Source organism: Schistocerca americana, chromosome 4 (assembly GCF_021461395.2).
Source record: "Schistocerca americana isolate TAMUIC-IGC-003095 chromosome 4, iqSchAmer2.1, whole genome shotgun sequence".
Lineage (NCBI taxonomy): Eukaryota > Metazoa > Arthropoda > Insecta > Orthoptera > Acrididae > Schistocerca > Schistocerca americana.
The window spans coordinates 149,745,140-149,817,228 of record NC_060122.1 but is presented as its reverse complement, the minus strand read 5'-3'; the positions used below and the strand labels follow the sequence as shown (position 1 = coordinate 149,817,228).

General features: G+C 42.3%; 1 protein-coding gene across 1 annotated transcript; it reads right to left on the bottom strand.

The window, feature by feature from the left end:
- Window positions 1-25,343: 25,343 nt before the first annotated feature.
- On the bottom strand, window positions 25,344-61,920 carry LOC124613907 (odorant receptor Or2-like). Its single transcript, XM_047142658.1, has 6 exons — window positions 61,560-61,920; window positions 57,076-57,175; window positions 41,507-41,608; window positions 31,027-31,074; window positions 30,043-30,198; window positions 25,344-25,825 (listed from the first exon to the last, which is right to left on the bottom strand). Exons 1-6 carry the CDS (start codon window positions 61,763-61,765, stop codon window positions 25,772-25,774), a joined length of 666 nt encoding a protein of 221 aa, XP_046998614.1. The 5' UTR covers window positions 61,766-61,920; the 3' UTR covers window positions 25,344-25,771.
- Window positions 61,921-72,089: the final 10,169 nt, after the last annotated feature.

Genomic DNA, 72,089 nt, shown 5'->3' with positions numbered 1-72,089 from the left:
GTAAAATGATAAAGACTTCTACAGTGTATGTGCTCTTTATTTCACTCCATGATATGTTATGTAAAAATACTAAAGACTTCTACAGTGTGTGTGCACTTTATTTCATTTTTAGGGTAATCAGGTCTTGTAAAATGCTAAAGATTTTTACACTTTTGCACTTTATTTCATTTGTTAATAAGATCAGTTATCCTAAAAATACTAAAGACTTATACAGTGCGTGTGCACTTTATGTCATTTGTTAGTATATTTTGTATTCAGTGCATGTGTACTTTATTTCGCTTCATGATATGTTATGTAAAACGCTAAACACTTATACAGTGCGTGTGCACTTTGTCATTTGGTAATATCTTTTGTACTCATTGCGTATACATTTTGTCATTTCATGATATGTTCTGTACTCAGTGCATGTGCACTTTATTTTATTTCATGTTCTGCACTTATATATATGTTTATACTCTGTGACTGTAGACTTAGTTAATTAATTAGATTATAGAAAAATTTGTTGCTCATGGCAAGTCCAATTGACTCACCATCGCTGCCAAATTTTTGCCCCCCCCCCCCAATGAAGGGTTATGTAAGAGGTCCGATCAGATGTAATTTCGATGTATTGCTCACATGCTGCCTGCAATATGTAAGGTATAAGAGAATCTCAGACCAGAGAGCAGTGTTGACTGCAGTGGGAACTGTGTAGCTGTAGGAGTAAGTTGTTGCTAGCGAGCAGTCTGGTCTGGTCTGGTGTATCGTGTTGGCTGGGCCGGTCGTGGTGCAGCGATGCTGAAGCCTGAGCATATGTAGTAAAAAGCAGCCTCGCGCATATGTAGTATTGTTATCTCAAATCCCATGTAAATGTTTTAAAAATCTCCTAATAATAATCTTTCTCATAAAAAGTAACTTTTAACAACCTTTCATTTCAATTTAAAGAATTTACTAATTTCTCCAATCCATGATCATCCCGATTATTGCAAAACAAAAATCAGTTGTTTCCTTTCGTAAATGACAAATCTATCGGCCAGCATTGCACAGGGCTGTGCCAGAAAAATTTATTGTAAGAGCAGATATAAATGCGTTATCCGGCGACTTCATTGAGGTAAGAATTTTTCTTTTTTTATTCAGAATGATCTTTCAGGGCCATGACGCAGCACTGCTGACGGCCAAAATTTACCAGGTTAAATTCACAGTATGCCCGCATCTCGTGGTCGTGTGGTAGCGTTCTCGCTTCCCACGCCCGGGTTCCCGGGTTCGATTCCCGGCGGGGTCAGGGATTTTCTCTGCCTCGTGATGGCTGGGTGTTGTGTGCTGTCCTTAGGTTAGTTAGGTTTAAGTAGTTCTAAGTTCTAGGGGACTGATGACCATAGATGTTAAGTCCCATAGTGCTCAGAGCCATTTGAGCCAAATTCACAGTCAATTATTGAAAAGTTATAAGTGAACGACAATTTAATTGAGAGGTTAGTTATATTGTATTATTACCAGGTTACTGAATTTATTTTTTTGTTGGGATGTTACACTGAATGTGAACGACATAATTATAATTTTTACTGTTGAGAAGTTTAGGAATTTTTCTGTTTTGAGGTTACACTAAATGGGAATGAATTTTGTGGGGAGGTTACACTGTTGCGAGAGCATGACATTCTGGCAATTACATGTAATACTCAGTGTGCCAAATAATTAATGATAAAACTAGCATTACATTCATACTGACAACTTTACTTGAATTTCACAGTAACATGGATTCAAAATAATCACCTTGTAAATCCATACAACGTTTAGATCTGCCGTACATGTAGAAACAACGCTGCAAGTCCTTGTTGTGTACCTCCTTCAGTCTGTTGGTCACTGAAATGTTCGTGTTTTAAAACAAATTTAATTTTCGGAAATAAAAAAAGTAATTAAAAATAAAAAAATAATCAGAAGGTGCCAAAATCAGGCGAACAGGGTGGTTTTCGAGCACACGAATCTGTTTTGATGCTGAAAACTGTTTCACAGCGAACCAGTGCATTGTCATACGAAAGAACCCAATTCTTGTTTTTGGACAGATGGATCCCGACGCGACGCATGCGGGCAAAGTGACGTTGCGTGACTCGTAAGTAGGTAGTACTATTCGGTCGCTTTTGTGTCCTCAGGAAGAAACAAAAGAAGCATCACTTCAGAAACATCGAAAAAACAGCACTGTTGCCCTGAGGCGTGGTTTCTGCTGCCCGAGTTTCTTCTGTCTTGGTGGCTATGTTCCATGCCATTTTGTCTCTGGATCGAATTGAAAACAGCAAAGTTCATCCTCGATTAAATTTCGTTTCAACGGATTAGGATCCTCATCAACTGCGGTGATGATCCTGGAGCCAAAATACTCTGTCTTTAAAGTGCAGCTGGTTGCTCCCTTACTACCACTGTGTTTCAGTGCACGCATTTTAGTAATAATTCGTCTGGCAAACAATTTCCTTGGCTCTTTCCACATTGTCATCCGCCCTGGCAGACACAGGACGTCCAATGCGTTGTTCATCTTCTAAGGACTCTCTTCCATTCTTAAATGCTCATAACCAGCGAAACACTCGTATATGACTGTGATAATCATCCTCTTAAACACGCTGCATGTCGTTGCAAGCTTCTGATGTTTTTCCTTCTTTACAGTAAAATTTTATCACAGCTCTTTGATCCGGGGTGCAGCGTTTGATCGTCGCTACTCACATAACGTTAGATTCATGGCAGCTTACTAGCACTGGCTGAGTCATCGAGTCAATCGTAGCATCTGCGCGTTCAGTACTATCTAACGGGTGGAATGGTAACAACATTTGACTGGTTTCTTGAAAATGTTCCTGAATAAAACTGAGTTATCTTTACTTATTTGGCATACTGTGGACGCTGTCGCAAGCATTTACAAAAATCATTATTACATGAAATCTGAGACCGGCACAAAAATTTGAAGTTATCTCTGGATTCAGAGGCTAGTTAGTGCTCACCAAATAGACAAAATATTGTGCAGTAACGTAGCATTAAAAGCTGCGTCTAAGAAGGAAACCTTACGGATTGCTATGCTCTCTTCGATTTTGATCATATTTACAGAATTTGAAGGTAAGTGTATGGACGACAGTTTGAAACACTAACAGTTGTCGACCTCAGCAACATTATCCTGTGCTAGGTCGACCATACAAATAATTACTCTTCCCTACTGGTATTAGGAGTGAGCTCTGCTTTTAAACCTTGGTATCCATTTTATAACAACCTCTGCGATCATTGCTTACAATAACGACCAGCTCGGTAATACTTTAAGTTCTGACCAGCTTACACACATGCACTTGGGATACACCCGTATGCCGTTCGTTTATTCATTCACGAGTCTAACAGTGATGGCCCAGGAACTAATCATTAAACAAATAATGTGCAAAGGAGAACCTCTGTTCGATGCAAGTACCTTATGTGAACGGCATGCGAGTGGATCCCAAGATAACGTCGAGAGCAGTGCGAAATATTACTTTCAAGTTATGGTGAAAATTGGACGTTCATACATCTTTCGGAAAGTTAGCTATTGTTTCCGCTGATGCGTGCCTACACAAATGCTGATTCTGAGATATTATTATTGCGAGTAGTAGCAAGCAGCCGGCCGAAGTGGCCGTGCGGTTCTAGGCGCTGCAGTCTGGAACCGCGAGACCGCTACGGTCGCAGGTTCGAATCCTGCTTCGGGCATGGATGTGTGTGATGTCCTTAGGGTAGGTAGGTTTAACTAGTTCTAAGTTCTAGGGGACTAATGACCTCAGAAGTTGAGTCCCATAGTGCTCAGAGCCAGTAGCAAGCAAACAGTTGTTGAGAGCAGTCGGACGCAGCCTGCCCTGACGATGCTAGTGGAGCCACAGAAGATTTTTGAAGTACTCGAGTATTTTTGGTAATTTGCCTCTGCTGCGCGTAAATTGTTGCTTGCTAGCGCACTGGAGGGATTTTGTCAAATTTGTGTATGCGTACATCGAAAGTAATATTCGCATCTTTGTTGTGACCAGATACGTGATTATTGATTAAAGATGTGGAATAATTCAAGTTTTTGCTAATTAAACTGCCCAACGAAAAGAAAGGGTTGAATAAAGTTTGTCAACGTATGAATCGTCAGTTTTTAGAATATAGTAAAGTAAAAGATTTTATTCACTCCTTTCATTTTTTACTCCAGTTAATGCTTGTTGGCCAAACCTCTCCTTGTCATTGAATTTCTATACAAAAATGGGAGTAGTTGCATCAGTAGTTGTAACCATGCATTGCACTCTGCATGGATTGCAGTATTTATTTTGGATTATTTTAGCATATTGCTGGATGCAGAATATTCATGCAGTTGCAGCAGCAAGACGAGATAAGTTGTCTGCTGTGTGCAGGAGCATTGCAGTATAACTGTTAGGAGATGTTAGAGAATATTTTAAAAATCGCACTCAGATACAAGAGCAACGATTTTTCATGATTTATAGGAAGAGCAATTAATTTCTGTTTTTTGTTCTCAGTGAGAATATTGATTGACAGAGATAGAGCTCCACACATTTTTCGTGCGTCTGTTGCCATAATAATAATTTTTGATAATAAAACATTCACCAGAATAACAATAATACAATTTTTTTATAATAAAACTTTCAGTGGAAGGCAGTAAATGACTAAATTCAACAGCCTCATTAGCAGGACAACTCCAGGCAACTTATGCACGACAAGGGTGGAAACGGTGTTATTGTTCCAGGGTATGAATTACTGTAATGTCTTTCATCTATATTCTGTTTTATTACAAATTTTATATGATCTTTCTATCTTTCTTAAAACGAAACATTTGCCTTACTAACTGATTTCCAATTAACTCTACATTCTACACCTTCAAGACTCAATCGAATAGTAATCTTGTCTAAGCAGTCCGTAATCACATTGAATTGGTGGTGGAAGGGCATAATATGCGCTTCCACTCATACACATTCCAGAAAAAAGCATGCAACTGTTCACTTATTACTGGAATATCATTGCGAACTACGCATTGAGGAGGTTCTTAGCTTGTGCCATGCATGCACCCATGTGGCTGCTCCAAGTTTCCGTCGCTATCACAAGATGGGGTAGCATACACTTTTGAAATATATTTACAGCTAAATAATTTAATATACAGAGGATGTAGGTATTTATCTACTGTGACCCCAGTTACTAACAATGCCTTCTTAAGTTTCAGTCAAGCTGCTGATAATGACGCCTGGACACAAGTAGCCACAACATGGAAGCATGGCGAAAGTCTCCAGCACCCGAAAGCTTACAAAATCTGAAGTGTTTGGATTATACAGCGTCCACGTAGCATCACTGTAATCTGTGTGAGAAGATACGCTACTTATCATGGTTACAATGAATCTACATGAAATTCACAAACACTTCGTGGTAAGACGCCATCCGCTGATCATATTACAAATGAGCGATAATTTCTCAGAATTTACGAGATCAATCCATTCGATCTCCATGCATCAGTGAGCTTAGTGTACAAGTAATTCCGCATGCACTTAAGCTAAAACGATCTAACACAGATTTCAAGACCACGTGGTGACTGGATGCATTGGTCAAAGTTCTCACAAAGAAATATTATTTAAAATCTGAATTAAATGCGCGAGTAATTTCTTTGTGGCCATCTCCAGAAAAATCGATTGAAGTTAACAGCTGGAATGTTGATCGCAAGGCCACCTGAGCTAGAATAAAACTCGACCTTCAGTCTACAGTGGCATGAACAAAGCCAGGTTTAGAACAGAAACTTTCCCACGAAATTTATACTGAAATTGGAATTTATTCGACCGGGCTCCACTTAATCGTAGTTCAGTTCTACCTAATAATATGAGAATATGGAACTGCTGAAAAGATTTAAGAGTGAAATGCTTTTCTTACATAAAGTACTTCATAAAAGAATAATATTTTAAACCAAATAGAATTACAGACATTGGAACCGACATGAAATTGGTAATTTTTGGTAAAATTAAAGGTAGGTGGCATAGCACACAATACGCCGCTAAGGACTGTAAGAGAAAACAGGTACTGAAAGTGGCATCAGACTAAGAGGCTTACAGGCCGAGTAGCCACAATGTGGACATGAAACAAGTCATGCCATCTACTAACAATGGAAGAAATCAGCTGCTTACATTACAAAAATATTTTAAATACTATATAAGTGGTCATCTCATAAGTCAGTAGCCAGTATTATACAAACTGAAAGTTATGCATCAGAATGCAAAAGCAATTAGTCTATACATTTTGTAAGAAAACGATTACAATGTAACTAACAAGAAGGAAAGAAGAAGGCGATATTTTATAGCGTACTCTGAGAAAAAATAGGAATCAATTCTAGGTGTTTCTAAGTAAGGGCTTTATACAACTGAAAAAATTTCTATTAGATAGCTCCAACTTTTCGTTCAGAATGAAACCGTCATTATTTACAGTCATAGAGTATTTACAATGAACGTACTAGTAATGGATCAGTTGGAATAGTACAGGCATAGCATGAATACTGAAAGTAATACACAGACAAATGTGAAAGAAATGGTAACAGAATGTATGTAGTAGGGAACAGAATTCTGCATTAGTGTTTGGCAAACTATTTCGAACATCCATATGACACCTGATTTAGCTATAATACATTATTATCTGTGGAAACATAACCATACATTACGTAATACTTCAGTCTACTATTTCAGATATTTTTATCTTTTATCGATGAACATTATGTCAAAATTCACTATGTTGTTTCCTTACTGTTAAGTGAATTATCTTCCATATTGAGATTACTTCTACATTTTCTGGCAGTTACAGATTTTAAAAGGAGCTTGTTGTCATATATGAATGGTTAGCAACTGTTTTCTTATAATTGAAATAATGACACATATACCTATCACTACATTGATTATGGATGACAAGAGGATTGTAGGTGATTTGGATCTTTCAAGTTTCTATAAACCTTAACGATCCACACGATAACATGAGAATATTCATGTGCAGTCTAATACTCTTAATGAATTATTACATGAATTTTAATTAACCTTGTTACACCAGACCCATTGTAATTTAATCGACTGTCTGACTGAAACACGTAACACATATTGGTTATTTTACATGAAAAGATAGTAGTACACGACTAAGTATCACGTTACAGTTTTACACCTAGTAAATGGGGCACACTATTGTGATCTTTGTGAAACACAGACGAACTGGTTTGACTCATCACAATACTAGACTGCAAGAAATATGATGGGTTTCATTTTAACTGAAATATCTCGAAAACTACAAGTCAGGTCAAAAAAGTTATAATACCCATTTATTTGCCTCATAGGAGGACATCCAACGATACTACACTTAACCCACCACAGGGGGGAACCCCCGTTTTTACTGCAGATTACGATTCTACGCAAAATCAACATACATTTGGTCTCAAGCATTTCTTCGTTTCGCTACAGATGGAACTATAATAGGAGTAATAGAAATGGATACATAACTGAAATTTATGACAGGCTACTCAATGGATCTTGAATATCCAATGGCACGTGAGACCCCCCCCCCCCCCCCTGTATGCTGGAAGGGTAGAACAGGCCAGTATTTCATAACTTCTAATTGGAAACCCCATTCGCAACGTTGTATTCCTCCGACATATCGAACAGGTGATTACTCGACGCGCCACTGTGGCCTGTAGCGAACAACGATGTGGCATAACCAGCAGCACACTGCGATCGAAGCTCACATATAGTGCAGACGTAGAACAGATAGCGGCTCTAAACATTACAATACTTGTGCGGTATTTATTACCTTCACACCTACCTATCATTTGCAGAACAGATGTGCAATTGGACGATGAATGTTGCAAGCACAGAAGAAAAATTGAAAGGATCCCTATTGACGGAGAATATAGGAGAAATGTTGAGGCTACTGTTGCCTTGTATGCCGAGCGTTTTCCAGAGAAAGCTCGCTGTCATTCGTTCTTTTACAAGGTTGTGAAACCTTTTATGCCTAAAGGCAGTGTACAGAGCGTTGAAAGGAAACTAAACAAACGTGTTACAGGAGAAGCTATTCAAATAGCTGTAATAGCGGCAGTGGGCCACAATCCACGGATGAGCGACCAGCAATTACGCCGCGATTCCGGTACGTCCGCAGGTAATATTGTGACAATACTGCATCGTCATAATTATCGTCTGTGCCATGTGTCACTGCATCAAGAAATACATGGTGCCGAGTTCCTTAACCGGGTAGTGTTTTATGAACAGGCATGCCAACAAATGGAAACAGCCCGCACCTTCTTTGCCGAGGTATTATTTTCCGATGAGTCTATATTCACAATCCAAGGTAGCCTTAAGGGTATACGGAATGCGTTTTTCGATGAAAAAATCGATTTTTGGGTAAATGCATTTTCGAATTTTTGAAAAATTTAGACTTTCCCGTTTAATACCATGTATAAAATATTTGGATGACGTGAATAGAACTATTTTAAATAATTTTTAAAAATAATTTCGACACACTATGTTCCGCACCTTGTATATGAGATGCGAAATATACCTGATATAGACAGCCTTGCCAGAGATATAATTGAGCACAAGAGAGTTAGTTTTTCTGTTGGCTACACTGCTAGACGGGTGACAAAAGATTCTGCACCATTTGTATTGTTTCCTTTGTGAGTACATCCATGTCGTTGTTGTGAAAGTCGTATGTGGAGAAGTCATTGAGTTTTCTTTCCTTCAACAAGCCAAGACCTAGTCTGAAGGTATTTAGAAAGCGTGTACATTGGCGCAAGAAAGTAAAGTGTACTAAAAATTTGTCTCATTCATCTTCATCAGTATCTGATGTCCCAGTAGCGACTAACCTCAACACTAGTAGTGATACATTGAGTGATGCTGCTGCCACTACACCGGAAAGTGCTTCAAGAAGAAAACTAGCTGGAATTGAAGAATAATACAAGAAACTAAATGCTGGGACGACAAAATATGAGGTAATTAACGTCTCTCTATTATAAGACGTTTTGGAGAACAATGTGTGCTGCAAACAATGTGGAAAATGTGGTGTTTCATTGAAAACATCTTACACGTAGGACTTGCTCGTGAATTAGAGTTGATGTGCAGTTATTGCAAACACAGTGTTACTTTCTTCAATTCCTCACATGTTACTGCAGATACAGGTAAACTATACGACATAAACATTAGACTGGTTTATGGATTACAGTGTATAGGAAAGGGCAGGGCTGCAGGTGCCATGTTGTGTGGTGTGATGAACCTCCCTCCTCCACCTTCAAAATTTAACAAACACATAATTGCAATAGGCTCTGCTGTAGAAGATGTGGCACAGGAAAACATGAAAGATGCTGTTGAGGAAGCAGTTGTTGAAAATAATAATAGCAGAGACTTGTCCATAGCTTTTGATGGAAGCTGGCAGAAGAGAGGCCACACATCTCTGAATGGTGTAGTAACAGCTACAAGTGTGGACACTGGTAAGGTAGTTGATGTGGCAATACTTTCCAAGCATTGTAGGTGCAAGGAGAAAATGAAAAATAAACATGAAGAGGAGTGCATGGCAAATTACTATGGGTCAAGTGATGGTATGGAAGTTGCTGGTGTAAGAAGTATTTATCAACGCTCAGTAAAATGGCACAACGTTAGATACATAAATTATCTTGGAGATGGTGACTCAAAGGCTTTCAAAGAGATTGAGGAACTGAGACCCTATGGTAACGATGTGAAAATTTCCAAACTGTAGTGTGTTGGCCATGTTCAGAAAAGGATGGGATCAAGACTTCGATGGCTCAAGGCTAGCATGACAGGCAAGAAACTGAGCGATGGAAAAACTTTAGATGGGAAAAATAGACTGACAGATGCTACAATAGATCATATTCAGAAGTGCTATGGTCTAGCAATAAGACAGAATACAGCAGATGCAGAATTAATGAGAAGAGCAGTCTGGGCTCTGTTTTTTCATACAGCTTCAAACAATGAGAATCCCCAACATGGGCTATGTCCAAAAGGAGACGATAGTAGGTGCAAGTGCAACAGAGGCAAGGTAACTAAGAAACAATACAATTACCCTCATCACCTGCCACCTGCCATAATGGATGAAATAAAACCAATACTCCGAGACCTCGCAGATATTAGTCTACTAAAGAATGTCTTCATGGCTGGACTCAAAATCCAAATGAGTGTGTGAACCATGTGATATGGAATAGGCTACCTAAAACTGTGTTTGTAGGTATAAACACACTTCACTTTGGCGTTTATGATGCTGTTTCATCATTCAGTCAGGGCAATATAACAAAGTGCAAAGTTCTGCAGAAGTTGGGGCTCTGTGTAGGTCTACGAACTGCCACAGCTATGCTTTGTTTGGACAAGGAGCGGCTCAGGTCTTCAGATAATGCCATAAAAGTTTATTCAAAGATGGTTAGACAGCATAGCAGAGCCATCAAGAGGAAGCTGTTGGACGATTCTGATGATACAAGCTATGGAGCAGTAAAAACTTTGAAGCTAATTTCCCGTAACTTTAGTTTTTTTGTGCATAAGGTACATTTTCTCAGGGCCTATTTATAGTAGAAAGATGAAATTTTCTGTAGTTGTTCCTTAAGACCTTCTAATATATCTGAATTAAAAGATATATGGAATTATTTTGTATTAATGGATGTAAATTTTAAAATACTTGTTTAAATGTATAACATTTTTTAACATTTACAAAAAATAAAATTTCTGAAAAAATATACATTTTTTTTTCAAAATTAATAATTCAGCATAAAAGCAGAACATATCTCTCTGTGTTCTGTAAAAAAATTAAGAGTATCGTCCAAATAACAAATGAGAAAATGTTCCTAACTTTTAGCTCAATTTAACATTGTTAGCATAGGGCGTTCTGTATACCCTTAACCGGCGCAACATGCATTACTGGCGTGTAGACAGTCCCCACAGGTTACGGCAAGCTGACCGTCAACGTCCTTGGTCGGTTAACGTATGGTGTGGCATCACGGGAAACTAACTCATTGGTCCGTATTTTATCGATGAAACTTTGAAAGGACGGAAATACAGAACGTTTGTGGAACAGGAACTACTTGTACTTGGACATTCAATAACATATGTGGCTTCAGCATGACAGTTGCCCAGCGCATTAAGCAATTGAAGCACAGAAGGTATTACACCGTTTTTATACTGGATCGGTAGAGGTGGCCCTGTTAATTGGCCCGCTAGGTCACCGGAATTTACTTCTCAGGATTTCTTTCTGTAGGGATATTTAAAACATAGGGTGTACCAGCAAATACCAACAGGCCGTGAAGACATGGACGACCGCATCAGAAACAACTGAGCTAACTTTCCCGCAGATATGCTTCTGTCCTGCGTACGGTGATTTGAAAAGAGGATCACTAAGCGTACTGAAGTTGGTGGGACTATGTTTGAATACTTGCTCTAAGTAGAGTAGCGTTCGCCTCGAGCCACAGTCACAGAGGCGCATTGAGTAATCCCCTGCTCGATGTGTCAGAGGAATACAAAGTTGCGAATGTGGTTTCCAATTAGAAGTTGTGAAATACTGGACTGTCTTACCCTCACATCGTGGATGTGGGGTAACACGTGCCATTGGATATTCAAGGGCTATTGAGTACCATGCCGTAAATTACGATTGTGTACTCATTTACATTCCTCCAATGACAGCACCATTTGTGGCGAAACGAAGAAAATGCTTCAGACAAAACGTATATAGATTTTGCTGTAGAATCGTAATATGGAATAAAAACGGGGCCTCTCAATGAAGATTTCAAAGCTGCTCTCTGCCCTCCACGCACAGGGTGTTGGGGGTTGGGGGGGAGGGGAAGGGGGGGAGGTTGAGTGTGGTATCACTGGATGTCCCCCTCCAAGGCAGACTAATTGGAATTATAGCTTTTTTGATCCGATGTGTAGTTTTCGAGGTATTTCAATACCTTCAGTTAAAATGAACACCATATATATATATATATATATATATATATATATATATATATATATATATATATATATATATATGCATCACTGATCTAGAAATGTCATTACCAAACCATCTGTTCAGAGGCGATATGGATGGAAGTGAACCGTTTATAGTTCTTCTGGAAAACCTAAACTGTACCTGTTTATTATCATTCAGTCGTATTGATTTATATTGGTAGTTACTGATTATGAAAAGGCATATTATATTAATGAATGGAAGGGATGAAGACATATAAACGATTCCTTGTCACTGTATACAGTGCATGCCATTGAACTAACATGATACTATACAATTGTTTAATTAGCAGACTTATTGAAATGATTATTGATGGAAGGATATATTGTGTTATAAAAAGAGAAGCAAGATGGAGTTTCATTGAATCGATAACACTAATTGAATAGCCCAAGTAATTGTACTATTGTGATGGTATACTATTGTTTAATTAGCCTTCTTATTGAAACTGATTAATGATAATTCACATATTATAAAAACGGATGTCTGTATGTATGAGTTTATGTTCCGTATCTCCTCCTTAACCAATGGACCAGTTTCAAACAAACTTGGTGCACATATCGCTTACTGTCAGGCAACCATCAGAGTTCAGGAGACATGATGTCATTAACAGTGAGATGCAAGGAAAACTGATGCAGCACACACGACGTTTAAGTTTATTACTTCCATGCTATTAATTCTAATTGCAACAAATTTTGCACAGTATTCACGTATGCTACTAAATACACCTACATAATTAAATCATGGTACTGCACGTAGTTCAGGCGATATGATATCATAAACACTTAAATGCGTGAAAAACTGCAGCATGGTGCATGATATTTAACTTTATTACTTCTTTGCTACTTACTCTATTCGCGACGTATTTCAGAGACAGTGCCCACATATGCTGCTGATTGTACCTACATAAATATATATATTGATAGTTCAAGAGATATGACATCATAAATACTGAGATGCGTGAAAAAAATACGGAATCATGCATGAAGTTTTAATACAGTCATACTTTACTAATAAGATACTCCTACAGTAGAGACAACTTAACGAAATCCCTGACACCTTGCAGCGCTTTTGATAGCTTTCAGCTGTGAAGCAGAAACGTCTGTAGGTGAAAAATATCGACATCTGTAGAGGTACAAAGAGGCGTTGCCATAACGACGTTTATAAAACCGCATTGTAGACGCGCAGAGCAACTGCGCCCAATGTACAGAAACTATCTGGGACGTTACACTACAACACATTTCATTTTTCGTTTTTGTTTCTGATAGAAAACTGGGTGGCAAAATGAATACCTGGTCAATGCCAGATTCGTCAACCGTTACAAAAACAGTTCCAAGATGGAATTTCACTGAATCGTTAACACTAATTCAATAGCACATGTCTTGTTTTTGAGGTTTACAGAATAGCACAGGCCATTGCACTATTGTGGGGCTATCCTATCGTTTAACTAGCACACTTATTGAAGATGATTACAGATTTTTATAGTGAAAGAGAGTCCAGATGGGACATTATTGTATTGTTAATGCTGAATATAACGTATTTCATTGTGTTACTGACTATGGACTTGTTACTTCACTAAACGTGAGACTGATAATTGTCGTGGTAAAGTCGGAAATGATAGTTATAACAGTGACACATTATTACTTTTGAATACATTGTGTGAGGAGATAGTGATTAATCTTATTACTAATAGTTACTATTAAAATCAGTCTTGATAACAAACTTATTTATTCTGGTAACCGGTTTTGACCACGCCTGTGGTCATCTTCAGACCAAAACGCTGTATGAGCAGGAGCCTCCTTCTGGTGGTAAATCACTGCTTGGTCGAAACCAGTTACCAGAATAAATAAATTTGTGATAAAGACTGATTTTAATAGTAACTATTAATGATACATGAGTTTTGAATATATAATTGTTTAGAATAAAATGCATTAACATAACTAGGTTAAGCTAATCTTTTTCTGTACAAAGTTGTAATTGATACTGAGGCTCATTGTTTTATCTTTATGTGCTTCTTTGTATGTCTCTTACCTTTTATTTTGTCGTACTCTGCTTCACGGAAAAAGTGATCAGACTTGTATAACTTTTCCAGGACAGAAAGAGATGTAAAAGGAGATAATTACTTGTGATAGTGCAAAGGGAGGTAGACTGAGATTAAGAAGACATAATTGCTTGGATATCCCAAATAATTATTTATTTCTCATAGAATTCATGTAAATCATAAAATATCGAATGTAATATACTTACACGATACTACTTTTCTCTTATCTGTTGTATTCTTTTATGTTCAGGGATTTTGGTTGTCAAATGTTGAATTAGTTTTGAAATACTTCTGTGTTGCACAAATTGCCTGGAAGAGTCTTGCACATCCTGACGATGTACAACACTCTTTGGACAGTACTGATATCTAACTGATCAATTTAGGAGGTGTACTACATTGATCAACACCACAACTCTGAGTTCATGTAGCACATGTAATCACCCAGATTTCAATTAACATTATAATTGTAATGTAAATACAACGTTTGTACAACTGATCTCTACTGTATAACCTTGAAACAGCAGTGCACCAAACCTATAGAGCAATGCTGATTGGTAAAAACATCCGAAATTATGATATTCTCTTATAATTACTGGATGATGAAATCATGTAGTGCTGTGTTTCTTAATTTTCGCACAATGGTATAAATACCTGAAATGACATGTGATTTGTCAACGTATAAGACAAATGTACACAAAGTGAGTCTTATCGACGTAATTAAAATAATTCAAGAAATAATACAGCTTGACATGTGGAAACAAATTGTCAAACGGAACTTTTATGTAAAATAACGGAACTTCTGTGCGTATTAATAAAAGGATATTATCATATAGAAGCCATATACATAATAAAACATTGAATGCAATTTTGTGTCATAAAAGTAAGAAAACTAATAAGGTGATTGTTTACTTTACATATTTAATGTTAATTCGTGTAATAGCGTTCTATTTTCTGTGAACTGTATGTCTAACACTGATGAGAGTACTTGGAACTGTAATGTACAGGTTTCATTCAGTTGAATGCAATTATTTTTAATTGTAAATTCGAAAATCTACCATAATAATAAGGGAAACATTGTTTGAATGATATATAAGCGAGAAAGCCAGTTCGCTGGTGGGCATCTTGATCGGAGGTTTTGTGACGCAGTACCCATGTCACTGTGTGCAATAAATCTACAATGAGATGTGGTCTCTTGTCTCAAATTACACGCTGACTGAACCTGAAAGGTGAATGCGGTTCTCAGCAAGAACTCCAGGACAACGAGCAGAGAGCAAGTACAGTACCCACTGCTACTGATTTGAATCACCCACACAGACTGTTTACATATCATCGAGTTTCTTACTGCAGTAACTTTATGTAAATATATTTTCATTTAAAAAAGAATAAATAATTTCTCAGTAACAAGTAATGTGCCAGTTTCAACAATCCGTCGAAGAATTGGTCCTGGCTCTGCTTAATAATACTTACAGTATAATAACGAGCAATGTGCAATGCCTCTGCTGTGTCAATATTCAGAGATGCTGCACAATATTATGAAATTTCTTTAGGCGTATTATCCATAACATATCCTTGTTGAAATCATTAAAAACTGTTAACTGATCAGTTCGTTCTGGGGATAACATAAGCCCTTCATAAAATATTGTCATTGTGGTTATCTTCACAAATTATAGTGTCATATCTTGCTCTTCCAAGTACTCTCCATAAACCGATAAATAATGTTGGAACTGATAAGTCAATATTCGTGGACCAATCTTTTATTAGCCATTTCCTCTTCATAGGTCTAAATTTAAATATTTATTTAGTTGATCGGCCAAATTCGATTTGGCCCATCTAGATAGTGAACGACGTTGATCATTTCTTTAGTCGTAGCAGTATTCAGAACTTACTGCAGATTAAACTACAGCGAACCTATTTGCATTATCTCTGGCGACGGCAGGCTGATGACTGAAAAAGTACGAGTATATAATTTTGAAGAAGGTACGTACGCTTTCGATGTATTAACAAACATTTTTACTTAATAAGGTGTCGATACTAGTTGCGATAGCGTTTATCGTACTCTAAAGTACAGTTAATACGGCAACAGAGCACCATATGTTTAAAACACCAACTCAAAAGCAACTGAACATAAACTTAAGAGAAATGAAAATATGGTAGTTTGGAGGTGCCAAGTAGAGATTGTAGAGAAGAGGTGGAAGAGTTTCTTACCCAAAAGTGCTAATCTTCTCCTGACACGAGCAGTTAGAGGACGCGCGTTATCCTGTTGCTGGATGATCTTCTTCCCACGGCATTTCTCGTGCAGCGCATGACGAAGCTTCACAGTAGTTTAGATATAGCGGCCAGCATTTGTGGTTTGTCGAGGTTCAAGAAAATTAGTCAAAATGCAACCCTACACATCCCAGAAGACAGTGCAAATAACAGTTTTCCAATATGGCAATGTCTTCGAATTCATCTATTATGGTCAATTCAAGTAATGCCATTCCATACTCTGATATTTTGTTTCAGGCTCGTAATGACGGAAGCAGCTTTCATTGCCTATCGCAACATTCATCAAAAAATTATCTCCTTCATTGCGAAATGTCTGAAGAAGATTCTGCATCATGGTTCTTTTCTGTAGTTTGTAGTCTTCGGTCAATAAACGGGCACAAACGCTTAGATAATCTAAGCCTTGAATCATGTCTTGTACTGTACTGTGTTCTACTGTAAGTTTTGCAGCTATTTCACTCGCTGTGACGCGCCTGTCTTGTCTAATAAGCTCATCACCTCTTCCCTTGTTGCCTTCCATGGAGGCAGTTCGACGTCGATCGTTATGAAGCTCATCTTGTATACTCGTTTCTATATCTTTGAAAAGTTTGAACTCTTTCCTAACACTGCTGGCGCCCAAGAAGACATCTCTATAGGCACGTTGAAGTCGGAGGTGAATTTTCCCTTTTTAACAAGGAATCCAATGACAGCACACTGTCGAAAACGAACTTTGATGTAGGCCATTTTGAATGTTCTGCCCGTTGTCATGTGATAGAGGGTTAATGACGTCACAGTATGGCAGATTGTGGGGTCAAGTCTATAGATTACGATCCTGCAGTCATTCTTGTTACATTGTTGTAATTGAAGTTTTAACAATGAGTTGTTCATGAGTTTCAGTATGGCCCCCGTATTTGTTGGTTGCATAGAATAGTAGAGACAGCAACTTTCATTTTCTGAAACAATAGTCTGATTAAAATTACTTGATAGAAGATCACGCCTGAACCGTTCGAAATTACTAAACTACCGCGACAGTTAGTTCACTTGCAATTCTTTCGTTCCTGATGTGTTTGGAACCTAAAGCCCTTTTATTTCTTATTTCGTCACACTTGACAACCACACCAAAACCAACACACACACACATACACACACACACACACACACACACACACACACACACACACACACTAACTCACACAATGCTAACGGAGTACGCATACATTTCATACACTGCACTACCCAAACACTAATGGATCCTTACGCACAAGACGCGATTCTGCGTCTCATATACAGTTATTAAAAGCACAGAGATCAGTTTACATTAACCAGGCTTTTCACAACATTACATGAAGCCGACTTTTTTAAGGCTGCATTTAATTGTGACTAGGCCAGCAGAGTCATAAATATTACAACTGCCCACGGTAAAAGAGCTTAGAGCAGTGGTTACCACATAAATCTGATGTGTGAAAAATCGTGAGTTGGAATCTTCGGCCGGCCGTTGTGGCTGAGCGGTTCTAGGCGCTTCAGTCTGGAACCGCGCGACCGCTACGGTCACAGGTTCGAATCCTGCCTCGGGCATGGATGTGTGTGATGTCCTTAGGTTAGTTAGGTTTAAGTAGTTCTAAGTTCTAGGGGACTGATGACCTCAGAAATTAAGTCCCATAGTGCTCAGAGCCAGTTTTGGAATCTTCATCAAATGTAGTGAAATTTTTTATTTTACTAAATCTAATCAGAAGACCTTGATTACCATTTTTATTTACTGTACTTGTCATTTTTTATTTCTGATACTTTGACAAGTCTATTTGTCATCATCGCACTGAATTTTTTATTTGCTCCTGGTTTTGCTTCTTATCGATCTTTTTGCGTTTTGATCTGCTTGTGTCGCCTACAATCTTCAACCAACATCAAACACGACTGCTCATCGGTTGCTAAACGTCAGACCATGTAGCCAGCATCAGCATACAATAAAGTAATGAGACTGATGTGAAAAAAATGTTGCTTACCGTTTTAGTCAACTTTAGTGTTGTCTCCTGCAAAGTAGTTCCCTTCTGATTGCACACACTTTTTCCAGCGCTTCTGCCATTGATGATAACATTTCTGGAACTCGCCTTCTGTAATATCCTCCAAGCCACTTGTCACAGCTTTTTGAACATCTTGTGTTGTTTGAAAATGGTGTCCCTTGACCGCCGTTTTGACTCTTGGAAATAGAAAAAAAGTCGCACAGAGTGATATCTGGTGAATACGGTAGCTGTGGTAGTACTGAAATTTGTTTTGAGGTTAAAAATTGCTGTACTGACAGAGCAGTACGGGATGGCACATTATCGTGACGCAGAATCCATTTTTGCGCAAATCTTTCTCATACCAAGATCTTCAGTTATTATTAGACGAACCGTTTCTCGATACATGTTCAGTTCTGCAATCATTTTCACGGATAATCTTCGATCAGATCGTATGAGTTCACGCACCCTGACCAACTTGACATACGTCCGTGAGGTTGATGGTCGTCCACTGCGGTGTTCATCTTCAATATTCGTTGTGCCTTCACTAAACAATTTATGCCAACGAAAAACTTGAGCTCTTGACATAACCTCCTCTCCGAAAGCCTTCTGGAGCTTACCATAAGTCGTCGTCGCGTTTTCACCAAATTTAACGCAAAAACAAATGGGATACCATTGCGCAATATTATGCAGTTCCATTTCCGTGAGGAGAGACACAAACACGTGTTAACTTATTTCAGCACAACTGACGACTGAGCAGTTGCAGCAATGTGCCGCTTGGACGAGAAGCAGCTTATAGACCAAGGTCAAAGATATTGTGCTAAACAAATCTGCAGGGTTGCCACATCTTGCAAAGAAAATCAGTCTCATTACTTCATTGTTGCACCTCGTAGTTTCAGGTAACCAATGACAGTGAGAAATTGCAGTTTACATTTACTGCTGAAAATGAAATTTTTCTGTCTTGACCTTGCTCGTAGGTGTTAGCTTTAAACGCCTTGAACAAAGGAATATGATTTTAGTGCTGCTGCAGATTTTGGGTTCAAATGGCTCTGAGCACTATGGGACTTAACAACTGAGGTCATCAGTCCCATAGAACTTAGAACTACTTAAACCTAACTAACCTAAGGACATCACCCATATCCATGTCCGAGGCAGGATTCGAACCTGCGACCGTAGCGGTCGCGCAGTTCCAGACTGAAGCGCCTATAACCGCTCTGTCACACCGGCCGGCAGTCGCCGCTTTCTCGGATACTTGCAGATCATGAGATCGTTGTTAGTTAAGGATATAAGCTTATATTCAAGGCTACAAAAGGCATTGTATGATGAAGCTCAGTAATTGGTCACTTAAAATCAGCTGTCGACAGAGCATCTCCCATTTTTGTCATACATACGTCGCAGCGGCCGCTTCCAACATTGCACCGCATTAAATATTAACAGTGTGTTTGTGTGTTGCCGACAACCTAGCGAGGTGGCGCGTTGGTTAGCACCCGGGATTCCCGTTCGGAAGGACGTGGGTTCAAATCCATGTCCAGACAGCCTGGTTTAGGATTTCTGAGATTTCCCTAAATCGCTCTGGGGAAAATGCGCGGATGGTTCAGTTCAAAGGACACGGCCGATTTCCTTCCCCACCCTTGAGTCAAACCGAGCTTCTGCATTGTTTCTAATGATCTCGATGTCGGCAGGACGTTAAACCCTACTCTTCTTTCCTTCCTTCCGAGCGGTAGACGCCTATATAGCAACACTGCAGCGGTTTGTGACAGACATCAACTAGCAAGTAATTGTGACCAGACTGTAGCTGAGCTACAGTGATATGAAACTTCGCTGAACGTTCTCTGAATACCCTCCAAATTAAATTATTCCACAAAATGAAGAAATTGACCTCATCACAAAGCACACAACAATTCAAATCCATCTGACCAGACACCTAAACTTAAAGAGACATTATGGTTGATAGTTATGACACGCTTTTGACAATGTTGACTGGAATACTTTCTTTCAAATTCTAAAGGTGGCAGGGGTAAAAAACAGGGAGCGAAAGGCTATTTACAATTTGTACAGAAAACAGACGGCAGTTATAAGAGTCGAGGGACATGAAAGGGAAGCAGTGGTTGGGAAGGGAGTGGGACAGGGTTGTAGCCTCTCCCCGATGTTATTCAATCTGTATATTGAGCAAGCAGTAAGGGAAACAAAAGAAATATTCTGAGTAAGTATTAAAATCCAGGGAGAAGAAATAAAAACTTTGAGGTTCGCCGATGACATTGTAATTCTGTCAGAGGCAGCAAAGGACTTGGAAGAGCAGTTGAACGGAATGGAAAGTGTCTTAAATGGGATGATATAAGATGAACATCAAGAAAAGCAAAACGAGGATAATGGAACGTAGTCGAATTAAGTCGGGTGATGCTGAGGGAATTAGACTAGGAAATGAGACACTTAAAGTAGTAAAGGAGTTTTGCTACTTGGGGAGCAAAATAACTGATGATGGCCGAAGTACAGAGGATATAAAATGTAGACTGGCAACGGCAAGGAAAGCATTTCTGAAGAAGAGAAATTTGTTAACATCAAGTATAGATTTAAGTGTCAGGAAGTCGTTTCTGAAAGTATTTGTACGGAGTATGGAAGTGAAACATGGACGATAAATAGTTTGGACAAGAAGAGAACAGAAGCTTTCGAAATGTGGTGCTACAGAAGAATGCTGAAAATTAGATGGGTAGATTGTAAGTAGGCTGTTTATGTTTTCTTATTGGCAACGTTACATAGCGCTCTGTGTGAGAATCACTGGCTGTGCTGTGTGCAGTCTGTGGCTGGTTTGCATTGTTGTCTGCCATTGTAGTGTTCGGCAGCGGCAGCTGGATGTGAACAGCGCGTAGCGTTGCGCAGTTGGAGGTGAGCCGCCAGCAGAGGTGGATGTGGAGAGAGAAATGGCGGAGTTTTGATATTTGTAAAAATGGATGTTATGAACTCCTACATATATTGTGACTTTTGATGATATTAAGGTAAATACATTGTTTGTTCTCTATTAATATCTTTCATTTGCTAACTATCCCTATCAGTAGTTAGTGCCTTCCATAGATTGAATCTTTTATTTAGCTGGCAGTAGTGGCGCCTGCTGTATTGCAGTAATTCGAGTAACCAAGATTTTTGTGAGGTAAGCGATTTGTGAAATGCGTAGGTTACTGTTAGTCAGGGCCATTCTTTCGTAGGGATTTTTTAAAAGTCAGATTGCGTTGCGCTAAAAATATTGGGTGTCAGTTTAAGCACAGTCTTGTACAATTTTTCAAAAGGGGACGTTTCATATGTCGACCCTTAGCCGAGGATACCTCACTGGAATCTACTGATTCCTTTCTTGTAGTTTGTGTAATTAGTGTAGCTTTTGTTTATTGCTAGCGCGTAATTGTAGAGAAAATCTCCTTTGTAGTTGCAGTCTTTCATTGTGGTACAGTAAAACAGTTGTATCATGCATGCAGTTTTACACCAAGTATTTCTCAGCAGCGCGTGCAATTAACTAGATATTTTTTCAGTGCTATGTTAATGTGTTCTCTTATTTTTGCTCTTCAAATTGTGCTTTTCTGTGTTATCGTGTGAAATATTGTGACAATTATGGCGTGTGAAAAACGTAATACTAGGCTCCAAAGTAAACTGAGAAATGACAGTGAAGACGAAAGCAGTGTGTCAGCGCCACCGAGTAATGAATTAACTGATGTTCAAAGTAGTAATTTGGTAATTGTGCATAGGGAAATGGAGCGGGCTCCAAACAATGGTGTAGACAGTGAAACAGGTAGTGAACAGGGAAGCATTATCGATCGATCTGTCGGCAACAGCTCGCCTCAGGAATCCGAAATGACAGGAAACAATCTCGCAAATACTGTAGATTCAGGTTTTGGGTCCTCACCGTTTTCTCAAATAAGTCAAGACACATTTTCTGTTTGTCAAAATGTTAATGTTGCCGGTGCAAATGCACTGCCCAAAAGCATAGAGGAACAGATTCCAGACACTAATACATTATTATTGCAATTAATGCAACAAATGAAACAAAATCAGAGACAAACACAGCTACAGTTAGACACAATGGAACAAAATCTTCAAAAGTTAGACACAATGGAACAAAATCAGAAACAAACACATCAAAAGCTTCAAAAGTTAGACACAGTGGAACAAAATCTTAAAAAGTTGGACACAATGGAACAAAATCTTCAAAAGTTAGACACCACGCTTGAACACACACGTGAAGATTTAACTGCTGAGTTACATAATATCGAATCGAAATGTCAAAAAGTCTGTAATGACGTAAAAACTCAAATTTGTGAGCATTTTCAACCTATTTTTTCGCGGCATGAAAATGCATTACAGAATCACGAAGCAGCCATAAAAGAACTGCAAATTATTGTTCATGAAAATCATGAGACCTTGCAAGCTAAATTTGACTCAGTTGCATCTACCGATTCGGTTACGCAACTTGCAAAAACTCAGGAAAACTTAAAGGACACAGTAGATACTCTGAAACTTGGTTCAGAAAAACACATTGAGGAAATAAGTACACTATCGGAGAAAGTAGCCGAACTTTCGGATCAATTCACTAATTCATCTACAAAGGTAGATGATGATCTGAATGACACAAGACTTGTAGCCTTCACTGACACAGAAGAGTATTACCAAATTAGAAAATTCAAACAGAATCAAAATCAAATCAATACACAGTACAAAAGAGAAATCCGGGAAGTACAAGATCAGCTGACACAGGTAATACAAGAATTACGTATTTCAGAGGACACTCACGCCCCAATACGGGAAGAGGGACATACAAATACGGAACAGCCACAAAATAATAACACAACGCATTTCGGAAGTTATGAAAGAAATTGGCAATGTGCACCGAATTTTGAGAAGGAACGGCCGACACGACCTAACAATGACCGATATGCGACTCGCCGACATGATGATTTTGACTATAAGCTATTCATTACTACACATAAATTCAAAACATTTAAGAATTCTGGCAACGACATTCATCCACAAGCATGGCTCCATCAATTCTCTCATTGTTTTCCTCCCAACTGGTGGTTAGAACACAGATTAGAATTTATGGGTGGCTACTTGGAGAATGAACCAACTGTAAGAATGCGATCGGTCATTCACGATTGTCACAGTGAAGGAGAATTTTATCATGCCTTCCTCTCAGCATATTGGTCTCAAGCTACACAAGACCGAGTAAAACATAGCATCATAATGATGAAATGTTTCGAACAATCTGAATTTTCCAGTCTTATGAAATATTTGGAAAACATGTTGCATAAGAATCAGTATCTTTCAAACCCATACAGCCCCTCAGAACTCATCCGCATTTGCTTAATCAAATTACCTGAACATTTACGGCATATTATTTTAGCAGGACGTTGCAAAGACGACATTGAAGCTTTTCAGGGACTGTTACAAGAACTAGAAATTCACACTGATAATCGCGGAACGCGAAAACAGGAACACAACAATTACAGGTCACATCCGTCGCAATTCCGCGATGAAAGAAATAATAACTGGACACGACAAGGCTATTCTCACAACACAAATCGTGACCAAAACAGACACCACCCGTATGACAACCGTTGGCAGAGTAGTAATAATTACAGGGAAAGATCACCTTTCCGTAGTAATGAATATGACAGAGATTACCATAGAAACAGACAATATGGGAACAAAAACAATTATGATCAAGGGAGACAGAATAACTTCAGACGCAACAGTTCAGCGAGCAGTTACGATTCCGGGAGAAATTCTCCACCACATGACCGACAGACAAGAAACTACAGGAACTACCGACATGACGACAGACGATATAATCATAACGACAGACCTGAATTTCATCAAAACTGGCGGGATTCAAACAGGGCTGGGCCCTCTATGTAAGTAGGCTGTTTATGTTTTCTTATTGGCAACGTTACATAGCGCTCTGTGTGAGAATCACTGGCTGTGCTGTGTGCAGTCTGTGGCTGGTTTGCATTGTTGTCTGCCATTGTAGTGTTCGGCAGCGGCAGCTGGATGTGAACAGCGCGTAGCGTTGCGCAGTTGGAGGTGAGCCGCCAGCAGTGGTGGATGCGGAGAGAGAAATGGCGGAGTTTTGATATTTGTAAAAATGGATGTTATGAATTCCTATATATATTGTGACTTTTGATGATATTAAGGTAAATACATTGTTTGTTCTCTATTAATATCTTTCATTTGCTAACTATCCCTATCAGTAGTTAGTGCCTTCCATAGTTTGAATCTTTTATTTAGCTGGCAGTAGTGGCGCCTGCTGTATTGCAGTAATTCGAGTAACCAAGATTTTTGTGAGGTAAGCGATTTGTGAAACGCATATGTTACTGTTAGTCAGGGCCATTCTTTCGTAGGGATTTTTTAAAAGTCAGATTGCGTTGCGCTAAAAATATTGGGTGTCAGTTTAAGCACAGTCTTGAATAATTGTTCAATGGGGACGTTTCAAGATCACATAACTAATGAGGAGGTATTGAAAAGAATTGGGGAGGAGTTTGTGGCACAACTTGACAAGAAGAAGGGACCAGTTAGTAGGACATGTTCTGAGGCATCAAGGGATCACAAATTTAGCATTGGAGGGCAGCGTGGAGGGTAAAAATCGTAGAGGGACACCAAGAGATGAATACACTAAGCAGATTCAGAACGATGTAGGTTGCAGTAAGTACTGGGAGATGAAGAAGCTTGCACAGGATAGAGTAGCACGGAGAGCTGCATCAAACCAGTCTCAGGACTGAAGACCACAGCAACAACAACAACATATGACACGCAATGCCTCCACAGGAACGAGATGACTTTCCAAGTATTGCACTTCTTCCGCTTAATGACTGTGTAACTGAATCTGGAAATTCTAAAACTGTTCTGTGTTCGACTGTAAAAACATTTTAGTGCACTATAAAATGTAATGTCGTGGTATATTTTTACTTACCTGAAACTTGGCTGAATTTTACTTACTGACAACTCTTGGTACTCTTGCTTAGTATAGAAATTATGTAGTAATAAGGAAAAGTCTCAGTTCGAAAAACATATTTTTGATATTTAGTATTATTTATTTGCGGTAGAATATAATGTGTTAACAAAGACACTGGATAGTTATAGATTTACTCTTATCGTAGCAATTAATACTAATGTACGTAACACGACTGCATTACAAGCCTCATAAACAAATTAACACTAGCCCGAAGGAAACTTGATTTTTAGAATAGTACAACTGATGTTACAATGTTGATTTATGCGACAGTGTTGTTTACAGCGTGAAAGGACACTTTGGTGCATGGATCTCGAATAGTTACAAGTACGTTAAAAAGTGAAGGTAGGACAAAACAAAAATATGTTTCATGATTTTGTATAAGGCTGTGACACAGTTGTGATGATTGCAGGTGTTGGCAGCCATGCATGAGTTCCCGAGTCTTTTCTAAGCTCGGCCGAAGAATGTAACGACCCCAACTGGCTTTGTCGTACTTCCCAAAACCTTTAAGACGCTCTCCACTGTCCTGTGCAGGAGCGCCGTATTCCTTCTTTCCCATCAGTTGTCCAAATTTTGAAGAAGTGTGTAGTAAGAGTACGTCGCCTGAATCAACTGAAAACAGTAACGTGATATGAGATTCAAACATTAGTTGCTCGTAAGGTTTGTCATTAGCATAAGCAATCTTTAATATGCTTAGGCATTACCATAGTCTCATGTACAGAGTGGCCGAATCTGATGTTACTTACATATAGTGCAGACTTGCTGCGTCCGTGCTACAGCATGAGTTCAGACCCTCGATCGATATAATAATTTCGGCTAACCGTACGGAATACCATAAAACAAAGAAAACGGAAGATATAGAGAACATTGTACCTACACTCGATGATCCTTATTAACGTTTAAAAACTCTGAAGCGACGCAGATGAAGCTGAGATAATTAATTTAATACACTGATGGCCATTAAAATTGCTACACCAAGAAGAAATGCAGATGATAAACGGGTATTCATTGGACAAATATATCATACTAGAACTGACATGTGATTACATTTTCACGCAATTTGGGTGCATAGATCTTGAGAAACCAGTACCCAGAACAACCACCTTTGCCCGTAATAACGGCCTTGATACGACTCGGCATTGAGTCAAACAGAGCTTGGATGGTGTGTACAGGTACAGTTGCCCATGCAGCTTCAACACGATACCACAGTTCATCAAGAGTAGTGACTGGCGTATTGTGACGAGCCAGTTGCTCGGCCACCATTGACCAGACATTTTCAGTTGGTGAGAGATCTGGAGAATGTGCTGGCCAGGGTAGCAGTCGAACATTTTCTGTATCCAGAAAGGCCCGTGCAGAAGCTGCAACATACGGTCGTGCATTATCCTGCCGAAATGTAGGGTTTCGCAGGAATCGAATGAAGGGTGGAGCCACGGGTCGTGACACATTTGAAATGTAACGTCCACCGTTCAAAGTGCCGTCAATACGAACAAGAGGTGACCAAGACACGTAACCAATGGCACCCCATACCATCACGCTGGGTGATACGCCAGATGGCGATGACGAATACACGCTTCCAACGTGCGTTCACCGCGATGTCGCCAGACTCGGATGCGACCATCATGATGCTGTAAACAAAACCTGGATTCATCCGAAAAAATGGCGTTTCGTCATTCGTCCACCCATTCGTACACCATCGCAGTCGCTCCTGTCTGTGGTGCAGCGTCAAGGGTAACCGCAGCCATGGTCTCCGAGCTGATAGTATATGCTGTTGCAAACGTCGTCGAACTGTTCGTGCAGATGGTTGTTGTCTTGCAAATGTCCCCATCTGTTGACTTAGGGATCGAGACGTTGCTGCACGATCCGATACAGCCATGCGGATGAGATGCCTGTCATCTCGACTGCTAGTGATACGAGGCCGTTGGGATCCAGCACGGCGTTCCATATTACCCTCCTGAATTCACTGATTCCATATTCTGCTAACAGTCGTTGGATCTCGACCACGCTTCCAACGTGCGTTCACCGCGATGTCGCCAGACTCGGATGCGACCATCATGATGCTGTAAACAAAACCTGGATTCATCCGAAAAAATGGCGTTTCGTCATTCGTCCACCCATTCGTACACCATCGCAGGCGCTCCTGTCTATGGTGCGGCGTCAAGGGTAACCGCAGCCATGGTCTCCGAGCTGATAGTACATGCTGTTGCAAACGTCGTCGAACTGTTCGTGCAGATGGTTGTTGTCTTGCAAACGTCCCCATCTGTTGACTTAGGGATCGAGACGTGGCTGCACGATCCGATACAGCCATGCGGATGAGATGCCTGTCATCTCGACTGCTAGTGATACGAGGCCGTTGGGATCCAGCACGGCGTTCCGTATTACCCTCCTGAATTCACTGATTCCATATTCTGCTAACAGTCGTTGGATCTCGACCAACACGAGCAGCAATGTCGCGATACTATAAACCGGAACTGCGATAGGCTACAATCCGACCTTTATCGAAGTCGGAAACTTGTTGGTACGTATTTCTCCTCCTCACACGACGCATCACAACAACGTTTCACCAGGTAACGCTGGTCAACTGCTGTTCGTGTGTGAGAGTTCGCTTGGAAACGTTCCTCATGTCAGCACGTTGTAGGTGTCGCCACCGGCGCCAACCTTGTGTGAATGCTCTGAAGAGCTTATCATTTGCATATCACAGCATCTTCTTCCTGTCGGTTAAATTTCGTGTCTGTAGCAAGTCATCTTCGTGGTGTAGCAATTTTAATGGTCAGTAGTGTACAAGACGCATGGAGTCGCAAATGTCGGGAAATATCCCAAAAGTGGATGAGAAATTTTGAGCATGTGAAATCATGACATAATTGCCTCGCCACAGATGCGGCGGTTGAGTCCGTTGGTATGTCGCACCTGAGCTTCGTAAGCCAGTTCAACTGTTCAGGTCGATGTGGCTATGAGTCGACTTGGTCGGCTTAGCGCATGGAACACATGGTAGAGTACAGCGTCAAGCTTGCAGGATTTCCTTCATTGTGTTAAACACTTATGTGTTTACATAGAGGTAAAATTTACTGTATTACTTATTGTTGGTTTATTGTAAAGTACAGTACAATACTACAAAAACCTACCGTACTGCGTCGCAAGTGAGTATAAGCTTCTGGATTGCGTCGTTACCGAGAAATTACCTACACTACTGGCCATTAAAATTGCTACACAATGAAGATGACGTGCTACAGACGCGAAATTTAACAGACGGGAAGAAGATGCTGTGATATACAAATGATTAGCTTTTCAGAGCATTCATACAAGTTTGGCGCCGGTGGCGACACGTAGAACGTGCTGACATGAGTAAAGTTTCCAACGGATTTCTCATAACACAAACAGCAGTTGACCGGCGTTGCATGGTGAAACGTTGTTGTGATGCCTCATGTAAGGAGGAGAAATGCTTACCATCACGTTTACGACTTTGATAAAGGTCGGATTGTAGACTATCGCGATTGCGGTTTATCGTATCGCGACATTGCTGCTCGCGATGGTCGAGATCCAATGACTGTGAGCAGAATATGGAATTGGTAGGTTCAGGAGGGTAATACGGAACGCCGTGCTGGATCCCAACGGCCTCGTATCACTAGCAGTCGAGATGACAGACATCTCATCCGCATGGCTGTAACGGATCTTGCAGCCACATCTCGATCGCTGAGTCAACAGATGGGGACGTTTGCAAGACAACAACCACCTGCACGAACAGTTCAAAGACGTTTGCAGCAGCATGGACTATCAGCTCGGAGACCGTGGCTGCGGTTACCCATCACGCTGCACCACAGACAGGAGCGCCTGCGATGGCGTACTCAACGACGAACCTGGGTGCACGAATGGCAGAACGTCATTTTTCCAGATGAATCTAGGTTCTGTTACAGCATCATGATGGTCGCATCCGTGTTTCGCGACATCGCGGTGAATGCACATTGGAAGCGTGTATTCGTCATCGCCATACTGGCGTATCACACAGCGTGATGGTATGGGTTGCCATTGGTTACACGTCTCGGTCACTTCTTGTTCGCTCGCATTGACGGCACTTTGAACAGTGGACGTTACATTTCAGATATGTTACGACCCGTGGCTCTACCCTTCATGCGATCCCTGCGAAACCCTACATTTCAGCAAGATAATGCACGACCGCATATTGCAGGTCCTGTAGGGCCTTTCTGGATACAGAAAATGTTCGAGTGCTGCCCTGGCCAGCACATTCTCCAGATTTCTCGCCAACTGAAAACGTCTGGTCAATGGTGGCCGAGCAACTGCCTCGTCACAATACGCCAGCCACTACTTTTGATGAACTGTGGTACCGTGTTGAAACTGCATGGGTAGCTGTACCTCTACACACCATCCAAGCTCTGTTTGACTCAATGCCCAGGCGTATCAAGGCCGTTATTACGGCCGGAGGTGGTTGTTCGTTCTGGGTGCTGATTTCTCAGGATCTATGGACCCAAATTGCGTGAAAATGTAATCACATGTCAGTTCTAGTATGATATATTTGTCCAATGAATACCCGTTTATCATCTGCATTTCTTCTTGGTGTAGCAATCTTAATGGCCAGTAGTGTACGTTTTCTGATGTCTGTAAACGAAAAAAGAAGCGATGAAAGTAAAGAAACATAAAATAGAGAGACACTTCATGGTCTGATGATGGTCTGCAAAGACTGAAACAGGTTCCCATGAATAAATATTTAGCAATTAAGGCCGACTACTCTATTAAACTGTATTGTAAAACCGCTTTCCTGAAACCACGTTGTCGGAAATCATATACCCCTCCGTGGTTGACTGCTGTCAGAGACTTACCGAGAGAAAGGCGGCCCTCTTGACGGCGTAGAGCTTGCCAGCCGTCAGCGCCAGAGGCTTCTGGGCGCGGCTGATCACCAGCTGCAGCGCGCGCTTCAGCTTGCTGCTGCTGTCGCACCAGGCACAGTCGTATGCCGCCATCGCTACCGCCTCACTCTGTCAACACAACAGTACAGCACAACATGGTCCCAGCACGCCACACACTGGAGCTGTATTATCAGTACCTATTTTCCAAAACGCCGCGCGTGGAAACGGGATTTTCCGGTGTTCATACCTCGGGTTCTACTCCTGAAGAAAAGATTGGACATGTATTTTGGATAGCTCCTGAGCTAGGGACCATTTGTATAACCAACAGAAAGATCGTCTTGTGTCAATATCCTACAGCACAGAGTCATGATATGAATATTACACACTTCCTCCTTCTTAGGCAAATGGAGGAAATCGGTTGGTGCTTTTTGCATTTGATGTGGCCTACGTTGCGTTTGATGGGACTTATGGAGGCACCATTAATTCATGTGCGGTTCTTCGGAAAACTCCCAAAAAACGGTTTTTTAGTGTATTTTCGCCGTCACCAACGGACCAAAACACAGGCAAGGAGTCCAAGACAGCTATGCACAGCAAATGGCTAAAGAGATGGGCCCCATCCACGCTCGCACCAACATGGTGACCAAACCAAAAGTTCTACTGTCACCTCCGTGAAAATGTTAGTTATCTAGTAAATGGATCACAGGATGCTGGGATGTGATGTTATCCGTGCGTCTGGGTAAGACTACGCATTGACACGGTCCATCAGGTGATAAAATAGTGGACGAAACGCGAGTGAGGGTAGCGATTTGAAGAGCAGAGGGAAAAAAGTGCCAAGGCTCGTGCCGTGGGAAAAAACCTCTGCGACAGTGGGATGGGTAGTAAGAGCAGTAGTGGCTTACTAGCTGCGATAGTTCATGCAAGGTTGGATTCGTTAGTATGGGTATCATGCATCATTACCGTGGGAAGCGATGGCGATGTATCCCAGTTGCTGCAGCCGCTACATTCCTGGAACAATCAAGATCGTTATACAGTAGTGGGAGATCGACCATAGATCATCTCACTGTGTGGGGGATGTGTGGAGCTTGTTTGCATGCAGTGTACGGTACGGCTTCCCTGCGTGGTGCCACTTTTTCGGCAGTGTATTCCAGCTGGATATCCAGTAATGGTGTCTGATTAAAAGGGGCTCACCTGTACCGTTGTGTTTGCGTGTGCTGTGCCATAGATGTTAGGTCCTTACAAATATGTCTTTTGGTCTTCATGTTTCCATCTATGGTTGTGGTCGTAGTTCCCCAGATTCAGAATAAACGGGTTCTGCGAATGTCTGGAGTTTCTGTACAGTCTTGAGGTGAGTTTGTGGATTACCTCCTTGAGAGTCTCAAGTCGGTATTCCCGGTGAAGGTCCGCGATGCGTGGCTGAAATTTTTATGATACATTCCTAAGATCTCGAACATCCTTGACAATAGGGGATGTCAAATGTGTACAGGATGGGCGTATGGGCAGGCGGTGGGCGTTATGGAATGATTAGGATTATTTTTAGACAAAAGCCATTTATTGGCGAAAGCATGTTGAAAGGGGCTACATAGTCCTAGGGAGGTGAGGGTGAGCCAGAGCTTGGAGTTTGGCGAAACGTTCGCGAAGCTACCGAAAGTGGTTGTCTGTCAAAACTAAGTCCACAGTGCCGCAGCACCGGGAGAAGCGGGAGATGATCAATGCTACAGGACGCGCATCCGATTCGCGGGTGAGCAAGAATACAAGAGAGGGGGCCCGGCAACGGGCGGCCGGGTATATTCGACGCACCACGCGGCTTCCCCCGCCCTGATTGGTCAGGACTGAGCAAACCGTGCGGGCGGCATGGAACTTTCCAGAGCGTTGCCTGCTAAGCGACGCCTGTGGCGGCGTTACCTCGTAAGCACATGAGAGAGGCGCGTAATCAAGGTGCCCTTCATCGGTGCAGACTTCCTGTTGCTAAACCGTGAGACGAAAGAATTTACAGGCAGCTAACATTGCCGGCTGTGGCTTGGCCGCAATGGAAAAATGAAGTTAGCGTTTGAAAGCTCATATAATAAAGTAAAAGCTCCTACTGTCTGGCTCATCCTTTACAAATGAAACACCTTTCAGCTGTTTAGTTTCCAAACTTATTTTATTTGGCTACTAGTTTCAGCGTTTTACAACGCCTTCTTCAGGCCCCTGACCGACATGCAGGAAGATTCTGCCTCGGTTCTGATCAAAACCGGGGCCAGCAACGCTGGTATCGGTAGATTTTTGCTATTGCGATGTCTTCAACCATCATCTGTCGTCATCTGAGCCGGCAGATGATGGTTGAAGTGATCGCTACAGCAAAAATCTACTGATACCAGCGTTGCTGGCTCATGGTTTGATCAGAACCGAGGTAGAATGATCCCACTCGTCGGTCAGGGGCCTCAAAATGGCTAGCCAAATAAAATAAGTTTGGAAACAAGACGGCTGAAAGGTATTTAATTTGACATCCTGTATCGAACAGCGAATACCGCAACCATCTCTAAAAAGATGGACATGCAGATCTCTGACAATGTTCTTATCTTTATCCGTTTCCGAGATATAGAGGTTCAATGGTACCCTAATTGTACACGTAAAATACGCACGTAAAATCCGGTGTGAGTCGGAAATGTAGTTTATTAAGTGACGTAGCACGGAGAAATATGTTGTCAAGCGGTTCGAAAAACTCCAACAAAACGGTTTTTAGTATATTTTCGCCGTCACCAACGGACCAAAACACAGGCAAGGATTCCAAGACAGCTATGCACAGAAAATGGCTGAAATTTTTATAATATATTCCTAACATCTAGAACATCCTTGACGATAGGGGATGTCAAATGAAACACCTTTCCATCTGGGAACCCCATATCGTAGTACTGAGCTACATATAGTTTTTTTTTCACCTAAAAGCCTGTGTGATGTGTAAAATTAGTGGCCCCGGCGGAGGTTCGAGTCCTCCCTCGGGCTTGGGCGTGTGTGTTTGTCCTTAGGATAATTTAGGTTAAGTAGTGTGTACGCTTAGGGACTGATGACCTTAGCAGTTGAGTCCCATAATATTTCACACACATTTGAACATTAGTTTTGTGTTGTTTCAATTTTCATCCAAACATATTAGCGCTTTTTTATACTGAGGGAGAAGATCAGAGCGGCAGTGGCAAAGAGACGGACAGTAGTAAGTACTGGAACATAGTAGACAGTGGCTGTGTTATAAAAAGAGCATAGGAGACAATGGCCTCGTGAGAGAAAGACAGGGATAAAGGCAGTGGAACATAGTTGACAGCGACAGAACAGTGCTGGGAAAAGAGTGGAAGAGACAGCGCCAGAGGGAGAGGAATAAAGAGAAGAAGAAAAAAATGGTTCAAATGGCTCTAAGCACTGTGGGACTTGACATCTGAGGTCAACAGTCCCGTAGATTTGGAACTACTTAAACCTAACTAACCTAAGCACATCACACAGATCCATGCCCGAGGCAGGATTCGAACCTGCGGCCGTAGCAGCAGCGGGGTTCCGGACTGAAGCGCCTAGAACCGCTCGGCCACAACGGCCGACCAATAAAGTGAAAAAAAAGGTGGAAATGGCTGAGAGCTAGTGATAATGAGAGACAGAGTGTCCGACAATGACAACGAGGGTGAGAGATAGTGACTGTGAGAAGGCAGCAGCAGTGGGAAGGAAGGAATGAGATATTAACAGGAAGAGAGGGCAAGAGGGAGACCGTGTCAGTGAGAGAAGACTGTAGTAGTAGGACAGAACGAAGAGGACTGTGGGTGTGACACAGGAGGCAACGGTAGAGAGACATAAAGACATAATAATATTCACTTGGGTTGAATGAGCGATTGAGCAAGCGGGTGTGAATGGGTATGGGCAACTTACAGCGGTGGACTAGTAGGTGTGAGTGGGTTACGGTTAGGGGAGCCTAAGAGAATTTGAGGTGCACTTCATGTTAAAAAAGCAAGAATGTGTTCGGGAGCCAAAATTTTTGGATAATTTTTTATAGATGCTGAGGAAGGTAGAATGAGGCAGCTAGTACTACACTTTTCAGTCTGAGTCTTTTAAGCGAAAAGGAACATATTCACATTTTTTGTGCTCCAGTAAAAACATTTTTACACTAGTCTGCTATAATGCTCAACAGCAGGTCCCTGTATGAGAAGAATCATAACTAACATGACCAGAGATCTGTTCACAAAAACGAGTAGTTAAACTCAGGGCCGGCCAGAAATTCTGCACGCGTGCGGTGCTCCTGCACATGTTCAAATTCCGGGTCACAGCGTGCACGCCGCAGCCGTCAGCGTTCATGTAGTGCATGTTTCTACGAAAAGATGTCGCTTTATTCACTTGCTGGGATACTCTGTACCGTCGCATTGTAGTGCTCTTTCCACAGCTTACAAGCCAACCATGGGAAGGTATTTCGCGTATTAAACATTTAAAATACTGTCACAATCTACTCATTGAGACATCTACTTTTATGTTAACAGTTTAACCCAGTAAGACAAGTGATACAGTTAACAACCGTGGGTTTTTATTAAGGCAGCTTGACTGACGGCACATAAATACGCGTAATGTTTTTGTTCTAGTATTTAAGAAAGAGAGCACTTTCCTGTAACTAATTCTCGGTGCCCTCAGTTACACACACATAATTTCTGTCTCACAGACCTCTGAACAAAATGATAACCGCAGACCTCTCGATGATAGCCTGTTATTTCAATACCATTATTGCTATATCTTTCATCAGTTCCGTCTGAAATCTGCATAATAACCGACAATTAGATGAATGTTATGTTTTATCTTCAGCTGAGCATAGCCCTTCACACATTAAAAAAAAAACCCTAAATGTAAGTATAGATTGGAACAATCGGTTTAATGACCAATTTTCCTGATAATAATGTAACATGGAGCAGAATGAGGCAATAATGCACAGTTAGTAAACAATAAATTTTAATTATGAAAGGAATAAACCCAAACACATTTATCACTGGTCATGTGAAATGATATAGCTAATATCGGGCACAAAAGCAAGGCTCATTGACAAACGCAAGCAGTTGCGAACATTTTCATCACTTATGCTTGATCGAAACCTTGATTTATTCATTTTCGTCACCGAGAAGAATCTTTCACAAACATATGTCGACCCGAACATGGACATAACTCTCGCCGCTTCTCGGTGCAGGCGTGGAAATTTTTGTTGTGAAAAATTTTCGCAGAATTCTTTTGTACTTCGCACTGCAAAGAACTTGTCCTTCAGTCTTGTATTGCACTGTAGGTCGATCAGTTCCATCTGTAGATCATTCGGAGCATCTTCAACTGACGACGAGAACGGTCGAGCAAAGAGGCGAATGACAGGAGACCAACTCGTAACATCTGCAAATCTTGCTCGAAATTGTTTCTTAATTTTTACAAGTATTGATACGTACTCTTGAAATCTAGAACTTTCATGGACCAGTCCAAGAGTCGGGAAATGTGCAGTGTTTTCTGTCAATAGCTGGCTCTCCCAAAGCGCAAGCTTCCTTTCAAAGGCATTTACTTTTTCCACCATGTCAGAAATTAAATTATTTTCACCTTGCAAACGGACGTTCAAGCTGTTCATGTGAGACGTAATGTCCACGAGAAATGCAAGGTCTGATACCCAACAAGGGTGTTCCAACATAGGTTCACTTTTTCCCTTCTCATGTAAGAATGTTACTATGACCAAACGTAAATCAAAAAATATTTTCAGCATTTTACCTCGACTGAGCTAGCGTACTTCAGTATAGTAAGGTATGTCGCTGTACTCCGCTCCCAATTCCTCAAAGACCCACCGAAACTGGCGATGCGTAAGCCCATGTGTCTTCAGATAGTTTACAGTACACACAACAATTTACATGACGTTTGCTAAAGTTACTGATTTTGCACAAAGCGCCTCTCGATGCAGAATTCAGTGAATTCCACGCAACGTCTCGTCTGTGCGCCCTAGCTTTTTGCGCATCCGTGCTGCGAGTCCTCTCTGATGGCCTTGTATTGATGGTGCTCCATCTGTGGTCACTGAGACTAACCGATTCCAGTCCATACCGACACCATCAAGCGCTTGCTCGACAGCTAGGAGTAAGTCCGCACCTGTAGTAGTCCCTTTCAAAGGTACTAAGTCCAAAACGTCTTCTATTACACAAAGTGCGTTGTCGACACCTCGTATGTATATCACAACCTGGGCTGTATCTGTAAGATCTGTTGCTTCATCGAGCGCAACAGAGAAAGCAGCAAAGTCTTTAGCCTTATTTATTAAAGTGCGCGTCATTTATGACGGCGGCCGAGTTTAGGTTCGTTCTGCGCATCTGACGTCACAAAACACAGTCAGCCAATGAACAGAGAACGACGTTGCCAGAGCTCGACTGCAGTACAGAGCATGGACGAGTGTCTTCAGTTTTAGAAGCGTTCAGTCTTAAATAAAGTAACTGAACGAAAGCAATGTCTTGATAGCAGACTTTCTTTTATAGAAAGTTTGGAATAAGCATTCTTTATACCAATTGCTTCATATTCTATTAATTAATTAAACCAAACAAGTAATAAACCTCCTAATTCAGGCGATAGCAAGGAAAGGTGTTTGTATCATTCTCACTGACCGCTTTTTCGCAATAAAGAACAGCGGTAATTGTTTATTTCCTACTGTACTTAGACGAAACGTGAGTAATTCACAATCGTACCAACAGTGTTTGTCGGTATTTTGCGTCCTACTTTAAACTCCTTGTGGAAGTTTGTTGAATGCTGAGCTGCTTTTGCGTAATGGTTAAAGAATTTGGCTGCCAAGTGAAAGGTTCTGAGTTCAAAACCTTAATTGGTGCCTAATGTTTTATTTATTTAAAAACGATATCGAAGTGTCTTACTTCATGAATTTTATTCGTTTGAACGTGGTTTTTTGAAATTTCTAGTGGCTACTGAAGTCAACCATACGGTAAGTGTACGCTATGGACTTTTACCTCTGCAAACTCTTCAAAATTTCGTGCAGTGGTTTACTACATTTAATGCTGCGCAACAACTGCGTTGAACATCGAAACAAAATTAAGTCATTTATAGGGGGAAGGTATCAGTCAAGAAGATGTGCAAAAATCAAATTTTTGGGCCAAATAATTTTGTGAAATCGAATGATAAATGTGTCAAAGCAATCGGAACATCGTGTGTCTACACAGGCGAGCAGTGCAGTGATGACAAAATCGCGCGCAGCGCGGAATGCGGGGAGCACGTCTCTGTAGCAGCGAAAGGGTTAATGCGGCCGTGGTGGCTTTACTTCATAAACTGCGCGCTCCCCCCTAAACGTAACTTTGCTTGGCGTGTGCAACTGGCAACGCTGCAATCTCCCGCGTCTCGGTGGGCATGCGCGAACCGCCAAGATAAAAGAATTGAACTATAGCTGCCTGTGCACATCGCCGGCCATGGCACTGATACGTCTTGTCACTGTTTGTTGGATAGACTGATTTCTTGATATCTGCTAACGTTCGTCGGACACACAAGTTCAGCAGCATCAGTCAGACACCATTTCCCAAACTCACCTACGGAAAAGGGTTTCCCAGATTGTGCAATTCTTAATGCGATTTTAAAACTTGCTCGCAGTGAAGATTTAGTGTGGGTGTCATTCTGGAAAATTAAAAACAGTACATTGAACAGGGTACAGTGAAACAGACATAAATGTAACACAAGAAACTAAGAGTTCAAGAAGCATCAGTTACTTTGACGTACAGTAAAATCGAGTTGATGTGTCTCATCCATTTTCTTAAGGACATTTAATTTTGCTTGCCGTTCTTCACTGTTGAGTACACTACACTCGTCTTAGTGATATGTATTGTAGTGTCTTTTAATTGAAAACTTACGCTGGCCGCCTGTTATTCGGCGGCACAGCAAACACTGTGAGTTTTCGCCAACGGCTACAAAAAAGAATTGCAGTTCCCAGTCATTTTTAAACGAATGAGAACATAGACCTCCAGTCCTTTGCTTTTTCACAGTACCTGCCATTTCTCAGTACTTCTCTGTTGAGGTTACGGTCACCAGGGGTAAACGAGACTGGGTATGTTGCGCTCTTTTTTTTTTTCTTTATTGTGATTTCATGCCCCTGCCCCATATGGGCAGGGGAGGGCTGTCAGCAGCACAATCCGCCACTCTTCAGCCGAGTGACATGACAACTAAAACAAGAATAAAATAATACATACATAAGGAGGAAAAAAAGGGGAACATAAAACAGAGTAAGGGGAGAAAATGGAGGTAAAAATACACTGACATGTATACGTTCATTGCGGACAGTTAAAAAATTCACCAGAAAGTTAAAAAACACAGTTGGCGATTCGTAAAACACAAAGAAGACACTGGATGCGCATGCACAGGTTAAAAGTTGGCCACAGTATTAAAAACACTCCGAAACAACACACTTAAAACCCACTTGGAGCACACACGACGAAGAATAAAACCACCAGGCGGGACCTGCCGAGGGATATGTTGCGCTCCTGATTGTACCACATAAATAGGGAAGTGGAGCCGCCACCGTTCATTTAGGACACATGTCTAATAACAGATGTCGCTGTCGCACACGTGCGCACGTGTGCAGCACTTCCGCACGTCTGCACACTGTGCAGCGTTACGCCGGCCCTGAGTTAAATTCCTTTGTGCATTAGAACTATCCATTTGCTAGAAAACTTAACAATAAGGTATGTCTAATGTATTTTCAATAGTACATTTAATTCTCCAATACACACTTCGAAGCAAAGCTTCATCAACGCTTCAGCTGGTTATCAAATGCAGTCCATTGTGATGTCAGCACGCCAGAAACGCGTGTCTGCGAATTTCAGCAAAGTCTATATATTCCTAGTACCATCGAGATATTTCAAGCGTGCATGTATAATTCTATCGTCAATGCCGTAACGAGAGTTATGTATCTTCTTCATTTCCTCGAACGATTCGGCGGTCACAGCGATACGCTGCACAAGAAGGTAAGGTTCCTCTTGTACACTACCGCTTCGAAACATTTAATTATGAATCGTACACAGTGAGGAATTCTTATCAACTTACAGCATCAACTGTCACAAAATCGTGCCCAGGTTTATATGTCTCCCATGAATGGTCTTTCGTCTTAACTTCCCATGATCACTCGTGACCGATGTTACCTATATACCCTCCACGCTAATAGAGTGGATGGCTTCTAATCAAGTTTTACCCATTTTTCCGAGAGGATGCTTCATACTGGCTCAATAGGGGGGTGGGGGGGGGGGGGGTGGAAGAGAGATCTGGTGAGATTCAGCTAAATTACAACAGTGGCACCTAGAGGGCACACAAGAAAGACTGGGATTGCAGGGAGGCACTAGAGCTGCTGACAAGTGTGAGCGGAAGAATTCATTTGCGTCTTACAAATTCCAGTCGCTGGATACCAATCGGGAAGCGCCAGCCACATATGACTGTGGTGCACTAGTATATCCGGGACATTCAGTGCAAGAACAAACTTGTTCATATGGAGGACAACGTCCCTTATAATGATGATCTTGGACAATAAACGACGATTACCGAAAAATGGGCCACACCTGGTCAAACAGAGGATATTGTATCCTACGAGAAGCCGCAGTACTTGCTATGAAAACGTGCGCAGTTTACTGCTCCAATCCACGATGTGGGAGGCGAAGAAGTACCAAGGGAAAGTGGAGAAACTGAAGAATACAATCACGTTGAGTGGACCGGAACGAGTACAGGTAAAACAGCTCCAGTGACATGGTCGATGACGAGTGACAGGAACATGAGCGGCTATACCGGCAGGCCAACACATCTCCTCAGAGTCGACTGTTACGAGAAAAGGAGAACAAAGACGACTTAAGTGGGAGCACATCAGCGACGGAACGCGGACTGCAAAGGTTATGGGAATTGAGAACATCAACAATCCATTTAGTGGGGTATACCAAGAATTATGAGTATCTGAATCCAGATATGAACACTGCCAGAGGAACACCTACACACTACGCGTAACTGACAAATCTGTAACACGTAAACTGTCTTTATCATGTTCATTGTATGTGGCATGCTTCTTTATTTCAATGGTTAGCAATAGGCCGATGTTATAATTGTTTAGACAGATGAAGGAAGCAGGCAGGTTTTGATGTACTTTCCGAGACCACAAAGTGCCACACAACAGTAATTTTGGTATTAGAGATCCCGTATATGAGTATAACGTACTTATTTTTTCCTTTATTTCTTCTTAAGGTTTTGGTTTTGAGCCTATGTAACGAAATAACGTTTTAACAGTAAATATAATCAGCACGCCAGACTTGATTACTCCGTCATAATTACGAAACATTTTTGTCGTCTAGAAGGGAGCCCCAACGTAAATGAAACCGTAAATACAAATCAAAAAATTGGCCCGGTGCGAAAAGCACTCGCTCACTGACGTTTCCGTACAAACTTAATTACGTATTACTTCCAGGAATCGAGATTCTCGACAATTTTTGCCTGTTATCTACATTAATACTGGCAATATCCCAAGGATTCCAAGACTTTAGAGAATGTTTTAATTCTAAGTCTACATTCGGATAACAAATGACAAAATAATGTTTTTCCGTGTGATATCATTACAAATTATGTCCGCACCCGGTAGCTGCGTGGTCAGCGCGACAGACTGTCAATCCTAAGGGCCCGGGTTCGATTCCCGGCTGGGTCGGAGATTTTCTCCGCTCAGGGACTGGGTGTTGTCCTAATCATCATCATTTCATCCCCATCGACGCGCAAGTCGCCGAAGTGGCGCCAAATCGAAAGACTTGTACCAGGCAAGCAGTCTACCCGACGGTAGGTCCTCGTCACACGCCATTATTTATTTTAACGAAATTTTATGATTTTTTACTTTACTTCAATTGTGAGACCTTTACTTCTTTTCAAATTTCACGATACTACGTCAAGGAAACGTACCCTATAGGTTTTAATGAGTGAATTTGTAAGTAGATTGCCGTATCTTTTGACTGCATTGACTCAAAAGCTTCTCTTTTTAATCTTGAGAATTGGAAAACAGTATGTTGCTTGATATTTTATTTTAGTGTATAAACTTATTTCGGGTTTATTGCCTTCGTCAGTACATGTCCTGAAGTCTTAGATGGGCGTATGTCAACTTCGAGTAAGCCATTATTGCTGTCTGTAGTTGCTCGTTGTATTATTATTTGCAGCAACGCAGCATACTGTTTTCCAATTACCAGCACAATGTCCTACTGAAACATAACATGTGCTGCAGATCTCACAATAAAGAAACGTCACTTTTTTACAGAGGCAAGGGAGCGGAGATCTTAATATGTGATCCTATAAGAGTTCCGTTTTTACCGATTGAGATACGGAAACGGTAAAATAATAGTTTTGTAAAAAAATCTGATCGGTGCATGAACTACAGTTTCCAAGAATCGTGTCAATTAATGAATACGCACACACAGACGCCAGCAGCGCTCACCTGGTCCAGAATGTGCTGAGCTCCTGAGCAATACAGGAACAGCTGCGTCAGCAGTAGGGGAAGCGAACCCCAACACTTCAGCGCGGAATTGCTGTCTGGGCTCTGCAGGGAAATAAAGCGGTGTTAGTGATACAAGAGGCCAACAGCGCTAAAGAAAACCAATGGACAGGGATACAGAGCATGTACAAAATAACCATAAAAATAGACTAACATGGTGTATAGCCGCCTGTGGAATTCTATACAGCCTGCGTTTTCTCTGAGGTTCTATGCATACAAACCTTGAATAGAAGTTGATAGCATTCTATTTGATACGAGGACCTTCCAAAGAACCTTTCAGTTTCTTCAGAGATTCTGAAAGGGCTGTGGCGGTCTCAATTACGAGCGCTCGCTGAAAACTAATGCCTCCGAATTTTTTACGTGAAAACTCTTAAAGCTTTTGAAACAAAACAGATGTCTTCCTGTCTACATAATTACAGTCCTTTGCTGCTACAGGGCTCCCAATTCTTGCGTGAAACATGGTGGTGTGTAACGTAACTACGTCGGTGAATGAGAAACAGCGTATTGTGATAGTTTCGAAATCGAAGAGTTCATCTACACATAAAGGTTCTTTTCCTTCAGTTTGACAATGCCAGACTACACATGAGTGCTGCGGCGCCTGCAACAATCAAAAATGGTTCAAATGCCTCAAACCATTATGGGACTTAACATCTGAGGTGATCAGTCCCCTAGAACTTAGAACTACCTAAACCTAACTAACCTAAGGACATCACACACATCCATGCCCGAGGCAGGATTCGTACCTGCGACCATAGCAGCAGCGCGGTTCCGGACTGAAGCGCCTAGAAACGCACGGCCACAGCGGCCGGCTGCAACAATCCGAAGCCTTGGGTTCACTGTCATTGATCATCCTCCGTACAGTCCCGACTTGGTCCCACCCGATTTTCAACTGTTTCCAAAACTTAAAGAACGCCTTCAAGGACTTACTTTTGATAGTGATGAAGTTTTGCAAGCAGCAGTAAGGTTGTGGCTCCGTTAACAAAGTCAATTCTATAGTATCAACAAACTGGTTCGTCCCTGTGGTGACTATGTCGAGAAATACACACATCAAAAGAAGTTTTTCATCACCCCGGTCCCAGATAGATGTTAACTGTGGATATTGTATCACAGACACAGTCCCTTGGACTGTTCAGAGATGTCACTAAACCTGCCCGAAGATGTAAATAACGATGCATGAGCAGCGTCTGTTAGGCGGAGGGAGTCCGATCAGTTTGACTCATTCCACCAAGAAGGAGGAACACGACACGTGTTGTCTGTAGGTGAACCATGCCTAAACGGTCGACACCGTAGGAAGGGATGTGTCCAGGCGTCTCGGAGTGGACCAAAGCGATGTTGTTTGGACATGGAGGAGATACGGACAGACAGGAACTGTTGATGACATGCCTCGCTCAGGCCGCCCAAGGGTTAATACTGTAGTGGATGACCGCTACCTACGGATTACGGCTCGGAGGAACCCTGACAGTAACGCCACCATGTTTACGTGCAGCCTCAGGACGTCATGTTAACGACTCAAACTTTGCGCAATAGTCTGCGTGATGCACAACTTCACTCCCGACGTCCATGGCGAGGTCCATCTTTGCAACCACGACACCATGCGGCGTGGTACAGATGGACCAACAACATGCCGAATGGACCGCTCTGGATTGGCATCACATTCTCTTTACCGATGAGTGTCGCATATGCCTTCAACAAGACAATCGTCGAAGCAGTGTTTGGAAGCAACCCGGTCAGGCTGAACGCCATAGACACACTGTCCAGCGAGTGCAACAAGGTGGAGGTTCCCTGCTGTTTTGGGGTGGCATTATGTGGGAGCGACGTACGCCGCTGGTGGTCATGGAAGGTGCGGTAACGGCTGTACGATACGTGAATGTCGTCCTCCGACAGATACTGCAACCACATCGGCAGCATATTGGTGAGGTATTCGTCTTCATGGACGACAATTCCCATCGTGCACATCTTGTGAACGACTTCCTTCAGGATAACGACATCGCTCTACTAGAGTGGCCAGCATGTTCTCTAGACATGAATCCTATCGAACATGCTTGGGATTGATTGAAAAGGGCTGTTTATGGACGACGTGTCCGCCCCCGGTAGCTGAGTGGTGAGCGCGACAGAATGTCAACCCTAAGGGCCCGGGTTCGATTCCCGGCTGGGTTGGAGGTTTTCTCCGCTCAGGGACTGGGTGTCGTGTTGCCCTAATCATCAGCATTTCATCCCCATCGACGCGCAAGTCTCCGAAGTGGCGTCAAATCGAAAGACTTACACCCGGCGAACGATCTACCCGACGGGAGGCCCTAGTCACACGACATTTATTTATTATGGACGACGTGACCCACCAACCACTCTGAGGGGTCTCCGCCGACAATCTGGCCAATAGTGCCTTAATGAACTTGTGGATAGTTGCCACGACGAACACAGTCATGCATCAATGTAAGAGGATGTGCTACTGGGTATCAGAAGTACCGGTGTGTACGGCCATCTGGACCACCACCTCGAAGGTCTCGCTGTATGGTGGTGCAACATGCAATGTGTGATTTTCATGAGCTACAGAAAGGGCAGAAATAATCAGAATGAGATTTTCACTCTGCAGCGGAGTGTGCGCTGATATGAAACTTCCTGGCAGATTAAAACTGTGTGCCCGACCGAGAATCGAACTCGGGACCTTTGTCTTTCGCGGGCAAGTGCTCTACCAACTGAGCTACCGAAGCACGACTCACACTCGGTCTCACAGCTTTACTTCAGCCAGTATCTCGTCTCCTACCTTCCACACTTTACAGAAGCTCTCCTGCGAACCTTGCAGAACTAGCACTCCTGAAAGAAAGGATATTGCGGAGACGTGGCTTAACCACAGCCTGGGGGATGTTTCCAGAATGAGATTTTCACTCTGCAGCGGAGTTTGCGCTGATATGAAACTTCCTGGCAGATTAAAACTGTGTGCCCGACCGAGACTCGAACTCGGGACCTTTGCCTTTCGCGGGCAAGTGCTGGCAGAAGTAAAGCTGTGAGTACCGGGCGTGAGTCGTGCTTCGGTAGCTCAGATGGTAGAGCACTTGCCCGCGGAAGGCAAAGGTCCCGAGTTCGAGTCTCGGTCGGGCACACAGTTTTAATCTGCCAGGAAGTTTCATGGCAGAAATAATGTTTATGTTGATCTCTATTCCAATTTTCTGTACAGGTTCCGGAACTCTCGGGACCGAGATGATGCAAAACTTTTTTTGTTGTGTTTAGATACACTCCTGGAAATGGAAAAAAGAACACATTGACACCGGTGTGTCAGACCCACCATACTTGCTCCGGACACTGCGAGAGGGCTGTACAAGCAATGATCACACGCACGGCACAGCGGACACACCAGGAACCGCGGTGTTGGCCGTCGAATGGCGCTAGCTGCGCAGCATTTGTGCACCGCCGCCGTCAGTGTCAGCCAGTTTGCCGTGGCATATGGAGCTCCATCGCAGTCTTTAACACTGGTAGCATGCCGCGACAGCATGGACGTGAACCGTATGTGCAGTTGACGGACTTTGAGCGAGGGCGTATAGTGGGCATGCGGGAGGCCGGGTGGACGTACCGCCGAATTGCTCAACACGTGGGGCGTGAGGTCTCCACAGTACATCGATGTTGTCGCCAGTGGTCGGCGGAAGGTGCACGTGCCCGTCGACCTGGGACCGGACCGCAGCGACGCACGGATGCACGCCAAGACCGTAGGATCCTACGCAGTGCCGTAGGGGACCGCACCGCCACTTCCCAGCAAATTAGGGACACTGTTGCTCCTGGGGTATCGGCGAGGACCATTCGCAACCGTCTCCATGAAGCTGGGCTACGGTCCCGCACACCGTTAGGCCGTCTTCCGCTCACGCCCCAACATCGTGCAGCCCGGCTCCAGTGGTGTCGCGACAGGCGTGAATGAAGGGACGAATGGAGACGTGTCGTCTTCAGCGATGAGAGTCGCTTCTGCCTTGGTGCCAATGATGGTCGTATGCGTGTTTGGCGCCGTGCAGGTGAGCGCCACAATCAGGACTGCATACGACCGAGGCACACAGGGCCAACACCCGGCATCATGGTGTGGGGAGCGATCTCCTACACTGGCCGTACACCACTGGTGATCGTCGAGGGGACACTGAATAGTTCACGGTACATCCAAACCGTCATCGAACCCATCGTTCTACCATTCCTAGACCGGCAAGGGAACTTGCTGTTCCAACAGGACAATGCACGTCCGCATGTATCCCGTGCCACCCAACGTGCTCTAGAAGGTGTAAGTCAACTACCCTGGCCAGCAAGATCTCCGGATCTGTCCCCCATTGAGCATGTTTGGGACTGGATGAAGCGTCGTCTCACGCGGTCTGCACGTCCAGCACGAACGCTGGTCCAACTGAGGCGCCAGGTGGAAATGGCATGGCAAGCCGTTCCACAGGACTACATCCAGCATCTCTACGATCGTCTCCATGGGAGAATAGCAGCCTGCATTGCTGCGAAAGGTGGATATACACTGTACTAGTGCCGACATTGTGCATGCTCTGTTGCCTGTGTCTATGTGCCTGTGGTTCTGTCAGTGTGATCATGTGATGTATCTGACCGCAGGAATGTGTCAATAAAGTTTCCCCTTCCTGGGACAATGAATTCACGGTGTTCTTATTTCAATTTCCAGGAGTGTATGTAGAAATGAAGAATAAAGATATGTAATATTGTATGTTGTATGCTAACAAGGGATCTAGAAACGACGAGAAGGCTCCGTCCCCGCCGCAGCCGCAGTGGTCCACAACCCCACGACGACTACCGCAGTCCACTTCACCCCTCCGCCGCCCGACGCCGAACCCAGGGTTACTGTGCGGTTCGGCCAACGGTCGAACCCCCCCCCCCCCCGGGAACGTCTCACGCTAGACGAGTGTAACCCCTATGTTTGCGTGGTAGAGTAATGGTGGTGTACGCGTACGTGGAGAACTTGTTTCTTTGCGAGCAATCGTCGACATAGTGTAGCGGAGGCGCAATGAGGGGAACCAGTCCGCATTCGCCGAGGCAGATGGAAAACCGACTAAAAACCATCCACAGACTGGCCGGATCTCGACACAAGTCCGCCGGGCGGATTCGTGCCGGGGACCAGGCGCTCCTTCCCACTCCGGAAAGCCGTGCGTGAGACCGCCCGGCTAACCGGGCGTGCTATGTAATGTTAATAACGTTTGTTTTATTTATAAACCATTAAAAGTTTTCACATAAAAAATTTTAAGGAATTAGTTTTCAGCACGCCATCGTATTTTACCAGTCCAGACTATAACATTTAGATTAATAACATTCAATGTCGGCGAAAGTGGTGGCAATCGAAGAAGTATTATTTTATCTTCATGCCCACCACATCAGCCGTCGGGGTATTAAACAGGGGAGGCTAGTGTGTGTCGCCAGTACACACCCGAAGATGGCCAGAAAACTCTGCGCCGACGTTTTGGAGGTAGCAAGTTACAGACATCCGCCAGTTGCCCGAAATTTTTTGGAACTAGGCTATTTTAGTCTAAAGTTGGTTGCGTACGTCGTAATTTGAGTCTGTATTTAATTTCTTTCCCTCTTATCTTTCAACTTTAAAGTTATCCACAAGTAATTAGTTTGCATTCAGTTGTGTACATCAAATCAAGCAGAAGACAATTTAGAATAGCACTATCCGCTCAGTTCCATAAAAAAAAATTATCCTGTTTTACCAGGTAACGTGGTGGCCGCGTGGTATGAGGAGCCTTGTCACAGTTCGCCCCGTCGGAGGTTCGAGTCCTCCCTCGGCCATTGGCGTGTGTGTGCTATCCTTAGCTTAAGTTAGTACAAGTTAGATTAAGTAGTATGTAAGCCTAGGGCTCGATGACCTCAGAAGTTTGGTCGCATAGGGATTTACCACCACCACCTTCATTCAAGAAGACGTAACACTTTCGTCGCAGTGGCTGCTTTTCTGACATTACAAGTGGTCAATGCTTCTGGATTATTAAGGCTATATTTCAACTAGTAACAAGTACTTGCAGTAGTACTTCAAGACTAGACTCTAGGCCCTTACTTGAATAGAGCTTACATGGCAGATCGTCCGTTGTCATCTCGTGTCAGCAAATACAAATAACCTAAAGACAACGCTCTCATCTGCAGGCACAGACGACAGATGTGATAAGAAGACTAGGATGACTGCAGAGATTTCGAAACATGGGAAACAGATTCGTGCATTAAGCTCAATGCCGCCATAAGTCAAGCGACTGTCCTAACGAAATGATGACCACGAGCAACAGGTGACATAATTCTATTCGGTGCACCAGTACAATGGATTCCGACTGCAAAATATCTTTTTGTTGCGCTTGATCACCAATTGCCGTGGAAAGACCATGCAGACTAGAAGCAGACTGGAAGCAATCATGTGCCATCTTGGCTTCCCTATATCCAATCGTTAACGAAACATCTACACTCTTTGAATAATGTGGGCTCCTAATCCTCAGCGTCTGTAAGATCAGTTATGAACTACACTTGTCCCTCGTGGGAACCCGCAATCAAGACACATACACTATATGATCAGAAGTATCCGGACACCCCCAAAAATATACGTTTTTCATATTCGGTGCATTTTGCTGCCACCTACTGCCGGGTACTCCATATCAGCGACGTCAGTAGTCATTAGACATCGTGAGAGAGCAGAATGGGGCGCTCCGCGGAACTCACGGACTTCGAAAGAGATCAGGTGACTGGGTATCTCTTGTGTCATACGTCTGTACAAGAGATTTCCACACGCCTTAACATCCGTAGGTCCACTGTTTCATATGTGATAGTGAAGTGGAAACGTGAAGGGCCACCTACAGCACAAAAACGTACAGGCTGACCTCGTCTGTTGACTTACAGAGACCGCCGACAGTTGAAGACGGCCGTAGAGTGCAATAGGCAGACATCTATCCAGACCATCACACAGGAATTCCAAACAGCATCAGGATCCACTACAAGTACTATGACAGTTAGGTGGGAGGTGAGAAAACTTGGATTTCATGGTCGAGCGGCTGCTCATAAGCCACACGCCACAAATCACCCCGGTAAATGCCAAACAACGCCTCGCTTGGTGTAAGGAGCGAAAAACATTGGACTATTGAACAGTGAGAAACGTTGTGTGGAGTGACGAATAACGGTACACAGTGTGGCGATCCGATGGCATTGGTATGGCGAATGCCTGGTGAACGTCATCTGCCAGCGTGTGTAGTGCCGACAGTAAAATTCGGAGGCGGTGGTGTTATGGTGTGGTCGTATTTTTCGTGGAGGGGGCTTGTTGTTTTGGGTGGCACTATCGCAGCACAGGCCTACATTGATGTTTTAAGCACCTTCTTGCTTCCCACTGTTGAAGAGCAATCCGGGGATGGCGATTGCATCTTTCAACACGACCGAGCAGCTGTCCATAATGTACGGCCTGTGGCGGATTCGTTAAACGATAGTAACATCCCTGTAATGGACCTGCCTGCACAGAGCCCTGATCTGAGTCCTATAAAACACCTTTGGGATGTTTTGGAACGCCGACTTTGTGGCAGGCCTCACCGACCGATATCGATCCCTCTCCTCAGTGCAGCACTCCGTGAAGGACGGGCTGCCATTCCCCAAGAAACTTTCCAGAACCTGATTGAACGTATGCCTGCGAGAGTGGGAGGTGTTATCAAGGCTAAGGGTGGGCCCACTCCATATTTAATTCCAGCATTACCGATGGAGGGCAGTGATTTACAGCCAGGTGTCCGGATACTTTTGATCACATAGTGTATATAAAAAGAACAGATCAAGAACAAAGCTCTCCAGCGCATCCACCACGTCCAAGAAATTTGCTAATTGCTATCCCCACGAAACTGCAGGGGAAATACAAATGCACCAACGTTTCAAAGACCATGTCGCAAAATTACATCGTACGTCACGATACTCGCTTAATAGTTTCATCCTAGGCTGACGTGTCAGATTCCTGTTCTTCATAAGACACTACGGAGAGTTTGAAATAATTTCATCCAAGATATTGATGCAAGGTTTCGTAATGAGAACTTAACATCACCACTTCCCTCCCCTTGCCGGCGAAATACTAGTTCTGAAAGTTTCTCCCACTGCAACGTATCGAATCGAGCGCCAGCAGAGGCCTGCTTTAGCAACCTTGGCTACGCAGTCATGTGATTAGTTGCAGAGATTGTACACCATACATCCGGGTGCGGTTTGGCTTTCTTTAACCGTGAACATGATCTGAGTAACTTCATCTTCGTCCCATACAACTATCTTGAAACAAACTATTCATTCAGTTTTTTACTTTGGGATTAGTGGGTCTAACACTCTGGCGGTCTTATACCTGTTACCACAGTTTCAAAATCGTATATCTAAGGCGATGATTCCACATAACATGGAAATCAAACACTGCTTGCAGTAATGTAGGCGATGATGCAGTCAAACAGTTTCTTTCTCTCTGTTTCATGTTTCGTAACGAGTTTTGCAGTTCGTAATGAGTTTTGCAGTTAACGGAATATTCTTTAAAGATGAAATTTTTTAACTTAAATGCTTTGAAGCGTATAAAGTAAATCACAAGTTGTTTTAGGCAATCATTCTTTGTGTATCTATTCTTTTTCTCTTTTTATGCCAGTTTTAAAGTCAGATCTGTACGACGTAGTGTCAGAACATTTGATTTTCACGCTGCTGTGCCCTCGGGCTCTTGTAAGGACAGCTTTATCTGAACTGAAAACGAATATATTTGTCAGCACACAGCGAATTTCGTTGAAATAGTTTGATTAGATAGCGGCTTGTTGATTCTCATTAACGCAGGGGACTTTGTAATGCGTGTATGTGTGTGTTTGTGCGTGTAGCAATGTTCACAGGATCCTAATAGCGCTTGCCCTTGACTCTGATCTACCATCCATGACGAAAATGAATTCAGATAATTCTGTGGCAGGCGACGTGTTTTGTGGCGTATCCACAGGATAAGCTCTCCGAAGGAACTCCATCACAACTCATAAATATTTTTTCTGTAATGTCAATAAATGAGTTTCCCCCCGTTAGACCTCTTTTCTCTTTAAGTATATTTTCTCTCAATATCAAATTATTGCATATCTAGGTAGCAGTGTAATTTTTAAATGAAAATATCTATTGCTACCAAGAAACAACTGAAATATTTTGTGTAGGGTTTCTCTTAATTATTGTCATGGAGAGGATGCATGGGTTTGGAATCTGAATAATACTACCAATGATCGCAACTAGTTTGATAAGGTTACCAATTTTCTCATTGAATTTTGTATTATAGTGAGGTTTTACACTCTTTTACTTCTGATACAATATTTTTCCACCTATGGAGCAATATTTATTGTGTATCGGTTTTTAGCGTTGTCTTAAGTACGCTGAGTCGGCTGTGATTCTTACCTCTCATGCCTACTTTTTGCCTTCCGCATTGTTTCTTCTGTGGCTACAGCTTCAACACTGCATGTAGTGTACAAGTTTGCAATATTGTGATGTGTTTTAGGATACAATATGAAACACCTAAGTTTTCTCCTATGATTTTAGATACGTCGATGTAGGTACCCAATTTCCTTCCTTAAAATTTAAAAATGGGGAAATGAAACTGAGATTAGGCTACTGGATATGGTGTTCATTCACACACTAAACTGTCAGTAGTTTAAGAGACAGGTTCTGTTAAAAGTTAAAGAACGGTAGTTCACTCGAGGAATAAATTTTTCAGATAAATATTTTAGTGCAATGTAACTGCCGCAGATGGCAGTGTATTTGTCTGCGACGAACTCTGCTTTAAACATCATAGAGCTTACTGCAGCTTGTAATAACTAAACCGTCCTAGTAGGAAACTTGTTTAAGTTAACATCTGTATACTAGCATCTGTCCCCTTATTTACATTTCTCTGGTCTGCCCTAGTAGATCTTTTGTTGGGGTAGTTGGCATAGTTACGAAACGAGTATGAACACAAATGAGCTGTAATCTATCCAATATTTACAAAATATTTTGGTTTGCATTATGGTATAAAGTAGGTTACATCCACAAACCTTATTAGTGAGCGGTGTATTATTTATAACATTGGGGATGCTTAGCCAACCAAAACTCAAGAAATAAATCGAAATAGGTTGAAGAATTTATTGCAGTTATTTTTGAAGTTCACAAAATGTGATACCCAAGTTAATCTTGCATCGCATGTGATATCCAAGAGTTGTACTTGTAGTCCTAGCCCTTCATACTTGCTCCACTCCCCTGCCATATGCACATAGTTTTAAGTTTCGCGAAGTAGTACTGGTAGTAGTAGCTTTATTAATCCGTAGATCTCTTTTTACAAGGATGTAGGACATGTCAAAGTACTTACAAATTTAGATCAATTTAAAATAAGCTAACTCGTATACACATATATTTACAGACTTCTAGGTAGAGACAATCATTAAATTTACTCCTGGTATACAATACTTTTTTTACAAATAACTTATTAAATAATGTAATGCCACATTGTTCACTCATACAGGGTGCTTCAAAAATGACCGGTATATTTGAAACGGCAATAAAAACTAAACGAGCAGCGATAGAAATACACCGTTTGTTGCAATATGCTTGGGACAACAGTACATTTTCAGGCGGACAAACTTTCGAAATTACAGTAGTTACAATTTTCAACAACAGATGGCGCTGTATGTGATGTGAAAGATATAGAAGACAACGCAGTCTGTGGGTGCGCCATTCTGTACGTCGTCTTTCTGCTGTAAGCGTGTGCTGTTCACAATGTGCAAGTGTGCTGTAGACAACATGGTTTATTCCTTAGAACAGAGGATTTTTCTGGTGTTGGAATTCCACCGTCGAGGACACAGTGTTGTTGCAACAAGACGAAGTTTTCAACAGATGTTTAATGTAACCAAAGGACCGAAAAGCGATACAATAAAGGATCTGTTTGAAAAATTTCAATGGACTGGGAACGTGACGGATGAACGTGCTGGAAAGGTAGGGCGACCGCGTACGGCAACCACAGAGGGCAACGCACAGCTAGTGCAGCAGGTGATCCAACAGCGGCCTCGGGTTTCCGTTCGCCGTGTTGCAGCTGCGGTCCAAATGACGCCAACATCCACGTATCGTCTCATGCGCCAGAGTTTACACCTCTATCCATACAAAATTCAAACGCGGCAATTCCAAAGGAATCATTGGCCCATTTTTCAGATCTGAAACGATTACTGCATCACGCTATCTGGACGTTCTTCGTGAATTTGTGGCGGTACAAACTGCCTTAGACGACACTACGAACACCTCGTGGTTTATGCAAGATGGTGCCCGGCCACATCGCACGGCCGACGTCTTTAATTTCCTGAATGAATATTTCGATGATCGTGTGATTACTTTGGGCTATCCGAAACATACAGGAGGCGGCGTGGCTTGGCCTCCCTATTCGCCAGACATGAACCCCTGTGACTTCTTTCTGTGGAGACACTTGAAAGACCAGGTGTACCGCCAGAATCCAGAAACAATTGAACAGCTGAAGCAGTACATCTCATCTGCATGTGAAGCCATTCCGCCAGACACGTTGTCAAAGGTTTCGGGTAATTTCATTCAGAGACTACGCCATATTATTGCTACGCATGGTGGATATGTGGAAAATATCGTACTATAGAGTTTCCCAGACCGCAGCGCCATCTGTTGTTGAAAATTGTAGCTACTGTAATTTCGAAAGTTTGTCCGCCTGAAAATGTACTGTTGTCCCAAGCATATTGCAACAAACGGTGTATTTCTATCGCTGCTCGTTTAGTTTTTATTGCCGTTTCAAATATACCGGTCATTTTTGAAACACCCTGTATCTCATTATCAGTCACTGCACACACTATACACACAGTGTTTCATAACACTTCACTCACTACATGCACACACACACACACACACACACACACACACACACACACTGGTGATCTTGTACCGTAACTTCCCATTTGCTATCCTGAAAAACTGAGTCAGAATCCCTCCATAATGAGTGAGATGTTGAGCTCAGAAAGAGGAAGAGGTGTTAGTATTGTGCCATGCATAGCTTGGGGGTAAGTATTTCTAGAAAGGAAAAAAAAGAAGGAAAAAACATAAAGTGAAAGCGTTATGTGGAATGTTGGATATTTTATAATCATTATTATTATTATTATTTATTTGTATAATATTTTTATCATACCCCTGTTTTAGCTAAGTACAATGTATAAAATGTATTGCATAACAGGTACTTCTTAGCTGCCATTTTAAATTAGTGTATTTTTGCAATTTCTTTAATCTCTTTTGGCAATTACATTGATCAGTTTTATTCCTTGGTAGAAAAAGCTGTTTTGAGTTTTATGTTTATTTTTTCTTGGTAAATATAAGTTGAGTCTATCTCTTATTGCATGGTAATGGACAGAGCTGTTTGTACAGTAATTACCAATGTCATTTTTGATATGTACAACTGCCTGGTAAACGCATTCACATGGAGCAGTTAAAATCCCCAGTGTTCTGAACAGTTCTTTGCAATCAGCTCGACTAGTATTTTGCTTATTATTCTTATGGCTCTTTTCTGGAGTTGAAAATTGTGTTCATATTTTGTGCATTTGTTCCCCAAAAGAGCCTGGAGGCGTCAACAGTTGATATACGTGGGATGTTCAATAAATAATGCAACACTTCTCTTCCTCGGCCAATTTTGGTTGAAAAAAGCGGCGTTCCTTACGAGAAATCGTGAAATATTTTCACTTCTGCCCCTGCACTTTCCGTAAGTTCCAATAGGTGGCGGCGCTATGTATAGCCTCCAGAATGGCGGCTGTAATGGAAGTGCGTTCCAAGCAGAGAACTCTCATTGAGTCTCTTTTGGCGGAAAACCAGAACATCGCACACACTCTTAGGCGCTTGCAGAGTATCTGCGGAGACCTGGTAGTGAACAAAAGCACGGTGAGTCGTTGGGAGAGGTCTCGGTCATCATCGAAACAAGGTCGCGTGTATTTGACCGATCATCCTCGTGCCGGCTGGCCGCACACAGATGTGATTCCTGCAAAGTTGGAACGTGAGGACACTCTCATTCGAGGTGATCGACGGATCACAGACACCTCGCTGCTCAACTGGACGTCTCTTTTGGTAGAGCTGACACACTAGTCCGCCAGTTGGGGTACTCAAAGGCGTGTGCCCGCCGGGTTTCTCACCACGTAACAGAAGACCATTGTAAGGGGTTCATTAGGGGTTCATTACCATTCGCTAGCTCACTTGAGGAGATGTAATTTCGATGAATTGCTCACGCGCTGCCTGCGATATGGAATATCTATACTACAATAGAATCGCAGGTCAGAGCAGTGTTGGCAGTAAGTAGAGTTTAGTAGCTCGCAGAGAGCAGTCGTGTTTTGTAGCTCGCACAGAGCACTTGAATTATGGAGTTCGGACACGGCGGTGCAGCGGTTGACCTGAGCGATGTGGTACAAAGTAAAAAAAAATATTATTGTTCTTTGTTGCCGCGCGCATATGTTAATTGCCACAACTGATTTAACCACAAATGTAATGTGAAAGTCCCATGTAATTCCTTGCAGAAATGTTTCAATAATAACTTTTGCCAGTCATTTATCTGAGTTTAAAGATTTTACGAATTTTTCCTGTGTGTACTCATGTTCGTTAAGCAAAAGAAAATCAGTTGTTTTCCTACAAATGAAAATCTAGTGTCCAGCATTGCACTGGGCTGTGCCAAAACAAATTTTCTTATAGGAGTAGATATATAGATAGCGTTATTCGGCGACATCATTGTGAGGTAAGAATTTTTCAGTTTATTCAGGCTGATTTCACATGACCATGACGCAGTGCTGCTGACGTCAAAACTTATTAATCTCGATATGCAGTGAGTCTTTAATGGAAGGTCACATAAAAACTTGAAATTTTATTATTTGAAAGAAATTTTTCTATCTGATACTTAAACGAGATTTTTCTGTTCGAAGGTTATACTAAATGTGAATATTATTATTATTTTTTTCTATTGGGAGGTTACACTTGTCGACATCCGGCCAGGAATGTATTTTGAGAATTTTCTGAGAAATAGTCAGTTACATATCCGCTCTTATTTATCTAGTGTCAAATGTAGTTTGCATTTGGCGCAACACATTTACTAATTTGTCACTCACTTTTCATAGATCATTGCTCTTTGTTGTCATTGCATTTATTCCACTCTGTATCCGCTTTGTCTTGGTTTGATTTTGTGTCCACCTTTAATTTATGAAAAATGCCGCGAAAAAGTGCAAACAGTACATCGCGAAGTGTAATGAATGAAAACACCGACGTGAACAGTTTGGCAATGTAGGAGATACTCAGTGACATAATTATAATCTCGCAACTTTAGATAATCAGTGAGCGCCAACCACCAGTAACAATTCAAACTTAAATGATGAGCATACAAATTTAATTATGGCCACTGTAAATTTAACAACAATTGATGACGCGGCGCGTTCCACCACAACGAACGCTGCCCAGTTTGACACATCAGATGTGCAAAATTTACACAGTGAGCAGATAAATGTTATCAATGAAGATGAATAATTTACTCAAAATATGTCAGATTTATTTAATTCTGATCTAGTGACCAACAGTGCACAACCAATCAGCAAACTTTTTCGTGAATCAGACAATGACCAAATGGTTACTAAACACGACTGCTCTCTGCGAGCTACTAAACTCGACAACACTGCTCTGACCTGTGATACTATTGTAGCATAGATATTCGTATCGCAGGCAGCGCATGAGCAGTCCATCGAAATTACATCTGCTCAACTGCGCTAGCGAATAGTAATGAACCCTTAATGAACCCCTTACACCATAAAGAACATCTGTGTGGAATTGCTTGCGAGTTACAAGGCTGCTCGTGACAATTTCTTGTCAAATGTCGTCACAGGCGATGAAACATGGGGTATTCAGTTCCAGCAGGAAACAAAACGGCAATCCATGGAGTGGCGACACACCACATCACAGTTCAAAGCCGCACTCTCACCCAGTAGTGCCACGGCAACCGTCTTCTGGGACCTTGAAGGGGCTCTTGTGTTTGATGCCCTTCCTCATACTGCAACGACCAACCCTGAAGTGCACTGTGCGAACCTCGACAAATTGAAGAAACCACTTCAGCCTTTTTCGTCGCCATAAAAATGTAAAGGAACGTCTCCTTTTTCACAACAACGCAAGCCCTGGCACACTTCATTGGACTGTTTTTCCTCATCCACACTTCAGCCGGGGTCTCGCACCTTCCGACTTCCATCTGTTTGGCCCAATGGTGGATGCACTCCACAGGAAGCAGTCATGGATAATGCAGCAGGACGTTGGCTCCGACTTCGACCAATAGAGTCGTACCATGCGCGAATACAGGTCCTCCCAGTAAGGTGGTACGGCCGCCACACTGAATGTAGATTACGTTGAAAAACAGTTTTGTAGCCGAAAGAGTGGGAAATAGTACGGTGTATTCGGATCCTGAATAAAACAAATCTGCTCTCAGAAAAAAAGTGACGCATTACTCACTAGTATGTAGCTAGGAAAGTTTCTGCATTCGTGCAGGGTGAAGTGTTACGTACGTAGGTGGCTGAGAAGAGCACCACGCAGGAGGAGACGGCTCCCACCAGGAACTGCAGCATAGCCACCGGGTTCATCAGCGACTCCAGCAGGCCAACCAATCTGAAAACGTGCGGCGAGAGGTGACAGTGTCCATTAACGACATAGAGGAAACAAAATTTTCCCTTGAACTGGTGAAGCCGTACTTACCAGTGTGTCATAAAATGCCTAATCCCACACGCATCAGTAAACTGGGACGTTGCAGGGGGAGGTCGGGTGCCGGCCCCTGTGGCCGAGCGGTTCTAGGCGCTTCAGTCCGGAACCGCGCGACCGCTACGGTCGCTGGTTCGACCCCTGCCTCGGCAGTGGATGTGTGTGATGTCCTTAGGTTAGTTAGGTTTAAGTAGTTCTAAGTTCTAGGGGACTGATGACCTCAGATGTTAAGTCCCATAGTGCTCAGAGCCATTTGGACCATTTTGAGGTCGGGTAGTATCGCACATCGGATTCTACTGGACAAAAGCTGTGATCTCTGTGACAGCAGATGTCGCACCACTGCTGCTACGCAGGAACAAGAGTAAAGACACGATTTTGAATCAAAACGACTGTACATTTCGGAACGGCGACAAGTTATCTGCTCCTAATGATTTTTTCTGAGCAAGAACAATTTCTGTAGTGTTGTGTTTTCTTTGCAGTACACATTTTTATTGTATACTTAGATACAAGGGATTTTATTCTGTATACTGTAGGCTATGACTATCTCTAGCTCGAGCAATAACAGTCGGAATATTAAACTACTACAGCGGTACATTTGGGTCCCACCGGACAAAGCAACTTTGGCTTCTATTGGACAAAACACAAAGCATAAAAACTTAAATTTTTACTGTTTTTAAATAAGCAGCACTGGAGAAGTCGGTACGTAAATGAGATGAAAATTTTATCTTTTTATTTATTTATTTATAATTAAACTAGGAAGATTAGCGCCATCACACCCTCCGCCAAGTCTAGCCAGCCATTCTACATAACTGCACATTATATACTATACTACCGAACCCGGCAATGCTTTGCAATTGCTAAATATGTACGCGAGTTTGATATACATCCTAATCTCCTTCTTCCCCCTCTCTCTGTCCATCTTCTCCTCTCCCTCTCTCTGTCCATCACCTCCTTCATCCTCATTATGTCCATTTCCTTCTCCAATCTAACTCACCTCCTCCTCCTCCTTCTTCTCCTCCTCAACCATCTCCCTCTCTCTGTCCACTTCCTCCCTCCCCATCTCTATGTTTATTGCCTCCCACCCTCCCATATCTGTCCATCTGCTCTGTCCCGTCTATCTGTCCTTGAGCCTTGTTTAATGATGTTGCCAACGAAACCTTGATTGGGGATTGAAGGTTTTTAAAATCAATGCGTAAATCGTTTGCAATCATTAGCATACGGGATATGAGAGACTTCTCCTGCTGCTGGATCTTTGAGAACAAGCGCTTCTATGACAGTATTTCGCATAATTTTAATCTGAAACAGGTGTAATTACAAAGTTTCGGACGATTTAGTTTCCGTGGTAGTATTTATCACAAGCCGATAAGCCACAATCACAACTTTCTTGTTTTCTGTTGAAATCCACTGCGAAGAAGAAAACAAAACAACACAGAGTAGTGTATGCAATTTTTGTTTAAAATTATATATACTTAAAATGAATATATATCGGAGAACAAATTGTCTAATGGTTTAACTGCTCTGCTATCGTAGTTAAAAGTGACTGCGAGAAATAAAACAAAAAAATGTTAAATAACTTTCTTTGTCCAGAACTTGAAAGGCGTCAAGTGAACATGAGAGAAATATGATTTCAGCAGTATGGTGCCACAGCTCACACGGCGAGAGCACCCATGGAAGTGATTCGACAAATATTCCCAGGACATGTTATTTCGAGATATGGTGATGTTTACAGGCTCACTCGCTCACCCGGTTTGTCGATATGTGACTTCTTTTTGTGGGGATATTTAAAATTAAAAGTCTACATGAACAAGCCTCGGACAATCGATGACCTGAAGAATTCCATTCGTCAGGAAATTAAAGCCGTGCGGAATGAAATGTTGGAGAGAGCCATGCATAACTTTAGGGAGAGAATCCAGATTTGTATGCAGCAAGAAGGACGTCATCTCCAAGACATTATTTTTCGAACCTAAAAAAGTATGTATATTTCAAAACTGCATTAAAAACTCTATCACTTAATGCTTGTTTTTATTATTTTTATCAAACCGCGTCCCAGTCATTCAATAGTGAAAAACATGCGTTTCCTGTGCTCCACCCTGTACAAACGAAGAACATGGCGACACTGATTTGTCTACAGACCCCAGAGATGGCGCATTCAAGTGAGATGGCTTCGTGTTTCACAGCTATCGATGGTTCATCTTCAGGGCATGCGCACGAGGGGCGTTCAATAAGTAATGCAACACATTTTTTCCCAAAAGTAGGTGTTTTATTCAGGTTTCCAATACAGCATATTTTAGTGACGAAACCCTATTTTTCAACATAATCATCGGTTAATGTGAGCAAACTTGTTGCTGCATCAATAACCAGCCCATCATCTGCGTACTGCTTCTCATGGAGTCCGTTCTTCACTGGGCCACAGACATGGTAGTCGGAAGGTGCCAGACCCAGGCTGAGTGGCTCATGAGGAAGAACAGTCGAAAGAAGTTTTGTGTGCTCACGGGTGCGCAGACTTCTCCGATGTCCAGCTGAGTAGCGAGGTGTTGGTGATCAGTTGATCCGCGCGTTCCAACACTGCACAAGTCACAGCTGTGGAGGTCGACTGGCACTTGGGAGATCAGACAGGTTTGCTCAGTCTTGTTGCATTGGTGACAGACGCTCGCCCAACGACTCGGCGTGCTTTTGTTCACTTCCAGGTCTCCGTAGACATTGCGCAAGCGTCTACGAATATCTGCGAGGCTCTGGCTTTCCGCCAAAAGAAATTCAATGACAGCTGTCTGCTTGTAGCGCACCTCAGTTACAGAAGGCATTTTCAAAGATATGTATAGCGCCGACACCTGTCGGAACTTCACGAAGTTACAAAGGCTGAAGTGGGAATATTCCAGGATGTCCCACAACAAATTCTAAATTTTTTTCAACCAGAATCAGCCGAGAAAGAGAATGTGTTACATTACTTACTGAACGCCCTTCATACTTACTCTATGATAGGATCACTCCCATTGTTTTATAGGCACACCTCGTAAAAAGTTCTTCGTGCAGCGGAAATGAGTAACTTTAATCATTTTTAAAAAATACTTGCAGTGCGCCTTAGCAGCTAAAATTTTGACAGCGAATTTATTTTGGTGCATTCCTCCTACTGAAAAAGTTTAAGGCATGTCTCGACATGGCGGATTGGGTCATTCCATTCCCTTGTTAGTTTGATGTTGTCTTTGAATCTACTGTCATCTAATCGAATGACATGTTCCTGGAGACATACTGGGTCTTAACTTTGCCTTTGATAAGGACAGAAGCTGAAGTAATGGATTAAAATTTATGCCAAAGCCAGGATTTAACCCAAGTCTCCCACTTGCTAAGGCAAATGTGCTATCCACTACACCAAGGGTTCCCAACAAAATTTTCTCGAGGACCCCCCTCATCGAACATGATGGGTACCTTGTCACATCACAGTATCAAGTACCTAAAAAATCCAAATTAATAGTCTTTTTATACATTTTCTATTTTTGGTACTTAGAAAAAACATTGACATATTCATTACTGAAAAAATATTGAGCTTAAAACTTTTTTAATTTAGCCATCATTGTTATTGTTAAATTTTTTATTATTGGTCAAAATCTTCGTCTTCAAATCTGGGTGTTTAGAATAACAAACTCTTTAAAAAAATTGAGTATGAACTGAAAATGACACGAAAAAATTAAGAGTGAGTGTATTGGTCTTTCCAGTGTACTACACTTGAGATTGCATTGAGTGAACATGAGTGAGTAATAAGAAAACACTAATTTCATACAAGATATTATTTATTTGAAAAAATGCAGTTACAGCAGAGTACGCCATCAGTAAACAGTTAGTTTTAATTTTCTGTTCTTAATGAGATGAGTTCAATCTGACCTTTGAGTCCATTACTTCTGTAATATTAGGTTACAAACTTGAAACTTTCACTCTGAAATCCTACCGCATGTCTTGCGGACCCCTCTGGCATAGCTCGCAGACCCCTGGGGGTCCGCGGACCACCTGTTGGGAACCAGTGCACTACACCATCCTGGCACTCTCACTGACACCGCTGCACAGTGGGAAAGCATTGACTTGAGTAGTTTGTGTAGTCACCTCAGCCACAGTGCCTCGTTGTTGTAGTGGATAGCACATTTTTCTAGTAAGCAGAAGACCTGGGTTCGAGTCCTGGCCTTGCCACAAATTTTAGTTTATCACTTCAGCTTCTATCCTACTATCACCTGTTCGAATTGTTACCAAGATCTGCAAAAGTTTCGAGATATTGACCAGTTACAAATATTACATTAGGATCACCTACCTGATGAGCTCTTTGTGGGTATCGACACATAAGCACAGCTCATTATACATGTCGCCGTGAGGTGTGGACACATCCTCTGGTTCAGCGCACAGTTTTATCTTCTGTGTTCTTTCCCGGAGGCGCAGTCCCGCTATTCTGGAAGCCAGGACCCTGAACTGCATCGAGATGTGTGCCATAATAGTCGCGAAAAAGCAGTCTGTGTTCATGTCGATGGAGCAGAAAAAGAAGGTGGCCACACACTGGTGGACGTACAGGAACCAGTAGGTGGGTGCCCGGGTAAGGTTCGGCCACGGGAGCTGCTGAAAGGGGAATAAGCGCACCTGGGGATACACGGAAAGTGGCAGCAGCGACCACACGACCATGGCCGACAGGACGGACGAGAAGAAGAGGAAAGTGAGTTTGACGGACCAGCGTCGGGTCTCGCGGAGGGCGGCCGCCAGCTGCGGGTCGGCGTCGCAGAAGTCGCGCTGGCGCGCCCGGAGCGCGTCGACGCCGCCGACGAGGGCCGAGTAGCGGCGGTGGCGCGCCAGCAGCAGCGCGGCCTTGGCGAAGCCCGAGGACACGGGGAAGGCGTTGGAGAGCGCCAGCGTCAGCAGCTGCAGGTCGCCGGAGCAGGCGTAGACGGAGCAGGCGGCTCCCAGCAGGTGGCCGGCGCCGAGCGCCATGAGGGCGGCGGTGAGCGCGCGGAAGGCGAGAGGCGCGGGGGCGGCGGGCGGCCACACCCCCAGCGCGCACAGGAAGCGCACGTTGTGGCGCAGCAGCGAGCCGGCCGCCGAGCGCCACGTCACCGACCCCTCCTCCATCCTCCACCTGGAGGGGGCAGGTGTTTCTCCGTGACAAGTACACCACTGGCCATTAAAATTGCTACACCACGAAGATGACGTGCTACAGACGCGAAATTTAAGCGACAGGAAGAAGATGCTGTGATATGCAAATGATTAGCTTTTCAGAGCATTCACACAAGGTTGGCGACGGTGGCGACACCTACAACATACTGACATGAGGAAAGTTTCCAACCGATTTCTCATACACAAACAGCAGTTGACGGGCGTTGCCCGGTGAAACGTTGTTGTGGTGCCTCGTGTAAGGAGGAGAAATGCGTACCATCACGTTTCCGACTTTGATAAAGGTCGGATTGTAGCCTATCGCTATTGCGGTATATCGTATCGCGACATCGCTGCTCGCGTTGGTCGAGATCGAATGACTGTTAGCAGAATATGGAATCGGTGGGTTCAAGAGGGTAATACGGAACGCCGTGCCGGATCCCAATGGCATTGTATCACTAGCAGTTGGGATGACAGGCATCTTATCCACACGGCTGTAACGGATCGTGCAGCCACGTCTGGATCCCTGAGTCAACAGATGGGGACGTTTGCGGACTATCAGCTCGGAGACCGTGGCTGCGGTTACCCTTGACGCAACATCACAGACAGGAACGCACATTGGAAGCGTGTATTCCTCATCGCCATACTGGCATATCACCCGGCGTGATGGTATGGGGTGCCATTGGTTACACGTCTCAGTCACCTCTTGTTCGCATTGACGGCACTTTGAACAGTGGACGTTACATTTCATATGTGTTACGACCAGTGGCTCTACCCTTCGTTCGATCCAAACCCTACATTTCAGCAGGATAATGCACGACCGCATGTTGCAGGTCCTGTACAGGCCTTTCTGGATACAGAAAATGTTCTACTGCTGCCGTGGCCAGCACATTCTCCAGATCTCTGACCAATTGTAAACGTCTGGTCAATGTTGGCCGAGCAGCTGGCTTATCACAATACGGCAGTCACAACTCTTGATGAACTGTGGTATGGTGTTGAAGGTGCATGGGCGGCTGTACTTGTACACGCCATCCAACCTCTGTTTGACTCAATGCCCAGGTGTATCAAGGCCGTTATTATGGCCAGAGGTGGTTGTTCTGGGTACTGATTTCTCAGGGTCTATGCACCCAAATTGTGGAAAATGTAATCATATGTCAGTTCTAGTATAATATCTTTGTCCAATGAATACCCATTTATCATCTGTATTTCTTCTTGGATTAGCAATTTTAATGGCCAGTAGTGTAAATACTCAATTCCAGAATGAATTTTGACTCTGTAGCAGACTGTCTGCTGATGTAAAGCTTCTTGACAGGTTAAAACTGTGTGCCAGACCAAGACTCGAGTGTATGATCTTCGCCTTTTGCAGGCAAGTGTTCAACCGGCTGAGCTGTCTAAACAGAACTTATGACCTACACTCCCACACATCACTGGTACTAATCTGTCCCTGTTTATTGGATACTTTCCAAGGTGTCTCAAACCTTTTGGGTCAAACTGAAATAGGCAATAGTGTGCTAACATCGAGATAGGGAACCAATGGTAGGAAATGCATATTTATTGTGTTACGGATATCACAGCATATACTGCATAACAAAAACGTAGCTCATTGTAATTGTTCAAAGCAATGACTGCCAGTCTCAGTGCATGCAATGCAACACTCTCATAAAGATGCAGGGTGTCTCTTGTACACTGGAATAGACTATGGGTGATAGCATACAACTCGACCACAAAACAGACACACTGTGCACAACTTAGCTCATAGCACTTGTGTCATGTGACGACCACATGCATCACACCAGCACATAACTGTGCCACACACATACCAATGTCACTGATCTCAGTTGTCCATTGCATCAGACAGCTTGTTGAGTTCCCATGGTGATATGTGTTACTGTGTACAGTGCATGGAATGTTACTCATCACAAGAGATGGCAGACATGCATTTAATATACTTTGTGGCTGGATTTATGGCCCATAAACCAGAATGAATGTACAGAGGATGCTTTCCCTACAGGCATCATCCTAACTGGAACAATTTTATCTCCCCAAACGTATGTCTGAATATCGTACTTTGAGGAAATGATGTTGGGCCATATGGCCTACCACCTCTGTGCTAGAATGCCAAACTTAGTACAGTTTGGATTGTTCATGGATCAGGCCTCATTCACCCTCGATGGTGTTTTCAACAGCTCCAACAGCCATGTCCAGAGTGAGGACAATCCCCATGTCACCCACACTGGTGTGCTCCAGCAATGATTCTCTGTCAATGTATGGGTGGACATTGTCCACGATCACCTAATAGGACCTTTTTTCTGCTACCCTGTTTGGCTGGCCTATGTTACCTTGTGTTCCTGCGAGACACCACAGTTTAGGATAGTGAACCCCTTGTTGTCCGTGAACAGATGTCATTTCCACTCGACAGTGCACCAGCCCACTACAGTGTTAATGTCCACTAACACCTGAACAACATGTACCCTCATTGTTGGATTGGAAGTGGGACTCCTCTCCTATGGCCAGCGTGATTGCTGGATCTCACATCCCTGGCCCTTTTCCTCTGGGGTTGCGTCGTTGGTGTATGAAAAGCTCGTAGAATCGGATGAAGACCTACTTGTTAGGGTCCAAGCTGCCTCTCCTGGGACAGTAGATACCAGGAATCCTTGAGAGAGATTGGCGGAACTTCATGCGCCATTGCCATACATACATTGAGATTGGCGGTCGTTATTTTGAACAATTACTATGAGCTACATTGTTGTTATGCAGTGTAAGCTGTGTATATCCATAACTCAATAAATATTTATTTCCTGCCATTGGGTCCCAGTCTGAATATCTTCAGTAGTGAATGCACTATCACCTGTTTCAATTAGACCCAAAACATTTGAAGCACCGTGTACTTAAAGTTCTAGTAACTAGTAAGATTACACACTGGTACTATCATTCCTTAATGCACTGCCCCTCAATGAGATTGCTTTACTTATTCTCCACTGACTGACGTACAGAAAGATAAGGCAGTCTACATTATTTCACTTACCTACCAACGCCTTCCACTGCAGCTGCAGAGTCCTGTCATCTACCAAGCAGCATCCATCTCTTGGTTCTGATACCTGTTCTGACTGCAATAACTTTGGCTGCATAAGCGAATATTCAGCTGTGCTTAATACAGAACACTTTCATTCAGCCTTGCTTCAGCATCATCACGTCGTCAAAACAACAAGGATACTTCTTCATCTGACTTTACTGTGTGTACTAGGGGCGTTCAATAACTAACGTAACATATTTTTTCTCTGCCAGTTGCAATTGAAAATTGCAGAATTTGTTGTGGGTCATCGTGGAATATTCCAACTTAAGTCCCCATGGTGTCATAAAGTTTCAATGGCACTATTCTTCGCCTTCAGAGTTATGCCTGTAATGGAGATGCGTTCCAACCAGAGTTTCTATTGGTGGGAAACAAGAGCATCGCAGATATTCATAGGCGATTGCAGAAGGTCTACGGAGACCTGATAGTGAACAAAACCATGATGAGTCGTTGAGCGAGTTGTCTATCACCATCGCAGCAAGACTGCACAAACCTGAATGATCTCCCACGTGCCAGCCGGGTGCACACAGATGTGATTCCTGCAGTGTTGGAATGTGTGGACAGTCTCATTCGAGGTGATCGACAGATCATAGCCAAACACATCGCTGCACAAATTGACTGGACTGCCTAACACACGTCTACAGAACTGACAGGAGCTCATAAAACTTGAAAGGTGGCTACACTGTGCCACTGCGCCAGAGATTGCGCCAAAGAGTACTATTAAGCCGCCTCCACAGTGCCTGTTTAGAGTTCGTGGCAGTCAGTGCGTGTTAAGAGTTCGTAGCAGTCAGTGCCTGTTTAGAGTTCGTAGCAGTGAGTGCTTGTTATGAGATTGTAGAGGACAGTGGTTGTTAAGAGATCGGAGAGGACAGTGCGTGTTAAGAGTTCGTAGCAGTCAGTGCCTGTTTAGAGTTCGTAGCAGTGAGTGGTTGTTAAGAGATCGGAGAGGACAGTGGTTGTTGAGAGTTCATAGCAGTCAGTGGTTGTCGGGAGTTCGTAGCAGTCAGTGCTAGTAGAGAGCTCGTAGAGGACAGTGTGTGTTAAGAGTTCGTACCGAGATGTGCTAGTGGGCACTGCTTGTCGTGAAATCGGAGGGATATGTTGTAGTAAAGAGTGTTGTTCCATGTTGTATGCAGTTATTTGATGGGAGAGATAGCAGATGTTATTGTAATGAGTGCATTTCGTCAATATATATGAAGGTAAAAAAATACAATGTTCTTTTATTGATTGTGTGTCTGAAATAATGCGTCACTACAGGTTCAGTCAACAAAGCATCTGGCTTGTGTTCTTGTATTAGAGTGTATTCTGGTTTTCTTGCGTAATTATAGTTTTTCTAAATTTCTTTTGTCACGTCAGTATAATTGGTATCAAAATTCTTGTCTTGTTGAAAAAGAACCGTGCCAGATGCGTACGTTGAGTCACACTCCCACATACAGAACAGTTACATTTGTGCTTGGATTTTGTAGGTTTTATAGTTGCTGGGGACTTAATTAATTAACTGTGTTTACGAAAATTTTCTTACATTGTTTGTTGCAGTCAGATAGCGTAATAATTCTAGTCAGGGCCAACCGTTTACGAGACACTACGTAATCGGACAGACAGTTAGTAAAATTAAAAGTATTTTCAAAAATATATTTAATTAAGCCCCCATGCACGTGGCGACCGCTGCTTCGGATCGTCCCTTGGATTCTTCTGATTGTGAAAATTGTAGACTGTAGTATTGTTGTAGTAATTTGTAGTTAGTAATTGTAGTCTATTTTGCATGTGTAGATTTGGTAATTGTCATTCTTCTAATGGTATTTTTTTTTTCTCAGAATTAAATTTGTTGTCTTGTCAACGGTTTGACAATTTAGTGCAATTATTTCAATTGTTCGATTGATCGTGTTTGAGGGAAACATCTAGTGTGAATAGTATTGTTGGAGATAAGAGTCACGGTGTGTAATTTTCGTACAGTGACGAATCTTTCGTATATTTTGTAAATGATTACGCGATCGATGAAAAAGACAAAAATGATGAATAGTGAGAACGAAATTGTTGACATGGCGAACTCGCCAACACAGGACAACTGTATGATGAATAATGGAGTTGAAAATAATTTAATAAGTCGGGAAAATAGTCCGGAACCATTTCAAAATTTTTCTCAATCGGAAAATTCACAGAATCTGAGATTAACGACAGAAGATTCTGAAATAGTATCGAACACAGATAGCCTTACAGCTGTGACGAAGGAAGTTAGTTTTGCGGGAGATGTTAGGGGCGAAAAGAATTCTGAACAATTTAATATGGAGCAGTTGATGAGTGCAATATTAAATCTGGGATCACAAATGGGAACAATGGGAACAAAGTTAGACTCAGTGGGATCAAGAATAGGGACAATGGAAACACGAATGGAAACTTTGGGATCTGAAATAAAAACAGATAGGGGAATAATGGAGCAGTTTCGATCTGAATTTAAAACAGAGATGGGAACTTTGGAAACACGGATAGATTCACAAATAGGGACATGTTTCAAAAATATGAAAGATGAATTAAAGAAAGAAATCAGGGAAGAAGTACAACCGATTCTGAATTCTCACAATAATAGATTAATTGCAGTGGAAATCAGACAAAGGGAACAGGATAGAGAACAGGAAGAAAGAGATCGCGTGATAGTACAGAATTTTTCAGAGTTAAATTTACAACGTGCAAAGGATAAGGAAGAAATATTTGAAAGAATCGAGGAATCCGTACCAAATGACAGAATAAATAATCTAACACGACAATATGAACAGTTAACTACCAAATGTGTCAATACTGAAACCCGAGTCGCGACACTTACGGAAGATGTAAACAAACAGAAAGAAAAAATAGGTGACTTATCGGAAAGAGTTGAGGAAATTTCAGATAAATTGACAAATCTTAGTTTACATGGGGACAGAGATTCGGATGATACAGCCCCATTACCATTTGCAGAAACCGAAGAGTATCAGAACATAAATAAGCATGTTGAGAATCAGGGAAAATTTAATGAACGCGTGAAAAAGGAATTTGAGGCATTACGGAAGCAAGTCAAACAAATTGAAGGCGAAATAGTAGGAAAGGACAGTAGAAGGAACTTAGAATCACAGATAGCAGAGGGGTATGAAGAAAGTAATTTATTTCATTTACGAGAGGCAACAAGAGAGCGCCAGGCGCGTGAACTTGACAATAATCGACATTCGGACCGGGACAGACGCGGTAGGTCTATGTCGCCAGGAGGCGAAAACTTTGATTATAAACACTTTTTGACTGTCCGGAAATTTAAGATCTTCCGCAATTCTAAGAATGACATACATCCATGTGCATGGCTAGATCAATTTATGTACGCACTTCCACCAAATTGGCCACTAAGTCACAAACTGGAAATTATGTGCAGTTATTAAAGTCCTCAGGGGATTCACTACTCTAAGTGAATATGTGCCGTAGCGAGCATAGGGCCCCGAGCTGTAGTGGTGCTATTTCTCTTTTAGTTTTCTGTACCGCTGCCTACTCTTTTACTATTCTTTGCATCTGTCAAACCAGCTCTTCGACTATCAATCTATCTAGTGAGTAAGAACAATAACCGGATATGACTGTTTTACCCAAAAGTGACTTTGGAAATTACCGATTGGACTTACTGTACCTATTGCAGCATTCATTGTAGTTTAAACGAAATGTTACCTGTTTATCTTCGTGACAACATTACTTCGTATGTTGACGACATTCTTATTGTTAAACGTTCTTGGAGTGAGCACAACAAAATTTTGGATTCATTATTACGTATTTTTGCACGAGTTGGCACTACAGTGAACTTAGAAAAATCTGAATTTGGTCGTTCTCAGGTGAAATTTCTCGGTCACATTATTTCTACAGAAGGTATTCTTCCTGATCCAGAGAAATTAGACGCTATTCGTAATTATGCTGTACCTACCGCAAAACGTGATGTTCGTAGTTCCTTGGTGTCTGTAATTTTCTGCGACGCTTTGTTAAATTGGACGATTTGGCCACACCTCGTTTTTGCGATCTATCTGGAAAGTTCTTTTTAAACGAAAATCGGTCGACAGCTTTGTTTGGTTAGTTTGTATTCCTGATGAGTGGGTTAATAAGCTGATTTGGTATACGCATTTCAGTTATGCACACTTTGGTCCCCGAAAATGCTTTCATAAATTGCGAGAAAATTGCTACTTCAGTAATATGGAAAAACGTATTCGATCTGTTCTTGCCAAATGCAAATTATGTCAAATGGCTAAGCCTCCAACGATTTCTCACAGAGCACCGTTGTTTCCCGTCATTCCAGCGAAATTAAAGGAGATGGCTGCAGTCGATTTGTTCGGTCCAGTGGTTCGTTCTACTAATGGTTTTGCGTACATTTTCGTAGCAGTGGAGTTGACGTCAAAATATGCGTGTTTTACACCTTTACGCAAAGCAACAGCTCGTTCAGCATCTAACGCTTTCATCAAACATTTTCTTAAAGAAGTCGGTCACGTTGATAAGGTTATATCAAATAATGGATCACAGTTTCGTTCTAAAGTTTGGCTTCGTACTCTACAGCGTCGTAAAATTAAACCAATCTTCATCTCACTTTTTCACCCTCAATCTAACGCTTCAGAGAGATGGATGAAGGAAATCAATAAACTGTGTCGTCTTTATTGTCATCAGAATCACAGAACTTGGGATCAGTATCTGCATATTTTTCAAAATATTCTGAATGAACTCCCTAATGATTCAACTTCTTTACCACCTCTATTGGTATTAAAAAATAAAGCACCAACAAATCGCATTTCTGAAATCGTTCCTTTTCCGCCTTCACGGAAACTACGGCATTCTGAAGTTGTGAACATGGCTCTACGAAATATTGCATCTGCGGCTGCTAGAAGAGAGAAATCAGCCAAACGTCCTGGTCGTTCAAAAATCTTGTCAGTTGGTCAAAAGGTATTAATTAAGTCCCACCGTTTGTCGCACAAAGGAAAAGGCTTGTGTCGCAAATTTTTTCTGCTTTATGACGGTCCATACAGAATTCGCAAAATTATTCATGATAACACTGTTGAAGTAGAAACTCTTAAATCACGACGCTCTAAAGGAATACATCATATATCTAACGTAAAAATTTTTGTGGAATAACATACTTTAGAGAAACTAACAGCTACATGTAAACATGCGGAGAGTACAAGGATACCGCGCTGTGTTTTGGCGGCGGCACATACTCAAAGCAACAGTCAAGTCTGCGCGCCGCACAAGGCAGTCGTTGACCGCGAACAATGGCTTCCTACGTCACGCGGCTACAGCTGATCGAGCGCTCAGTGCGAATGCACAGACAGCCGTAAACAAACACACAGTCTAATTTCTCCGACTAAATTCTGTATAAAGCTATAAGAACTTGTTGAATTGTGTTATTAACATTCAGTATTTTGCAGGATACGGTTGTATAAAATATTTAAGACCTTCAGGTAAATTCTGTGCGTGTCCGACGTTAAGACGACCTACTATCGAGAAATTTTCAGGAAGAATGTAATTTCGAAGAAGAAACTAATAAACTAAAAAAGGGTAACTATTCATTGAGTTCATTTACAGGTAACCTATTTCCACTTAGGTACGTACTTTAGACGTAATTTGCTGCTCGCGATTACGTGATTCATACTTTGTGCTAAATTTCATGTTCTATGAATTTACGTGTGAAGCGACGTGCTTGTATACATTTACTGATTTTGACAATTATTGATTAATGAACTGGGTTGTGACTTGTATATATTATGCATCGCTTAGCCGCTATGCTTTTTCACTGATGTCATATTTTCTTATTATGTGTCTGCTGTGCTTATTTATTTAGATTATAATTGTAACTTGATTTATTGTGCTGATGTGTTTAGGTATGTAAGTTATACTTTGTGATTTATCTGCTTGCGCCTTCATGTTTATTTATTAGGATGACATATGAACATTTATTTGCTTATGCTGATATGATGCTAATGACATGTTTACTGCTTTGCGTATGGATTGCATATTTACACATTTCTGTTTTGTTGCCATAACTGCTCTTTAATTTGGTGTGTAGAAATGCTGATATACTGTGTACAAACATAGAGTTTAGGTCACACTACTGTATTAATTATAGATTGTTCGCTTGGCAGAGCCTCGTTGTAGGAATTGTGCTGCATCCACTTGTTGACTTTCTGTTCTCCACTGGTATATTTACTCGCTATTGCTTGTTTTGCTTACGCTCAGTGAACTGCTATCATTCGACGAACGACATTAGTACAAGAAAGTCATAGAAGTCACATGAGCTGAGGTTTTATGGAAGCTGTATAAATTTATGCTAATAGGAAGGAAGCTAACGACATGACATACCATTACGAGGTTTAGACCATTAACAATTATTAGACTGCATTTTTCGTAAGCAATTGAAATAGGAAGTGACACTTGACACAAGAAATACTCCACATGTTTGCTTCTGTTTGCCATAATTCTTGAAGTGGTGTACACACTGTGAAATATTATGATCATTCACACTCCGTAATCGTACTTAATTACTGAGAGTTATTCGAACTAAGTCTGTTAGAGGTCAGGTATGCATTTCTTTTATTTAATAATGGACAAGGAACCAAAATGTATCTTATAATTTATAATGAGTAGAAAATTTGG

What these genes read in the sequence shown, in the direction of transcription:
- LOC124613907 (XM_047142658.1), bottom strand. Translation starts at nt 61,765, where the DNA reads ATGAACACAGACTGCTTTTTCGCGACTATTATGGCACACATCTCGATG. An exon ending in TGCTCTTCTCAGCCACCTAC is followed by an intron (nt 41,609 to 57,075) that starts GTACGTAACACT and finishes ATTTCCCTGCAG; the next exon opens with AGCCCAGACAGCAATTCCGC. An exon ending in CATCGCCATCGCTTCCCACG is followed by an intron (nt 30,199 to 31,026) that starts GTAATGATGCAT and finishes TTGTGTTGACAG; the next exon opens with AGTGAGGCGGTAGCGATGGC.